At 32.9% G+C, this 58,309-nt stretch overlaps 5 protein-coding genes across 5 annotated transcripts; 2 read left to right on the top strand and 3 right to left on the bottom strand.

Annotated features, from left to right (window-relative positions):
* Positions 1-5,302: 5,302 nt before the first annotated feature.
* On the bottom strand, positions 5,303-9,589 carry LOTGIDRAFT_194203 (hypothetical protein; the record flags this gene model as incomplete). The annotated part of the gene is made up of 5 exons (XM_009063401.1): positions 8,888-9,589; positions 6,951-7,097; positions 6,538-6,670; positions 5,840-6,007; positions 5,303-5,412 (listed from the first exon to the last, which is right to left on the bottom strand). Coding segments are annotated over exons 1-5 (792 nt in total), but the record flags the coding sequence as incomplete, so codon positions are not given.
* Positions 9,590-10,192: 603 nt separating this feature from the next.
* On the bottom strand, positions 10,193-14,680 carry LOTGIDRAFT_64764 (hypothetical protein; the record flags this gene model as incomplete). The annotated part of the gene is made up of 2 exons (XM_009063286.1): positions 10,193-10,541; positions 14,388-14,680. Coding segments are annotated over 2 exons (642 nt in total), but the record flags the coding sequence as incomplete, so codon positions are not given.
* A 5,794-nt stretch (positions 14,681-20,474) lies between these two features.
* Positions 20,475-30,002, top strand: LOTGIDRAFT_234985 (hypothetical protein; the record flags this gene model as incomplete). The annotated part of the gene is made up of 17 exons (XM_009063400.1): positions 20,475-20,601; positions 20,852-20,949; positions 21,755-21,847; positions 22,201-22,344; positions 22,703-22,815; positions 23,459-23,620; positions 23,924-24,035; positions 24,349-24,393; positions 24,646-26,513; positions 26,896-26,972; positions 27,187-27,266; positions 27,643-27,778; positions 27,989-28,150; positions 28,517-28,641; positions 28,807-28,881; positions 29,068-29,132; positions 29,428-30,002. 17 exons carry the CDS (start codon positions 20,475-20,477, stop codon positions 29,549-29,551), a joined length of 3,606 nt encoding a protein of 1,201 aa, XP_009061648.1. The 3' UTR covers positions 29,552-30,002.
* Positions 30,003-31,625: 1,623 nt separating this feature from the next.
* LOTGIDRAFT_166349 (hypothetical protein) lies at positions 31,626-40,753 on the bottom strand (the record flags this gene model as incomplete). Its single annotated transcript, XM_009063399.1, has 3 exons — positions 31,626-31,860; positions 32,259-32,462; positions 40,734-40,753. 3 exons carry the CDS (start codon positions 40,751-40,753, stop codon positions 31,626-31,628), a joined length of 459 nt encoding a protein of 152 aa, XP_009061647.1.
* Positions 40,754-45,305: 4,552 nt separating this feature from the next.
* Positions 45,306-46,361, top strand: LOTGIDRAFT_166348 (hypothetical protein; the record flags this gene model as incomplete). Its single annotated transcript, XM_009063398.1, has 3 exons — positions 45,306-45,385; positions 45,600-45,884; positions 46,169-46,361. The coding sequence occupies 3 exons, from the start codon at positions 45,306-45,308 to the stop codon at positions 46,359-46,361; spliced, it is 558 nt and encodes a 185-aa protein (XP_009061646.1).
* Between the last annotated feature and the right edge of the window lie 11,948 nt (positions 46,362-58,309).

Genomic DNA, 58,309 nt, shown 5'->3' with positions numbered 1-58,309 from the left:
TTAAGTCTTGGTTTTGACTGGTTTTCAGATTTGCAGAAATATTTTTCTTCTAACACTTGTATGCTCTATAATGAGGTTACTTGAATAGTTAATAATGTGTGTCTAGTATTTTTAATTCAAACCAAAAATTCTTTCGAATTTATCAGCCATTTACACCAAAATATTTGTTTGCTATTGACTATTTCCACCATTTTCTGGATATTTTGGCTGGATTGGTGTGCAAAATTATGGATGTACATGATATTTGTAATGTCTTTGTGAATTTATTTATTTGTTGGCTTCATTTCACTTAAGGGTTAAAATCACAAACTATCGTGTGGAAGTTAACAAAATTTCACTCACTGATCTGGGGCCTAATTCTCAAATATTGAAATAAAATCAAATCCAGATTTTTAGAAATACAGTAATCTGGTTGGTTAAACTAAATTTAAAATCAATATAAGTGATTGACCAATCAGATGATGGCAACAGTAAAGGGGTTTTCCAGAATAAGGTCCCTGAAGACCGACCCTTAGTAAGAAACGAGGCCTCAGATGTGCTATTTGAATTTATGTATAAAGTGTATCTAGATGTAATTAATTGTTATGGTGCAATAGTAACTTGAGAATTTATATTGTAAATTATCGTCAATAGAATGTGACTTCCATTTTCATCTTCATTTTTTTTTCTTGATTATCATTTTTACAATATATCCAACATTCACCAATTAAAATAATCAGTATGATAGTGACTTTTTCTGTTAGTATGTAAATAGTACAGATGGGATTGTATTTGACAAGGGACCAAAAATGTAGACTTAGATAATAACTAACTTAATTAATGGGAGATTGGGGGAAGGTTGTAGCGCCTTATCATATGGTGTACAGGGAAGTTTAGGTGAGACAGTAGTAATTTGAATATAGAATGATATCTACTCCAATTATGAATGTTGTTGACTTGAACAGTTATGATACACAGAAGTCACACAATATCAAGCTATTACGAACTGTGTTTTATACCTTGAATGCAATAGCCAATTTTATTGTATCATGTGAAATTTTTAATTGAAGTTATTTAATGGGATTGTGTGCTAGCGATTACAGCCAATCAGAGGCCTAGCATAAAGTTTATAGTCTTTCTCTGATTGGTTTTATTCGCTGGCGTACAATCGAATCACTGCTTTCCGTGAATAGTGGCCATATAGGACAAAATTCGTAATAGCTTGATATTGCAAGGCTGCACAAAAGTTGATTAATTATTTCCATTAATTTATCTCACACCAATTTCTTGACAGTTTATCACAGTGTAAATAATCTAGATCATTTTCTAGTTTCCTATGTTTATAATTTTACTGTATATCTTATGTCTGTACTGAACACTTTTTGAAATCGCATTTTGAAAATATACTAGTTGATTCAGGTCACATATACATGTATTCTAAATAATAATTCACAATATCAGTTATTTCATTTTCTGTTTGATTTGATTGATTACTTTTTGCCTTAAAAATCACTTGTAATTTGGAAAGTTATGCCAAACTGACTATGATTTTACAGATATTGTGAAGCATAGATATATATGTAGATTCAGGGACTTTTCAAAACATGATAGTACCATGGAATTTCCCTTATATGGGCTTTGTGATGTCATTAAATGCTAAATCACTTTAGTATTATGTTTGGGTTAGTCCTTTATGTTAAAAACATTTGAATCTATATAAGACTGTTAAAAGATTGAATTATGAAAGTTGTTAAATTGTAGTGTATTGGTTGTCATTTTGTACACTTGTAGTAGAAAATTAAAACAACTGAATCCATATTGATGTCTTTTTTCTTATTCTTATTGATCCAATATTCTATGACATGGTGAGCAAAGCATTCAGATTTAATCCATAGGCAGACAACTTAGTGTTGGTGATAGTGCACACTGAGCTCCACAGTTTTAGATTTACTACAAACCCCCATTTATCCTAAATGTCATGCTACAGATAGTGGGGTGAAATGTACAACAGTGGCTCTATCTAAATATTGTCTTAATTCCATCTACTAATAAAGCCACACTTAGATATGTTCATATTTATTTGTATATAGTTTCAACCGTGTAGCAGCCAAATTCCATACAATATATTCAATATAATAGTAGAAAGTCATCAATACACAATGGAATAGTTTTAATAGTCTACAGCAAACACTGAAATAGTTTTCAATAGTCTACAGTAAACACTGAAATAGTTTTCAATAGTCTACAGTAAACACTGGAATAGTTTTCAATAGTCTACAGTAATCACTGCAATAGTTTTCAATAGTATACAGTAAACACTGGAATAGTTTTCAATAGTCTACAGTAAACACTGGAATAGTTTTTAATAGTCTACAGTAAACACTGGAATAGTTTAAAATAGTCTACAGCAAACACTGAAATAGTTTTCAATAGTCTACATTAAACACTGGAATAGTTTTCAATAGTCTACAGCAAACACTGGGATAGTTTTTAATAGTCTACAGTAAACACTGGAATAGTTTAAAATAGTCTACAGCAAACACTGAAATAGTTTTCAATAGTCTACAGTAAACACTGAAATAGTTTTCAATAGTCTACAGTAAACACTGGAATAGTTTTCAATAGTCCACAGTAAACACTGAAATAGTTTTCAATAGTCTACAGTAAACACTGGAATAGTTTTCAATAGTCTACAGTAAACACTGGAATAGTTTTAAATAGTCTACAGCAAACACTGGAATAGTTTTCAATAGTCTACAGTAAACACTGGAATAGTTTTCAATAGTCTACAGTAAACACTGGAATAGTTTTCAATAGTCTACAGCAAACAATGAAATAGTTTTCAATAGTCAACAGTAAACACTGGAATAGTTTTCAATAGTCTACAGTAAACACTGGAATAGTTTTCAATAGTCTACAGTAAACACTGGAATAGTTTTCAATAGTCTACAGTAAACACTGGAATAGTTTTCAATAGTCTACAGCCAACACTGAAATAGTTTTTAATAGTCTACAGTAAACACTGAAATAGTTTTCAATAGTCTACAGTAAACACTGAAATATTTTTAATGGACGGAAACAACTGAATATCAAAATAAGATATCATAAAAACAACAGAATATTACTTATATAACATAATATGGGACGGATATACAAACTGCATATTTTTATTCTCCTTAAGGTTAGCTTTGCCAGCTGATACAACTTAATTCAAGCTATCAGTATCATCATTCAACATGAAAATCCAATGCTAAATTTAAGTTCTATCCCTTAGCATAATAATGTACACTTATATTATGTTCACATTAACTTTTAAGACTTTGTGAATCCTAGAATTGACAATGTAAAAATAATATGCTAATGCATAGGTATTTATGTTTGCTTTGATAATTCTTTATGACAAACTTTCATAGTTTAATGATGTTTTTAACAAATATTTAACGGACGGATTTAAATGAAGTGCATAATATTATCACTTGAAATCATCATATACTAAAAAGTAAATGATCACATTTGAATAAAAAAAATGATCACTTAGTTATCACACATTATACGATAAATGATCACAAATCAATAAGAAATGATAACTTAAAAATATCTTAATTATAAAGTAAATGATAATTTAAACTTATCACAAATGATAAAAAAATGATCACTTAAAAGTATCACAATTCAAAATTAAATAACTTTAAATTATCTTAATTATAAAATAAATGATAATTTAAAATTATTACAACATGATAAAGTCATTACCTTGATTAAATTTATCAAAATCAACAAATACAAATAATATCACAGATAAATCACTAAAATTACAATATTAACAAAATAATTAACAAATTAGGTGTAAGGTAGTTGATATTAGTAAATAAACAAATGGACACATGATTTTAATCCTTCCAAATTCCTATATTTAAAAACAGAATGTTGCACAATATCTAAACATTAAAACAAATCATATTCAAATCAAATAATAAAGTGTAAGAAGGTTTATTTCATATAATATATACTCTTACAGGTATTTGAGCACATTGTCAGCTTTCAAATAATGTACAGTATTAGAATAATTGTGAATATAATATGCATCGGAACTCTCCATTAAATCTGGAAAAAATTCGTCACTGTAAATAATCTGCACCTATTTGGATGAAAAATTCACAAAAGCCTAAAATTGAGTGGCGATTACAAGACCCTACCTTCCCAAAAAAAATGTTCTTCTAATTTCGCAAGTTGACAATATTTCTTATAAATTATAGAATTAGCATCCTTTAAACCCTTATTACATAATATATTATGAAAATACATCAAGTGAATACCCCTTGAAATATAAGTAAGAATATTTTTGGTATTATCAAATATAAAATATTGATTTATGTACATATCACAGTCTTATACAATACTCAGCACTCAATAGGAATGTTTACAAAACAATTTACAAAATATTACAAATATCGTCCAAAACATTTATTATTACAAAACAATGTTCAAAATATTACAAAACAATGTCCAAAATATTTCAAAACAATGTCCAAAATATTTCAATACAATGTCCAAAATATTTCAAAACAATGTCCAAAATATTTCAAAACAATGTCCTAATATTTCAAAACAATTTACAAAATATTACAAATATTGTCTAAAATTTTACAAAATGATAGAAATATCTTCAGCAAAAGTGTGAGCAAGCAATTTAGAGTTTTTTTAAATATTTAAAAATAATTTCTTATTCTGTCAATTTTCCAATTATTTTGAAGTTTTAAAGAAATGAAATTTGGTGATTTCAAAATTTCTGAAAAAGCCAATAAGAAGCATTGTACAGAATTATGCTTGACATTGCCTAACAACATTTGCATTAAGGACTTGGCTGGTTTTATCATTAGAGTTGTTCCTAATTTCTTCATCATTTCAAGCCAGCATGTTTATTTAGCAATTTATTTGATATATATATCACAAAACAATGGACGGATTTCAATTTTGAGACTTTTAATAAAAAGCAATATGGCGTATTAAACTATTTGTATAATTATTGTATAATTTCACTCTTTAAGATGCTTTATATGTCAATGCCACCATATTTGCAAAAGAATTAACTTGATATTACACATTTACAAAGGAGGGATTTAAAATTCGAGTTTCTAATTAAAAAAATATGGCAAATATCAAATTGTTCATCATTATAATCCATAAAACAATTTCACTCTTCAAGATGTTTCATCCTCCTGTCTTTAGCTTTCTGATAACTTTCAAAATTTTGAAGAGCTTCCTTCTCCAGTTCCTGCACTCTACCCCTTCGTTGCTTCTCAATAGAAATACTATCAGGGAAGTTCTTGGCTTCCCCATTAAATATAATCCATGGATGACTTAGTACATCTATAGAGGAATATCGTTTGGTTCTATCAACTACCAATAAATGACCTATTAAATTCTTTGCATCTGAAAAATCAATTTTCATAAGAACTTTACTAAATTAAGTTTTTTGACAAATTTAGTTATGAATATTTCAAAATATGCCAATGTATGTAGCATACAAAATTCAAAAAATATCAATATACAAAATTCAAAAAATATCAATATACAAAATTCAAAAAATATCAATATACAAAATTCAAAAAATATCAATATACAAAGTTCAAAAATATAAATCAGCATACAAAATTTGAAATCAATTTGAGGCAATGTTTTGATACGTTTTTCTTCCATAAAGCTGTGTCTATATATCATACAATTGCTAAATGCTATCTAAAGACTTTATTGTCTGCAAGGCGATTAGGTCTGACCTTTTATCAGCTTTCACCCCCTAATAACATCTTTTATCTACACTCAGGGTGTATCGAAATTAATACAGACAAAGGAAACTTACATAAAGAAGTGCCATCCCAATATGGCATCACAAACTCATATTCTCCTGCCTTTATCATAGCAAATAATTCAGTTTGTTTTCTATCAGGACTTCTAAATGGTGGAAAACCACATAATAATATATACATAATAACTCCTACAGCCCACATGTCAACTTCTAAACTATAACCTGTAAATAAAATCAAAGATCATACATAAACTGCTAAACAAATATTGCCCTTCAAGTTCCTGTAACACTTCAAAGAAAAATCAAAGTACCAAATCTTCTGTAATTCAACAAAAACCACAACAGTTTAAACAAATGGTTGACAGTTCTTTTTAGTAGCTTTTCATATATAAAATCGGAGGTTCAGTTCTTCTACAATTCAATAAAAATCACACAGTTTTCATTACTAGCTAGCTTTACTTGTTTCAGTACAAGTCAAAGTTCCAGTTGTTATACAGTTCAACAAAAACCATAAAAGTTTGATGGTCAATTCCAAGACATTATTAATATTCTAAAAAACAATACAGATATTGCTGAAATGAGTTCATTATGGTGATGTTTGGTTTGTCATCTGGGCATTCCTTTTGGAGAGTTCATATGCCTTAAAATTGTGAATACAGTGAAAAAGCATGGATAATGCACACCCCTTCTTACCCTAGGGATAATCTGGAAAACTAGGGGATTCTAGTTAATAATGTTAATTTAGGACTCACCTATTTCTGAGAGTATTTCAGGAGCAACATAAGTTGGTGTACCACAAACAGTATAGATTAAATCATTAACTTCCATGGCCAGACCAAAATCAGCTAGTTTTAATGATACAGTACCATCTTTATTTCTATGCACCTGTTGTCAAAATAATAATATGCAGGAATAGACAGGAATATTTCAATTCGTTAAATCCCTTTAAGAAATCCTTAAAAGTAAGTTTAGATCCTTGATTTCAGTCTGCCCTAGTTGTAAGTGGGTACAGATTATCTAGGAATGAGGATGGAAAAGGACAAGCTAGTAGAGAGGATCCTCATGAACCTAAATTGTAGTTCTCTTAAAATGTGATTGTTTCTTGTCTTTTTTTTTTAAACTGTGATGTCTTATGCCAAAGTTTATGTTCGTGTCTGCTACTTACCAATAAGTTTTCAGGTTTTAAGTCTCTATGTACAATGTTTCTAGAATGAAGGTAAAATAGAGCATTACACAGATCTTTGACCATCCTAGCTGCCTCAATTTCTGTAAATTTAACACTCTGTGTGATAGCATCGAATAAATCACCACCCTAAAATAAACCATTTAGTAACATGAAAGAAACGTAGGATTGGTTCCTGTCTCTAACACATTAAAAAAAAATTCAGACAAAAGCCCCACTGCAATTTTGAACCCAGACAAAAGACTTAGGACAAAAGGGCTTCTGAATAGAGGGGCTTTTGTCTGCCCACCGACTTATTTCAGATACTGTTTCTACCAGTGCCTACTTTTTTCAAAAAGATAATGCCAAAGTAACGTTATAAGATTTTTCTTTGTATTTAGTAATAGATTACTTCATACACATAATAATTAAGAAGATTAGGAGGTCTATAGTTGGTTCACACAAACCTAAAGTATGTTAAGTTGTGTTATAAAACAGTACCGTGAAATAACTATTGTATTGAGAGGTATAGAACATGACAAAATAAAAATTCCTTTACCTGGTTCAACACAGATTTTATAAAGACCTATTATAAATATAACAGCTACATAATAATATTATAAACTATAAACTCAATAAAGGGCAATAAACACATATTTATAAAGAGAAGGGACAAAGGCTTGTTATTATATAAGTGTTATATTATGGGACTTCAACCCAACGTCAAAGGAAATTAAACTTTTGTAATCTCCTCCTTAATGTATAAAATTTAATGTAAATCCACACAAGATTTATTGTTAAAATTTCCATTCAAACCTTAATATTAAAAGCACTTTTAAATGTTGTAAGAAATATTTGAACATAATTCTGGTAGTCCTTATTGCAGTTGATATAAGAATTTGCAGAAAGGTAGCCAACTGAAGAGTATCAACTATCTGTTTGTGGCTAGAATTGTCCTATGGTCTTTTCTCCAACATTTTTTTCCAAATTTAAGCCCAATGACTGTATTGAATTTTTTAATTTTTAATTTTTTTTAATTCATGTTCATCAGTTTCAAAACACTTGTCCACTTTTTCATTTACAGATTTCTCCTTTATACACAAGGATTGTTAATGTTTTAAATTGGACTCGTCATCTATCTTGTGAAGTTTAAATGTTAGAGTGTCCTTTAATAAATGTCTATTTATATCTGAAGATCACATAGCGTGAAACTCTGAGTAACAGCAACATGTTTTAAGATTTCTTTTTACATGTTAATAGATAAACCTTATACCAAATTGTCCTTTTGAAAAGGGATTAGGGTCACCTAAATATAAATTGGTTTTGTGAATGGAGTGAATGTTCTATTAACAGAAAGCTATGTTATAAATTAACATGTTAACATATCAAAGCAACAATCCTGTTATTAATGGGGTGAATTGAAAGTGGGAAAAAAAACATATAATTAACTCATTTTAGAAATCAGATTTGGATGAAAGAAATCTGTTTTTCTTTTTCTATAATTTGACTCTTATAACCTAAAAGTGTTTGGGGTTTGTTTTGAAAATTTGGGAAACCCTTGGAGGGAAATGTAAATGCACAATTTAAGATATTGAGCTGTGAAGGGGGGTTTATACACACTCTTAGAATATTGGTCTTAGTTGGTCTTAATTATAATTTGGCATTCATCTATTTGTTGTAGGTTCCTTAACTCATTTAAGATCTGACAACTTTTTTGCCAAATGAAGTTCAATCGACTACCAAAGAAAACTTCCAGTCATCTCTTAAGTTAATCATTATACAATATAGCTTAAAATCTAGATTTTATCTGAGTTAAGTTTCGAAAATAAGGTCCAGAACATTTAATTAATTGAATTTGTCTTCAGATCTGGTTTTAGTAATACCAGGAACTAATAGAATTTCAATCATCCTGATAATTGGTGCTAAATTAAATAGCTTACCTTGACAAGTTCCATAACCAGATAAAGCCTATCTCTAGTTTCAAACTCTTCATATAATTTCACAATATTAAAATGATTGCATTCCTTCATTATCTCAATCTCATTTTCAACCATGTGTTCTTTTCCCTTTAATTTACTTTTGTCAATCACTTTAATTCCAAATTCTTGCCCAGTACTACGCAGACGACTTTGTTTCACAACAGCAAAGTTTCCGTCACCTAAGACACGTCCCATTTCATATCTGGCAACAACATGTTCGTCTTTACTGATCTGACGTTCTAATTTAGTCCTACGTATCACTTTCGCTTTAGATTTTTTCCGAGATTTCTCATTTTCCTTGTCCTTGACTTTATCTTTTGTTTTTTCTGGAGCTGGTTTATTCTCGATGATATTTTCATCTATCTTTTCCTCAACCACAGATTTCTCCTTGATTTCAGCAGATTTTTCTTTTTCCTTTTCTTCCTCATTTTTAATTTTGTTGTCATCTACATCTTCCTTGATTTCGATCTGCTCAGCGACAGGTTTTTCAAGGTCATCTGTAACTTCTTCCCTTTTTTCTTGATCAGTTTTCTCTTTCTCAGGTTCATCATTTTCTTTTTCAGTTGATTTTGTTGTTGTCAATTCTTTTTCGATTGATTCTGTTGTTGTTAATTCTTTTGCTTCAGCTTCCTGGTTTTGCTTTTCTTCTTGTTCTTTCAATTCCTTTTCTTTGGCCTCCCTTTCGGCTTTTTCTGCTCTTTCCGCCTCTTCTTTTCGCTTCCTGGCAGCCTTTTCTGCTTTCATTCTTTGCTCTTCCTGTTCCAGCTTCACTCTCCTTTCTTCCTGTTCTTGATGAAGCTGTTGATCTGTTTCCCTTTTCCTCTGTTCTTCAGCCTGCTCTTTTAATCTCCTACTCTCTTCTTTTCTTCTTCTCTTTGCCTCCTCCAGAGCTTTATAAGAATTTATTTGTTCCAAGGGAATTAATCCTTTCTTCCTTTTTTCATCTTCAATAGCTCTTTGTTCTGCTTCTCCTTGTTTTTGTTGTCGTCTGCGCAGCTTAGCTTCCTTAGTTTTCGATGACGATGGGAAAGTATCCTGATCTTGAGCAATTTCTTTACTATTTCTAGTCGCACCTTCGTTTATATTAGTGTCCGAGTCACGATGCGAGGAATCGCTAGGTTCCGCAAAACCACTGTCACGTTTATCAGTTGTGGGATGAGCCTCGATTTCCCTCGCTTCACGCTTTTTCTGATACTTATCCCAACTTTTCATTATACTTTTATGTTGAGACTCATCAGGATAAAGTTCCTGAATTATCTGTTGTACCTGATCCACAGAGAATTGTTCATACCCTACCCCTATAAATACATCATCATTACGAAAAAAGTCTGACACACTTTGTACTGCTTTGCCTTTTATTGTATAAAGTTTGTTCACTTTGTGACTCCTTCCTTTCGCAGTAAACGCTTCCGAAATATCACACATCAACTGCTCAAAGGACTGAACACTCCTCCTATTCAGAAGAATTTTCACGTTACTCCTTGGTGCCACGCCATTTCTGACCACAGTAATGACCTTGGGTTTGTTACTTCCGTAATTATCAGAGGTAGAAAATTTATGAGGCGAGGTTCCTGATGGACCAGACCATCTTTTATTAGAGTATGAACCGTGAGTCCTAAAATATCTACTAGGAGCAAAAGCATTGTTGGAATATCCTTGGTATCTTCCATGTGATATGTCTCCACCAAGTTGAAAATTGGAACTTTTGACTGGTTTAGCTGAAAGTAAAAATATATCATTGATTGATAATGGTTCATTAAGTAGGCTGCAGATCAAATAAGATTGAAAATCAAAATATAAATGCCTTCTTAGGTTTATACAAATATCGAATAGTTTGCAAAACTTTTTCAATCTTGTAATTTTATCAATGGAACTGAACTTAAACCAGTAACTATCACACCGGGCTTTTTATTTTCTAATTCATTGCTGAAGATCAAATAAGATTGATATTTAAAATATGAATGACTCTAAGGTTCATACAAATATCGACAATTTGATTAATACTCATAAATTTTTCAATCTTAAAAATCTATTGACTGAATTGGAAATCTTTAAGATTCGGTGAATGAGTGAAAATAAATCAAAACAAAACAAATAAATTTGAAAATCTTTGAAACAAAAAAGATCATTAAAAAAAAGTCAGGGCAACTTTAAAATAAATTCTTTACAATATATCATATCCTCATGAGAACTGATTAAAGATTATTATTCCAACCAACAGGACAGTGACCGACACACCCTTGACAACATTTAATTATCTCCAACTCAACTATATACACAATACTATATATCACTCATTAATTATACATCTTAATTAACTTTCTTACTTCCTATCTGTAACCTAATGAAGAACACGTTTGGATCTAAGCCATGACTGTTTACTTTCACTCGAGTTCGTTTTCTTTGAGACTGTATGTATGGACTAGCAAATATATCAGGAAGCATCCTGATAAAATACAATGTGATTGTCACAGATAAAAATCTTCCACAAAAGTACTGGTTTTAGTCACATGACTTGTAAAATGAAAGACAAATGTAAACTAATGCTCTATGGCATAATTCCAATCATGAATCCAAAATTAAATCCATTTTCAAATGACATAATCGTAATCCACAATACTATAAATCCAAAAAACTGATAACTTTGTGTTTCACAACTCAAAACACCTTGTTAAAAGGCGAAAATGTTTTGACAGATAATTTAATGTAAAGAACCAATAACAAGTTGATTGGAAGATTGACAAGTGACATGCAAGTATTAAAAATATGATCAACAATTCACTGATTCCGATTCAATTAAAAAATCACTTAAATGTCATTCAAATTCACTGAAGCTCTCTAGTGATTAAAAGGCGTTATTGAGAAATATTCCCAAGACACCAGCCTAAAGAAAACCTCATTATACCCCACACAATAGATTGTGTTTGCTTTCAATAATTTACAAGTAACGGGTATTCTCCCAGGTAATTCAATAGAAAAAGACGTTTATTAAACCTTTAATAATGGCGTAAAAAAAAAACACCAAGGTGGTAAATTGCTTTTTATACCTCGCCTAGTGGGTCAATTATATTCATATATTATCTCATCTAAGCAAATTTACATACAAATCCTATTTATGAGCGTTCATTGACACAACATACGTTGCTCTTAAAGAATAGACTGAAAGAGGTTGACCTCTTAACAGGGTCTTGAGGTCAGTTGTACTAGATCAAAATTATCGCGGAAGAAAAGTGGAAAAGGGAAAAGGTGACTAGGCTAAAGTTTGCTGAGGACTATGTGCTTTATACCTCAATGATGTCAGCAAATTCCAATCTTTATGAAACTAAAATCATGGCTCACTAAGTAGTATTTAGGACTATAAAAATAGGACTCAAAACATAGATATAGCAAAGCGTGAGGTACAATAAATAAAGGGTTCAAGGGTATCAAGGATAGGTCCTTAAAAAAACAGTGGGTAACACAATATTATGGTATACTACACCTGGGTTTTATTGTATTGTACACAATGTTTCAACAAGCTATATTGTCATCATCAAGTTATAGATCGAAGCATATCAACTCAAAAACAGTATCACTCAAACAAACATGTTGAATATTTAATCCGACTGATTTTTTCTAACTAGATAAAAAATCTTTTTCGTGAATTCTTCCCCTTTGTTCTTTGAAAGTCACGATAAAACAGCAAAAGACTATTTGAAAAAAAAGTTTCATCAAAATTAACATGAGACATGTGAATTTGTCCTGTGTCATTATACTCAAGTCAACTCAAGTGAAGTTATGCTTAAAAATTGTCTAAGAAATGAAAGGAAATTCACTTTTAAAAGAATCGATATCTAGTCTCGCCTGCTGCAATATAGATGAGCAGGTGCAGTAGAGCAAAGGAATCAAGAAGTTGTTGAGCCTCCACACTCTTCAAAAAGCCAAGGCTAAATATGCATTTACTGACCCAAGTATGTACCTTAATCTTACATTGAGTTGCTCTGTAATGACTGGCACCCCCACCCATTCCCCTTCTAAACCTATGTGTCTGTACCAAAATAACCAACAACACTTAATATATCTAGAACAAGATCCTGATTGTTATCTTGTAAACATGGCTATTTCTTTCTTTTCTCTGTCCCCTAAGGCTCAGTCTGTCGGAATACCCTAGTGTTTGCTCAGTCTGTCAGCCAATTTTATTGAGTTTTTTTGTTTTTTTTAGCCGGAATACACTTGTGTGTCTGCTGCAATAGACCAGGCCCAGCCCATTGTGGTAAACGCTTATCGAATATTCTTTTATACAAGACTCCCTAGTGTGTCTGCTGCAATAAACGCTGAATACTACCTTGTTAATCACACTGAATCCTAATCAACAAAATGTCATGGACTGAATCAATAGTATTTAAGAGTAAAATAGAAATAATAACTCGACAGGTAATTATGATTGACAATGTGTTTACAATGATGCATTATAATCAAGCAGGGTGTTAATAATAGAACCATGAAAATCAATAACAATATCAAGTCTGTATATTTCAGACTGACAATACAGAACAATGGAAGATCCTGATACCTGTAGGATATGAAGCAATTTATTAGTAGAATTTGTGGAAGAAGGTATTGAACTAAAAGGTTGAGTTTTCTTGCAAGTCTGTGTTCTATGGCTATGAGAATGTCTTTGGAATTATAATGTAACCTCCAGGATAGGAAGCAATCTATTAATAGTATTGCAGGAACTGCGGGTTGAGTTTTCCTGAATGTTAGTGTTCATATCCCGCCGAAGATAAGACGATGAACCTGAGGACAATTGTAGAAATACAAAAATAAAGAGGATTATCCCCAAAAGGCAATTGCAATCATTCTTATGGTTTCAAAGACACGGAAGAAAAATCATTTACAACAACATCAATAACCTTGGTAATCCTCATATCTGATCTACAAATTATTGTAAATTGTAAAGAGGTTTTCTAAATTTGGATGCTTATCACTGAGAGCATTAATTTGCACCATTCCATTTTTTAATCAGACATCTGTGGTTCCTGCAATTCCACTAAAACTAAATGTTTTATGACGTCATCCCCGCAAAATTTGCTTGTAACAAATAAGACCTTGGGTGTCATAAAACACTCAGTTCTTTAAAATCCCTTTAAAACTGCTGAGTTTATACACTTATCATATACTGGACTCTTGTTGTGTTCACTCATAGCAACACAAACTACCTATGGCCCAAATCCAGAAGTCAACATTTATTCTACTAATTGACTAGTGCATCATAGAATTTGTTTATTCAATTTTGTCCTCTATGAATGCCAAGATGACAAAATCTCTAACTCTCTTCCAGCTTTTTGTTGGAATGGCAGACCAGTTTACTATTTCGCATTGACCCAACATATTTTTTTTTTGGCCGTGCTTGAACACAATTTTTAAAATCCTTATTAATAACAGAAAATTTAAAGTATAGTAAAAATATAAGTACTTACACATTGACCAAACTTCCATGTCAGTACTACCATATTTAATAGATTTAAACCCTTCGAAACCAGCAGCCACATACCAATCTCCATCTTGTAAATCATCAACATCAGTGATTCGCTGGCCATGTTTTTCATAAAGCTGTCGTACACCGTATGGAAGATTTAAATTAGATGGTAGTTTTCCAGTGAGTTCATTTAACAAATCGTTGAAATTATAATATCTATTTGGAGTGACAAACATTTTCTTTCCTTTAAAATAGCGGTCTCCGTTAACATAGAAGTTGACCCTCCTCGGTCGTCTGGGGTCTTTGCCTCTATCATCTTGAAGATCATATTGCTGACGTTGGGGAGATCCACTCTCAGCATTTGACCTCATTACTGAATTCATTTGTCTATTTTTTATTTATTTCTCCAGGTTTTCAAATAACATTTTGGTGTACCAGCCTTCATCTAAAAAATAAAAAATGGAGAAATCAAAATACCATGTGAACTCTCTGAAGATTAAATGCTAAATTTATAATCACAATGACAGAGATTGATGTGTTTCACCAACATTTCAAATAAATCACCAACATTTCAAATAAATCACCACTCCTCAAGTAATTCAACATCCTTTCAAATAAGTCACAAATAAAGTCACTATCCTTTCAAAATAAGTCACAAATAAAGTCACTATCCTTTCAAAATAAGTCACAAATAAAGTCACTATCCTTTCAAATAAGTCACAAATAAAGTCACTATCCTTTCAAAATAAGTCACAAATAAAGTCACTATCCTTTCAAATAAGTCACAAATAAGTCACTATCCTTTCAAAATAAGTCACAAATAAAGTCACTATCCTTTCAAATAAGTCACAAATAAAGTCACTATCCTTTCAAAATAAGTCACAAATAAAGTCACTATCCTTTCAAATAAGTCACAAATAAGTCACTATCCTTTCAAAATAAGTCACAAATAAGTCACTATCCTTTCAAAATAAGTCACAAATAAAGTCACTAACCTTTCAAATAAGTCAGCAACCATTCAAATACATCACCACTCCTCCAATAGGTCACCAGTCTTTCAAATAAGTCACAAATAAGTCACCATCCTTTCAAATATTTAACCAACCTTTCATGTAAATCACAAATAAGTCGCCAGCCTTTCAAAAAAGTCACAGATAGTCACTATCCTTTCAAATAAGTCAGCAACCATTCAAATAAGTCAGCAATCTTTCAAATACATCACCACTACTCAAATAAGTCACTAGCCTTTCAGATAAGTCACCAACATTTCAAATAAGTCACCAACTATTCAAATATGTCACAAATAAGTCACCAACCTTTCGAATAAGTCACCAACCTTTCAAAAAAATTAGCAAACATTCAAATAAGTCACCAGCCTCACAAATAAGTCACCAGCCTTCAGAATAAATCACAAGCCTCACTGAAAAGTCTGGTAGGGCTCACAAAAAATCCAAACCAAATAATCAAATAAATCACCACAGTATCTAAAGCTATATACTACTCATTCCAATCTATAAAATATTGTTAGCAACTGTATATTTATACAAAGTCTAGAATGGTAGAATAATTATATAGACATTATCTAACTTGTTTTCTGATAATTTTATCCAATCAAATATTCTATAGAACCTTGAAACACTTCATTATCATTCTATCTGGTATATCAATAAATTTCATTTATTACGATTCTTTCAAGTCTGAGCTACATTAAGTAAATATTATGTGAAATAAACATTATCAGCTATATGGACTCTCTAAAAGGAATGTTTGGTTAACAAACAGAATCGCAGTGGAAGGGTATACAAAATTTTGCTCTGTTGCAAGTTAATTAGATAAGTTTAGGGAATAAGTTTAGTTGGTAAAAAGATATGGTAAAATAAATATATTAGAATTGGCAGTCCGATATCAAATAGTTTGACAAGTTGCCAAGTTACTATTGTTGTCTAAGATTGGTATATACATTGATCAGTTTACATATAACTTATTGATTTATAATATTGACTATTGACTATTGATCAGTATAGAAGATATTGTCCATATACTTTTCTTACATTGTATATTTATCTATGACAATCCTTATTTTCATAGCTGACAAATTTCAATTATTTCAGTTTTGGAAAAACAACTACATGTACTATTTGACCTTGGTAATTCCTTACTAAGCCTCAAAGTGAAACGAAAAAAATATTTTGTTATGTCAAGGGCAATAACTATAGAAATAGTTACTGAACAAACAAATGAGAACTACCTGTATTATAGTTTGGTGTACATGTATATTGATTGACAGTAAACTGTACAGTTCTGGAAAGAAATCTGGATCTCAAGAACACCAAATCTTATGGATAAAGATGTAAGAGAGCTGACATCAAATATTTTAAATCAAATTCAGAAACATCCTCCTTTCAATGAACAAACATCTTTATACTTTTAGAAATGTCTTCAATTCTCAATTAGGTCATTCTCAGAATGGTTAAAAAATTGCATTTCAGCTTTAGCTGCATTTCTTTTACTTTTACAAGTCATTTGTCTTAATTCAAGAACAATAAATTTTGATTCCCTTTGATGAAAGATCAACAATCAAAATCTTACCAATACGAAAAAGCATGTCATATCTTTTCTAAAAAACTATATCAAACTATAAAATAATTTAGAGTAATATTGCTCCATACACCGTATTTAAATATCTGAATACTTGACCTTCCCGTGGTTATAGAAATAACATGTCAAGACTACTGGTAGCTTAATCTCATGATAATAATTATTGGCTTATCATTATGATATTGACATAAAGAATTTATAGTTTGTCTTAGTATTATTCTTATCTAATCTAGGCAGTCTGCAGATCGATCACAGCGTAGGTTGAGTTAGTATCACGACTGGGGGATATTGGTTCAAGCAAATATCACAATATTTATCATTTATATATCACAATATGAGATATATAGCGATACTTCTTAAATATAGTTTATACTGATATTTGAAAAAATATATTATTTTGTTCATCAACAAATGTTAAATTTGAGAAAACCGTGAATGCATATAAAAAATTACCCTGCCTTTAATGGCATGGAAAAATACATTTATATCAGCATTGTGTACAAACTAAGCCTTCATTCGTCATACTACCTCGGTGCTGTGTTAATACCAGTGATGAAAATTACATATTCATAGATAATTATTGTCCAATCAAAATTGGCTCTGGAATCTTTGTAGGAAATTTCAGCCAAACCACTCATTATGACGCTATGTAAACAAAACTAAATCAGCGTGTCATTAAATGTTTTGATTAATATGTACGATACAGAATTAAGTAAGATGTTCGGTTAAGAATTGAAGCTGATAGAAAATCAAACCTTTGGAATATTTACTGTGGAAAGTGGAAAGAATGTATATTTATCTCTTCAAACGAGTGGTAGCAAATCGATTATGTCTTTTATTTTCCCGACTTCATTTCTGTGCACCGATCTGATTGGTCAGATTTAAATAGCCCAAATCTTATTTCCATGCTCACAAACCGAAGTGGGCTTAGTTTAATATGGGTTAATAAGACCATGTGAAAACCCGTATTCGGGATACGATACTATATCGAACCATACTCTAAACATATAATTTGTGGCCTAACATAAAATTGTTATTTGATCAAATAGAGTTTATGTTAACAAAGATTGATCATGTGTGTCTACAAAAGGTGACAATTCAAATCATTGTCACTCCTTTAAAGGGATAGATTGCCATTTTTGGGGGTTGATTTGAGATTGGAATTTATGTAAATAGTCTTCAGAAGTACTCTAAATTTTTAAAAATTGCATAATTCCTTCAAAACAACCTCAAACTAGGAATTTTATTTTCTTTTTCTAAATATGTTGTTTCTATAATATTTTGCAGAGGATCAAGAAATGATAATGTAAATATCAAACACAGATAATTCTGGACACACATGGATTTGAGGGCTCAAATTTCGGCAGTAAGCTGTTATCACTATTACAGCTTAGCTTGGCTAAAAAATTCCTGTTTCTGAGACTAAGATAAGATTGGTCAAATGGATGGCGCTCCTGTCCCTCTAACTTGAAAAATATTATTTTGACCTAACATAAAATATAGTTTAATAAAATTTTTAGATTAACATTCTTATTCATTACCCAAAAATAAAAAACAAAATCAGAATTAGAAATTTTTATCCATGTAATAATTTCTGTTATGTTGTTATTGATATAAAAAATTCATTAGAAACATCTTGGGGATTGTCAAATGAAGGCTAACCTTTATAAAATGTGACAAAAAAAATTATTATGAAATAATAGTAGGCTGTCGGTCGTTTTGGGTTTGGTTTGGTTTAGAATAGAGTTGGAATTTGCTACAAGACTTTTCTTAAAAAGCACAAACTTTTCTCATCCAATCTAATGATGATACCGCTCGCTTTAGTGCGACAGTGACTTGACAGCCGTAATTATTTGTTTGCCATAGAAACCAACACTTTAAATCGCCTCTTGAATAATAACGTGCCGCACGGACAGGAAATTGTAACTAAACCACGTCAAAATTATTCAGATTGCATTTTTAGATCATAAAGTTTACTTACATTTATCCGAAACTTGACAAATTTTAACGAAATAGACGATATTTGGCCGCTAATTGTGGATATTGATGTCGGCCATCTTGTTTACCTGTGTGACCTAATTCATTAACATAACGGGCTGGATTTGATTATATCAGACCGTTTCTACTTTTTCGATTTACCAGTCCTTTTTCATTGAAATGATTTTAAACGATGACGACTGGATATCAGAAATTTGCTTAGATAATTGGCTTTTAAACAAATAGATCTAATGCAATTTCCAGGTAGAATATGAAAGAAGAAAAAATACGGCGATTCATTTTTACATTACACTTTTTTAAAATCAAAGCTAAAATAAGCTTTAATTGGACGTGAATCTTCGATTCCATTAGACTAATTTGGAGCTGACAAGTTGAAAGAGATATAGGGCCTAATAACCAATCGACTCGACTCAACTCGACTCAAATCATTCAACTGTAGTCTGTACTTTGTTGAATGTTGTAAGCTTGGCCAGTTCTGTTCTGTCCTGTCATAAGGTTGACTCTTCTTTTTCAGCTTATACTAAAAAAAAACCTTCTCAAAACCTAAATCTATAATTTTTACGATATTTCGGAGGATATTTATCTCGTTTTCTTTACCATGGAACTATTATTACAACTCTTTGTCTCTATAAAGTCTACCACTGGTACCGTAACACTGGCTACTTTGGTTTCTTTGTGGTCTGATTTATTTTAAGTTTGTGATTATCTCCCCCTTAGTGTGTCAGGGGAGGTAATTAATTTTCCAACCAATCGTTAGCGAGAATTGTTCAAGATGGCGGCGCCCAGAAGCAAATTTTGGTAGTGTTGTTTTTGGTATGATGTCCAAATTTTAGATAATCTGTGTTATTTTGCAAGAAGTATTTCAATTTGCTTGAAAACTGCTCATTTATCTGATTTCATTTCGAGATATCTGAAATTAAATCAGATTTATAATTGTCACCGAATTGCCCCTCCCATCCAAATATTTTGTTTTTGAATGGGTTTATTTACATGCGGCCGAAGGGATGAGATGTTTAATCATGCCCGCATGATGCCCCATGATGTCATTTCCTTATCGCTCTAATTAACAGTGTCCTCTCAGAACAATGAGTCACTGATTTTGTAAAACAGTGTAGACTGCCAATTATTTATTTTACTTTTTGATTTTTATAACACCTTGAAAAAAGGTGACCACATGACTTATTAACCCGGCGAACCATGCTTGACTATATCTATTTGAACTTTGGCTTCCTAATGGATTTACAAAGAATAACATCTAAGGGCATTATAAAAGTGCATTCACTTCCACAGATCACTATAAAGTTATGCTGTATAATTATATGCATGTACCAGTATTCTTTCTTTTCATTTTTTATGGATGTTCAAAGTAGAAGCTACAGGAAACTGTTAGTTTTCTGTTGTCAGGTTAGACCAGCAGACTAAAAGATCTGACCTATTAAGAAATGACTTAATTTTTATCTCTGTCTTTTTGTAGACTACTACAGTGTGATCAAGATGAGTGGGAAAAGAAATTTGATTGAAACTGATCCAGATTATGAAGATGTTTCGATTCAGCAAAATAAACGTCAAAGGGTGTTGGAAAAAGATGGTAATTATATTGTTTTATCATTAAGATTTACAGGTATTTCGGTTTTCTGAAATATTTTAGCAATGTCAGGGACAGACAGAGCAGTCTGGGACCCATGGGCCTCCTAGAGCACTTTGGGTGGTCAAACCCCTCACAGTTTCTGTGCACTGTGTTGGTAAATATGGTGAATTTGAATTGACCTGCACCATTGGTATATGAACTTAAACTTAATTAGCAACTTTAACAATCACAAAGAAAATTTTTAACATGATTTTATATTAATGACATTATTTATATTTTATAGCAAAGAAAGCTGCCGTTAAAAAGATTGAAAGTGTCATACAAACACAGTTTAATATAGAAATAGAAAATAAAGAACATGAAGTAAACATTATTGATCAGGTAAAGTTAAATCAAGATTCAGCACTAAGTGCTCATGTCAAGGATAGAAATTGCTTAATGTATGCAGGTCTAGTTAAATGGAAATTCCATAAATCCTACTAGCAATCTCTGTGACGTACAAAGTGTTTTTCCCTACACATAAATCATAAGCCTAAATCATTGGGCATCCTCGTTGAAACCATGACTTATAAATGAATAAATGAGACAATGGTTCACTCAATCTAAATAGCTTGATGGGTCCATGAGTTTTTTTTTATATGAGAGGGTTTCCAGTACTGATAAAATATTCAATAGTTTTATGCGTGTGTTCATGTGTACAAAACAAATCATTTTTAGACCCATGTTGATTGGAGGTTCCTCACCAAATCTTTAAAGATGGTTTTCCTTATTTTTTAGTGTCAAATTAAGTAAGCTATTTGATTGGTTTTTTTAATGAATTATCAAGTATTATTCTTAATACTGCGTAATAATTAAGATATTTAACCAATCATAAATGTCCATGTATGTACAGTCTGGATAAACAAAAAGTCTTTTTTGACCTTTCTTGATCGGTCACTCATCGGAATTCTGCTGTTAATTCTCTTCTGATTTAGCTGATTATGAATTAATTATGGACATGTGAGACAAACTGGTGTTTTTACAGGTCATAAGAACACTTCTACTTTCTATTCATATAAGTATTAGCATTTTCATGTATATAAATGAAAATAAGGGAACCCATCTTTAATAGTGGACTATTCTTTATTCAATTTGTGCCATTTCTTACCCCCATTTTAGTTATGAAATTATTAATTTTTTTTTGCAGAAATTATGTCAGTCGAGATTAATGATGGACAGATTAAGAGCTTGTATTGTGGCTAATTATTATGGTTCATCAATACACCAAAAACATAATTTGGTATGTCTAACTTTATATGAACAAAATCTTGCTTATTTTTGTATTTTTTATCTGATTTCGTTTTTGGCGAATATTTTCCACACAGTCCACACTGTGTTCCAAGGCATTGTAGAAGGGTCTAGTATAAATGATATTATTGGTAAAAACCAAGCCTGTATACTGAAACAATAAAGTTAAAGTGTCATATAAAAATTAAACATGTAAATTTTCAAATTAGATGTTATAGTTTGTATCTCACTAATTGCATGCTTACAGCAAATAGAAGATATTCATTTGAAACTGTTTGTATTATGATGTAAAAGAAGATGAAAAAACATTGCTATAATTAATGTTAATTTTTTGAAATGTTATAGAAATCTAATGTACAGCCTACTATACATCCAGCTGTTAAAAATCATCTTGGTAAAACAGTTAAAGATGGTAGATCTACCTCCATTAAACCTAATGCTACTGTAACATCAAACAGTGAACATATTAATACCTCTACATCAACTTCAGTAAGTTTACATCCTTCTCTATTTATCAGTGCTTTGTGTTGCTTTGTTGGTCATGTTTCAGTAGAGCAGGGCCCCCCGTTCCAGAAAAAATCTTATGATAGGAGTAAGTCTTAAAGTCGCAAATTTTACTTGTAGAAAATTGAAAGTTAGATTTTTTTTTGAAAGGTGACCCAGAAAAAACTGGTTGTACTTGATCTTTAGCACCTCAATCGGGTGATTGAACATGTTTATTTTCAAATAGACAAACAGTTTGAGAGAAATGACCTCATCAATAATGATGATATTAAAAGTGAGGATGGAAATTAGGTTTTGAATTATGAAGATCAGGAAAAATGTTAATGAAACTTTGTTATTTTAGAAAGTTGTTGATAAATCCACTACATCAGAAAGTAAAATCATGACCAGTCCACAAGCGTCTAGAGATTCTAGGTTTAAGATAAAAAAGAGAATTATTGTTGGAAATGTGTCAAAGTAAATACATTTATATTTTGATTTTTTACTTAAACTTTGGCTTATCTTCGTCTACAGATAGAAAATGTCATTCTGTTCCCTAAATTTATGCCATTTTACACATGATAGTAATGTCTTTTTTTATTAACCTGTGTGCAATAAATCAATTCTAGTTCACATTATTGTGTGTGATCTCTTCATAATTGTTGCTACAGGGTGATTATTATGACAATATCATGTAAATGTTTTATGAGGCGTTTTTGTGGGCCGATTCGATTAGGTTGTCGATTTGGTGGATTTGGTTTAGATTAGCAGTGGTTTTAGATTAGCAGTGGTCCACAAATGCGAAATTCAATTCGGCGATTTGGCAATATGGCTGCCTCCGCTGACAACCAATGAAAGACCGCTATTTTGATTACATTAGCAACTTCCACATGCCGCCATCTTGGAAAAGCCTAATCAAATCGCCAACACTCGTACTTTAGGTAAACTGTCTCACAAATGCACCGATTAGCCTAATCGTCCTGGCTCACAAACGCACAAAATAGCTAGTCTACCTAATCGAATCGGCCGACAAAAACGCCAATGTTCAGGACTACTATTTGATTTGAAGTAAGTATTTAAAATAATTTAGAATGATTTCATTATAAATTCTATTTTCTAGATATATACCAGTAGAACAGCGAGAAATCAATGATCAATCAACACATAAATGGATGGTGTATGTTCGAGGTTCTAAAGACTCACCTAGAATTGAAGGATTTATTAAAAAGATTTGGTTTTTTCTTCATCCAAGTTATAGACCAAATGATTTAGTTGAGATAAGGTATGTAGAAAATATACTAAATACAGAAAGAAACATCACATCTGAAAGTAACAGTGACTAGCAGTTCTGGTCTATAAATCAATTTAATTTCTACAGCTTAATTTTTGATGCCTTAAGAAACCCTTAGGTCTATTTAAAATTGCTTTCTGTTGAATATTGACTAGTTGCTTGTCAACAGTAGCTGTTTTTGTCCCCACCACCCTAATCTCCTATGTCTTTTCTAACATATTGAAGCATTTGAAAATAAAGATGTATACATCATACATACACATGACATTTTGAATGAAATGTTGTATTTTTCAGTCAGCCACCATTTCATCTAACTAGAAGAGGCTGGGGGGAATTCCCTGTTCGAATACAACTATTTTTTATAGATGGTCGTAATAAAAAGGTGGATATAATACATAATCTGAAGGTATGTTTAATGTTTTATAGTTTGGATTGCGAGCTGATTTCATACCAAATAGTTGTTTCACAGTGATGCTCTATACCAGCTGGTCCTCGTCCAAAACATACCAATTTACAGCTGGGTCGACTGGAATAGTAAGGAAAGATAACTTTTTCAAGATCTTAAGATTTGCACATACAGACCACCATTTGTTCGAAATAACCAAGAAAATGATGTCATATAAAGATTTCAACACTTTTTCTGACTATGCTACAGCTTATCCTCAAAGATGTATTTTAAGATTTAAAGAATTGAATTATGAAAAACCTTGTAATTTCAGCTTGATAGAACCTATACTGGTTTACAGACATTAGGGGCAGAAACAGTAAGTTATTTTCTTGTTTTACTTTGAAATTGTTCAGTTCAGATGGACTAATTGTTATTTCTAGCGACGGAATCTTTGCCTTACTCTGAACATAACAGAGTGTATTTTCTGTGTCTTTCAGTATAAAGCCTCATTTCTGTTCATTTGATTTGACATAAATTGGTATGTCCATTTGTTTCTGTGTTAATCATTCATTTTAATTATCTGAACGATTTTACCGTATTAACCTTATATATTTGACTGTATTTGTAGGTAGTTGATGTAGAATTAGAAAGAGAGGTGACACAAGTTAATATACCAAAACCTATTTCTATAACACGCAACAAAGCCAATGCAACCAATTCCACCTCCAAAACTAAAGAGCCTACAAGTGAAGATAACTCTGAGGAACATGCTTTAATTACCTCCCCATTAGAAAGGAACCATACAATCAGTCATTCTCCAGTGAAACAGACTTTGGTTGAGGACAAATCTCCAGCTAAAAAAATAAAAACTGAGCCTTCATCAAAGCCAAAAGTACCACTAGAATTAAAGAAACCAGATTTAGGACACAGAAAGGAGAATCTTAAGGAGTTACTTTTAGATCCAAATTTTGGAAAGAAGAGGGGTGAGCTTTCAGACCCAACTAAAGCCACACCCACTCTTACATCCTCTCCTAAAAATCAAACTAAAACAGTTTACCTTCGTTGTAAAGATGCTAAAGGAAATATTTTACTACTTCCTAAAGTGATTGTGAATGATAATAGTGCTATTGTTTCAAATGGTCAAAATGTACCTGCCAATCAAATGAAAACGCTTAGATTGACAGCTTCAACAACCAATCTGGTTTCGGTAAATAATTCAGTGACTGTAGCTAAACCTGTCAATAAAACTACATCTTTGTTAGTTACCTCCCCTGGAACTACCCAGACCTCTGCAACAAGCAAGCAAGTAGGAGCTAAAAGCTTGATACAGAATCATTCTTTAGGAGCTAAAATTGTTTTACCTCTGAACGCTTCAAATTGTTATCAACAACCAAAGAATCCAGTGGTTGTGTCCAATAATTCCAGCGTATTTGCTACTCCACCACCCAGCCCTAGTTTTAAACTTATGGTGACACCAAAGGGTCTACAAGCTCTACCTCAGACTAAAACACAGGTTTCAACTGGTATCTCTACTCAACAAAATACCATAACAATCTCCCCTCAAACAACACAGAACTCTAGTGCCCAGTCATTATTGAATGTGGCGAAAGTACAAACAGTGCCAAATATTGTCAAACAAAGTGTTCCAAGTGGAAAACCAGTTACAATGGTCAATTTGTCATCTTTGACTTCTCAGTTGAAGCCGCTGGCTACAAATTCTCAAAATATGAAAACTATAACGCTTACAAATTCCAAAACTCTTATGAAGAAAACTCCAGAAATAACGAAGGCAAATGTAGCCCCTAAAATGATCCCATTGGTAACTGTGAACAATATAAACCAGCCTCAGACAGCCTTGAAAGTTGTAGGAACTAGTGCTCCTCCAAGTAACAGCAAAACATTTTCACTTCTTGGAAAAAATGAAACTAAAGATTCTTCTCAAAAGCCAGTTTCTTTGATTTTGAATTCACAAATTCAAAAGTCGTCAGTATTAAAGGATGGTTCAGTGCCTAAAGTGAACATGTTATCAAATGTGAATCCAGTAAAACTTGTTATTCAAAACAACCACATCAGTGCTTTGACTCCAAAGGTCAGCAACCATATTGGGGCAGCCAATCATTCGACCAATCCACAAAACAAATCTCCACAAGTAGTGCTTGCCAGTGTTGGTTCCAGAACACTTTTGCTAAAGGTGCAACCAGACGGACAAATTAGTCAATCAGATCAAGCAGCTTTGCAACAACTTTCAAAATCATCCAATGACATCAAGATATCTATGAAATTAACCAATCAAAATGTAATTGACAAGCTGACTTCTGTCAATCAAAGTCCAATGACTGTGAAGCAGCAAATAGATGAAAAGAAATTTCTCAATGGACCAAAACTTAATATTTCTGCCCTCAGCCAGGTTACTTATGATAAAGATTTAGATAAACGAAGACTTGGATTGAAAAAGAAAGTTCCAAAAATAGAAGATGAAAAGATCCCACCTCTTTTGTAAGTATAAATCAACTGTTTTTTTGTGATTTGTGAATTATTTAGGCAAAACTAATGCATCAAGGGATTTGAAGATATATGAAACTGGTGATTTGCTATCTCTTGCTGTTGAAAACATTTTGAGGAAAATTTCCATATGTGTAAAGCGAAGTAGAGACATACCTACTTTATCGAGACTCTAACTTTTGCAATGCCAAGGTGACATTAGCTCCTACACTTTTCTTTGGTTTGAGGTTTTAGATGGACCTGTGCAAGTCATGTTACGATATTGTCCGTCAATTTGACTGGATGTAATTTCTTAAATCATTGCAAAACTGAAATGCCATCTTTGTTGAAGAACCAAATATTTCGATAGTTTTATGAACCTGTTTATATTTTTCAGACCTGAAAATCACAGTGATATATTGTCTTTAATAAAAACAGCAGTTAAAAGACATCCATTAGTACAACATAATGCAAGTTAGTACTGCACATCTCAAAATTTAATATGCTGAAAGCTAGTCTTGACAGATCGGGCCTCCTTATTTCCTTCCTTTCACTTCAATTTCACTTTACATTTAAAGTTTAGTGCATCATCTTTTCTGCATGTTTTTTGTGAAATGAACCAACTCTGTATATGAAAACACAGTGTTAACTCAGCCCAGGTGTTTTTACATTTCTTTACTAATTCCAGATCGCAGCACCCATCCCTACTGTGCTCACTCTTATAATCAATGGTTAAACTGGAATATTGGCAAAAGACGTGCTTCAGAGGTAAAATATTTCCTTCTTTGATATCAAATTGATTTCTTGAATGGTTAGTTGGTAGGATATAGGTAATATGATTGTAATGGAGTACAATTACTTAGGCGAAGTTTCAGCTAAGATTCTCTATATTCTCAATTTGCAAAGTTCTCTTCTCTATGACAGACAAATTTGATGACCAGGAGGTGTCAATTAAAAACAAGAAGATTCTCTGTAGTTGATGTAATTGGTCTTTTTGGGGATTTTTCTATTCTCTGTATTATTTCATCTAAAATATTTGTCCATTGCTTTAAAGTTGAAGAATTGTGTTAACTTGAGCTTCCTTAATGTGGTCATTGTGGCAAAAGCAAAATAAATACATCTCTTATCTCATTTCATTTTTTAGTGGCAAAGAGCATCATGGGTACGACAGTACATCATCCAATATTTAAAAACAGACGTGTTCAAAGGGACACAACTGTGGTCAACTAAACAGATTATGTATTGGTGTAGATTACATGCCTTTAGTCCACATTATTTAGGTAAAATCTTTAAAGATTAATCCTATAGAATTCCTTGTGTAAATTTCAGGAAAAATACAAAACATTTTGTCAGTTTCCGTGAACTATGAGAAGTGAACTTTCTCAGTAAATTTACAAGATACAGAGTTTATATATTATAATTCGCTGAAGTAATAAGATTTTAGATGATATCCAATGAGCAAATATTTTATAAACTCATTTACATTCCAGAAAAGAAAGAAGAGCTAAAAACTGAAGAGACAAAAAATAAACCAGAGACAACACCACTGCCAATCAATAGTTTAACAGATCTCCAGCTTATTATTAATCAACTACCAACTAATCTACCAGGATCATCTGATAGTGATGATGAAGTTGATATTCTACACATAGGTAGGTAGCATCATTTCAAAGATGATAACATGGAATTAACAATCAGGTTCTAAACTCTGATGTCATGTCAAAGTTTTTTTCAGTGATTGAAGTGAAACTCCATTATCTCATTATTATTTACAACAAACATCAAGTACAGAACAGTAAAGACATTTTCATACATTTCCATTTATTAATGCTTGAAAACACTCTCTGTGGTGAAGTTATTGTTTCTAGTGTTTCTTTTACAGAATATCATTATTTCTCAAATCAAAACTTGTAAGAAAAGAAGAAGTATTTTTTCTCTTTGAATTTCTAGCCAGTCTTGAACCTAAAACAACATCATACAGGCCTTACATTCAACATAAATAACTTTACTTTTTATAGATCCTCCAACAAAGGTGAAAGTTAAAATAAAAGAAGAGCCAGTAGATTCTGATAATTACAGTATTCCATCAATTTATCTACCTCCCTCTGAACCAGCTGAATATATACAAGACTCTTGTCAGAAGGTTTGTTAGATTGGTTTTAAACTCTCCAATTTATTTCTTCATTATTGACCCTTCTTCGGGTACAATCTGCATTGGCCACTTTTTGATATAGAGTAAATATTAACATGACAATCTATTTAAAGTTCACAATGTGATTTTATCATGTTTGCTTTATAATTTCTGTAGATTGGTGTCAGATTAAAGCCAGTACATCTACAAGACAATGTGTATGGGTCAGCCTGTGAAGATATACTGTATTCAGTAAGTACCATTAGTTATTCCTTATATTATCTGACTAAAATTCCCTTTTTCTTAAGTTTTTTCTCATAAATTCTGGATTGATGTAGCTTTTATCACAATGGTAAAATAGTTGATTTTGTTAATTTTTTAACAGATTGTATGAGTGTTAAAGAGCCAAAATGATATTCATTTGTCTTAATTTTTCAGGCTATGCAAAATTTTGTCGAAGATTTATTACGAAAATCATTTTCCTTCAAACATAGCAGATCAAAGTAAGTAGTAGATCTTCAAATATCACAATGAATGAAAAAATAGATATTTGACTATTTATTGTTTATAAAGGTTGAAAACCGACACTGAGAAGACTATGGCGAACACTGGCTGAGGCATCAGAATTTTTCTTGCCTTGAGGATTGAACTTAGCCGGCTAGCTTTTTTGGGGGGTCGTGCCTTACCATAGAAACATCACTGTATGGAAAGGATTCACCATATTGTGTTAGTGACACTGTAAAGGTGCTGTTCACTCCGCAAGTGTCCGCATGTAATAAAAATGTACTTTATTTTCAGAACTGATGATACCATCAAAATAGAAGATGTCCAGAAATCTATTACAAGTTCCAGTTCTTTAGATTTTCTGACTAATTCCCATCTTGGTTTACAACCAGACGGCACATTCCCTAATATTAGATGACAGGAATAAGAATATGATTTAACTGTAATCTGTATTTCGGTGAATTAATTGGTTGTGGCCTGTAACTGAGTCCAGGCTTGTGACTTATTATGTTATTTGTAGTCCGTAGCCAAGAGAAAAGCTTAGTTGATGTCCTAGGTTAGAAGGATTCCGATCTCTGCTTATGGTCAGCACTGTATCTTGTCAGGGGGAGAAACGCATTCGGGTGGAATGAGTAAAAGTAGGATGTAAAACTCCATTTCATTTAGTATCTGAATCTGTGGCTTGAAAATGTATTATGTGTAGTCTGTAGCCATGTGAACTACTGAGTTGTAGTCTGTATCTCAGGGAATGCGTCAATCATGTTTTTCAGTATACAATTAAATAAGAATTATATAGTTAGTAGTTGATAACTAGCTGTAATTTGTTTCCCTGTGAATTTATTACAATTAAATTGTTATACAAAAATTCAACTGGTCTTATTTATTGTGCATTCTTTGGGTAGAAATACATAACATAAATGCCTGTTTCACTGGAAAATTCTCAATTCTCATGTCAAGATGCAATAATATCCAAATTCATCCATACCATCATGTGTCATTGTACAATAAACACATGCCCTTCGTGTCTTAATGCAAATATTCAAAAAAAGCCATATTTTGTTACGTGAAAATTTCACTTTCTTGAGGCACTAAAAGCAAATTGACGTCATAGTTCTTAGCGGACAAAGTCTTCAAAGTCTTATTTCATCTGATGGATTTATAACACTTTCATAAAATAAGGAATGGTTTTATAATAATACGTTATAATAATAACAGATGACATATAACAATATAAAGATATAACAAATATATTGAAATATATACAGCTAATGTAACAGTTTAGGTAATTATCATAACAAAGATTACAAGAATTTCACAAAATTGTAACAAAGACCCCCATTAATCATAACAAAGGATGGCATTATCATTAACTTAGATGGCATTAATCATAACAAGACTTAAATCATAACAAAGATCTCAATATTTATTACAAGTACCTTACTAATCATAACAAATACCTCACTTATCAAAACAAAGACCTCATTATTAACACAGCGACCTCACCAATCATAACAAATACCTCACTAATCATAACAAAGACCTCACTAATCATAACAAATACCTCACTAATCATAACAAAGATCTCACTAATAAAAAATAACACATCTTTCATTTGCCGTTTTTCCTAAATTCTATTTGGTCCCTTCATTGAAATTAGTCAAACAATTATGGACTATAACTTCATATGAATAAAACAGAAATGATTAATGTACAATGTAATGGAGCTAGAAACTTATACCGTGAATTGAGATGGATACAAGAAAATGGACATGAGTAGAAATTGATGTTCATAGTTTTGAGTATTCGATGATTTAATATTTTATTTATACTGAATCAGAAAAATATGATAAGAGATATTTATTCAGATAACTCCGATCATTCTAAATAAATTTATAAAAACATCCTGTTCTTCAAAAGATTCCTGTTTATTATGAGCGCTGGATAAAAACTATTTCTACCAAAAGGTGACAAAGTTACATATCTCGGATGGGACTATTGAATATACCGAGCTATTTTCTATTTTGTCATTGCTCATTTTTGCTTAAAATATTGAATTGACCATCCTATAAAGTTCAGCTCAGTTTCGGCTGTCTATATCAGTTTCTAGAATTAACTTCCGACGACCGGATCTCCTATAGCCTAATCTAGCAAAAATGTACCACGCCAATTAAGAATGTCGCTATTTCCAGGGCGTTATTACTATTCTCGCTCAATGCCATTAGTTCATAATTTTGCCGATAATATGAAACGATAAAGTCAATAACGACAGGCAAGTGACAACAAGGACTGTTTGTTGGATTGCTGCTTAACCAGACGTCGAATTTTGATTGTAAAAAGTGATACAGATATCTAAATTAGGGTCTTTCAACTTTTAAAGTTAATATTTAAACGATTAATCTCCCTTTAAGAGACAGTCCGTGGTCGTATATTCCATTCATAAAATCTTAATAAAACTATATTTACATTTCAACAAAAGTATATATCAACAATTTTTATGCCTTATTATTAAAGAATTTCACTCTAGTCATAAGACTAATAAATTTAGGTAAATCAATGGTTTTGTCAGGTCCTGCGGTAGATTTGATTAACATTTCTATATCATTTTCTTCTAAATGTCGTCCATCTCTGGCCTTTAACCCTTTCATGGTGTCAAAACATTTAACTATGTCTATAGTACCACTGTGGTCTTTCTCTAATGAATTGAATAAATTGATTGTGTCTTTAGCACTGAAACGAAAATGTTAAAAAGTTCAGTAACGATATTATGGAAGACATTAGTGACCATTTTGAAACAAAGCCCAAGTTGCCTGGACAATATACATGTATGTATATTTGACATTGCTGGGTCTTTCAGGAACCTTTTGGGTATCATTATTGAAGAAAATTTTAATCTAGAAGCACCATATGGAAGCGTTTAGCGGCCAATATTATAAAACGTATAAACTTTTATATGGTGGCATAACTTGGCCATTATTCTGAGATAGATATCATGCTGTTACGTTTAATCCAACTTACGTGAAGCCTGTTGAGCTGCGAAATCTCAAAAGCTATACGCACATGGTAGGGTATTGTCGTACATGTTTTAATTGCAAATTTGAAAATAAGTAAAGACATATAATACTCACTCTTTTCCCATACAAGTATAAAACTGTTGAAATTCCCATAAACTAAACTCGTTATTTTTATCTTTATCAAAAACGTCGAACATAACATCGGCTTCTTCTTGTGTTAGGTTGAATTCGTCTTCTAAAAGTTTGGTAGCATCGTGTCGTTTTAGTCTCCTCACAAAATTCTTGGTGTATTTATCAAACATAGTTTGGATTTCGGGCCTGAAAATATATTGAATGTATAGATAATTACACAAAAGACAAGGCATCGTGATTTAATTTAGATTGTTCGTAAACCCATATATATATCATCTCTGCATTAGTGATTTCAAGAGTGTATTGCAACCAAATTAGTTTATAAGTCATTATCTGGGTTCTTTTCTCGGTCGGCATTGGAAAGTCTGGTAAGTCACCTTCCCGTCGACCAAGCTGTAAATGGAAACATCTATGACAGCATAATTGGCCAACGACCTGATGGAAGAAAGGATCCTTGTGAACCTAAGTTGATATCCTTATAAAAAAAAAGGCTGTTTCTTTATCTTTCTTTTAAGTCCAAAACAATGGCATGTCCTTCCAAAATAAAATAAAACAATGGGTATTTGATTTGTCAAACTTTCGCAACCTATACCATAACCTACATGAAAGGGCAAGAGAAAAAATGAAAACGATTATTCAACTTAAAAAGCCGTTTATTAGAGCCAGTAGTTTGTATGATGATAATTATATGTAGGGTGGAACAAAGAAAATTTCAAACGTGAGAAAATACATTAAACTATTTCAATATATAAAATCCTCTTTCATGTTTATAATAGTCTGTATAACCTAGTACTTTTTTTTATTTCCTGATGAGATATTTTAAGTGCAGTTTGTGACAAATATTAGCGTAATATGTAGTACATAGAGTATGAATTCTAGTTTAAAAAATGTTATTCTAGATTCATTCACACTTGAGGACAGAAAGTGTCTTGCTAATTCCCCTCCCAACACCCCCCCCCCCCCTCTTCTCTCCTTATCAGTGAATAGATGGGATAGATATTGAATAGTTTCGAACATGTTGAATAGAAGAGACGAGGATAAACCACACCTCTAGTCACAAAACTTCGATATATAGTACGGAATATTGGTGATCACATATTAAATGAAATGCCTCAGAAACATCTTATACAACTCTTCGCTTAGGATTATCAAGATATTCTTCTGCAAAAGTGCACTTCACTAGAAGTAAATACTTACAATTTCATTAAGTTGTATTTGACAACCCGATAATTATTGCGTATATAATTCAGATTAAAGCAGGCCTCCCCGCCTTGTATGTCAATATACACCTACTTTATGCATAAGTGTCATTTAATTTATCAACAGTGTACTTATGTTAAGAATTAAATTCAATGTCAGTATAACTTACAGTAGCATAGGCTGGGGTGAGAGAGGAGGTAGCTGGGTCCTGGGTTCGGAAGAAGAAAACACCCTTGAACTTTAGCATGCTCTCTTCATGTGACCTTTGCCAGTGCTTCTATAAGAGAGTACGTCTATCTTCTATAACACAAAAGAACCAAATACAAGTACCTCGCCGAAAAGTTTCGGCATCTCAGCTTATGTTTTCTTCATTAAAGGTTTTGAGCATTACCTGTCCCACTATTTTATAGCCTACGAGTTTTATCAATGCTTAGTGTGTAATATAAGTAAAATATTCACACACAAAAAAAAAAACGTTTTACTCGAATTCCTCTATTCAATTCTAAAACCCGTGATTAGAATCTTCTTATAGATTAACTTTCTTGATAAAACGAACTAGTGTGGTTTTATTAACCTATTTAGACAACTCGTACAAACTGTCACATTGTCAAAAACTATCTGCATGACATCTTCATATTGCATATTTCACAAGGAAAATAAAACTCAGTGAATGCACATCCTTGTTCTCATTCGTGTAACCAGCAGAGCACGACGACCCAGTTTATATTGTTGACGTAAATGGGTTGCTGTGAAATAGGTTTGCACATTAGACATAATGCAACTGGAGGACACAATCATCTGGACACAAGAGTTCTAGAAAACTGCTTCGTGGTTTCTTTGTGGGCAACCGTTAAGCATTGTAATGTGATAATTTCTGATTCTGACTGAAGGAAATGAAGACAAACATCGTACAAAAAGGAACGCCAGCATCATTCTGGGGGTGATAATTACTTTGAAGATAAAATATTTCTGGCGATTTCATTTCACATGCTGATCTACAATTGCTTGAGATTCTCATCCTGTCAACAGAAACGGCCATTGTCCAGAGCTCATTTCTGCTTGCGTGTTGGTCATGATATTGAGTCTGGTGTTTCCTATGATAGTTCATTGAGACTGATGATTCGTGCAATGGCATGAAAAGTGCTTTTTCCCACCTGTATTACTGACAAGGTGACCTGATGTTCGTTAACCATCCTACATATTTCTCAGAGGTTAATGCCCAAACATACAATCGTAGAGTAAAAATTGTTTGTGTGTACATATGAAGATGTTGACCTAAATCCAAGCTGACATTAAAATACACTCAACTAAATGTTAAATCTTTAACAAATCTCATTAAAATGTTCAGCCTTCAGGACATTTGAACAACACGTCCTACCCTTCTACTACCACAAGTTAGAGTGGACTTCAAGAATGTTTGCTACGAAACAGACGGGCTTCATGATCCCTTCTCTATATCCTTATCTCCTTCGATTCTGTATTCGAACTTCTCATCTGAGCATTAGTTAAAAACTGCAAATATCTGGCAAGCTGTAATTGACACCTCTTTTACAAGAGTAGAAATGGATTGTTTTAGATGCATGAGAGAATGCAAACTGTTTCATACCATCGGCTTTATTTGAATGTTACCTTGATTGCATACTGAATGAGTTTGTCTCTTCTGTTTCAAACACAATACGTTGCACTCGTTAAACTCCATTTCATTTCAATGTAAAGGATAAAGCATGTGAACAATTCATCTTCACACAAACACTATTAACTAGCAAGCTTGCACGTATACCAATTGTCCGATACAAATTACATCGTTCTTAATGAAAAAATTACTGAACGGTCCAGTGAGGTCAAATACATGTCAACTTAAATAAGACTTGACCATAGTCAATGAAAACTCACTCACAATCTAGGTAACAATTTGTTCACAACTCAACGACCCGAGGTAAATTCAATATAACACATATTCACACTTTTTAAAAGGTAGAATCAATTGTTTCGGATTGATAGAATAGCGCTCGAAACGACGACAATTCCAGTGAGATTGAATCAATTGCAGAGATTAATTCGTCACTGATTACCAAATCACTGTGGACAATCACAAACTGGACTCCTAGTTTATCCTAGGCGTACCTATAACATATCTTCGGTAATTTGCGAAACGTAGTTCATCTAAACTATAGTAAACGGAACTTCTCTTTCATATATGCTGAAATTAAATAGTTTTTGGACGATGCCTTGATCCTTAGCCACTGTTAACTCTTCACTCAAAAGCCTCCATTGAGTCGGCCGTAGGGTATAAGCAGCCTGTGTATAAAAGGTTGGGGTTTTCAAAAGTTTGGGAAGCAAGGATCTATAGGTAACAATGTGTTCACCAACCAGTATCATCTGTCTATTCAACCAAATAGATATTAATGTACTGTAATGTATGTTAACTGTAATTAAGTACCTTGTTTGAGTTTAGAATTGTGCTTAATATTGATTTTCTGAATCACTGGTAATTAAGTCAAAATTAACAAGGTAACAAATTGTTAACCTAGTTATCACTATATTATAGTCAGAACTATGCTTACAGTTTTAGTCGTTAGTAGGCCAATGTGTCCGATATTGAAATTGCTTCAAGGATGACCATAACCATAACAGAATACTACCCATTAGTCATTGACGAGTAACAGTGTTATACCTCGATAGTAGGACTATGCGTGTAAAATGCCAATTGTCTTCTGTCAAATGTTATATGGGCTGCTTATGACAATTCTTCACCAACGGTTTGCAAATTGAAAAAACGCTATCTTATTATAAATGGGGGCGTAATATACATTTGATTAGAGAATAAAAACAGTTAAATTAAACTTGGATTTGACAAATTGGCGAATTATCTCGTGACAGATTTGACAGTAAAGCAAGTGAAAGGTGATTGATAGGTTTGTAATAATTAGTTAGGGTGACTAAGATCACCTAGAGATAAACCCGATTAATATCTATATACGTACGGAGATATACCTGGATAATCAGCTATGTCCTGAAGGATAATGGGGTCATCCTAGTTTTTTTTAGGTCAATTCATACAACTGTCCATCAAAAATGTGGACAGTGGACTAATTAAGAGGGCATCTTATTATGTTGGACTATTTGCAATGATTGTCACTCACGTCGAAACATTTAGGAAAGTAGGGCGTAATGCTCCATTTAATTTCAAAATTCAGTTTCTCACGTAGATAGTCGAACTCATTCCTCCAAACAGTGACAGTCTACAGTCTAACTTAGGTTGGTGATGGGCTCAAAAATATCGCTCGTAGCTCTCACAGGACTTTCTGAATCAGCGCTACAACCTCAGGCTGCGAAAAGCAGTGTGTGAGCTCAATTTATGATCATATTGAGTGATGTCATGCTGCCCGAAGCCAAATATGCTCCTAGATGAATTTGCCGCATAAAAAACTGATTTTCACTGCAATTTGAAATAATCATTGTTATCTTCCATTATCATACCTCTATTAAATTGTTTAAATTACAATATAATCTTTTATCTTTGAATTTTACCATGAACACAGCACGCTCATACATTAGTCGTAACATCCACAGTTGGTTTACCTAGAGTACTTTATAATAACTAATTGCCTGAGACACTGAGTTCAAGATTCAATCAGATGACTGAAACCAGGCCGAATTTCAATATCTTTCAATAAATAAACCGAGTACAAACGATCCGAACGCAAAACGAAACCTGAAATCCAAAACAACATTTTGGCGAATATGAGTTTATGGTTATTTCTTATATAGTGAAAAAATAGAGACGAGTGTTTCTATTGAACCGTCAAGTATGTATTTTCAATATAATAATAATTGTAAGCCTTTGGACTTGTAGATAGAAATAAATTTGTTCCTCTTACTGAGTCATTCGAGTGAATAATCAGCATAATTTTAGACTCAATCATAACCTTCGCTTCTTCTAAATTTTCCTCAAAGATTTAGACGAATTGACCCACACTTTGTAATATTGTATTCTCGTAATTACGATACTTCGACCTTCCCCTATTTTACTTCCAAATAACCTGAATGATGTTGTTATTTCGACAATCTCTTCATGATCATCATGATTATTTTACTTCGACTTCCGTTTATGATGATTCTACTTCGACAATCTCTCATGAATATTATAGTTCGACCTTCTCGCTGTTATTTTTTTCACTATCAAATTGCCTGCGTGGTATTTCGATTACATTGTATATCCATGATTATGTCGACATGATCTTTCGGTTCGATTTCATATTCAATATGAACCAATGTAAATTAAGGAAACGGAGAATGAAAAGCGATAGAGTTTTACGTCCACATTTTCCACTATTTTAACGGGGCGTATTAAGGTTACGAAGACATGGAAACCACAACTGGATTAGTCATTTGTGTTCAATAGTACTTGAATTGAATATATTTATTCATAAAACTGCATTGATGAAATGAAAGAAATTGGCAAACCAGGATGTAAAAGTATTTACCGTTTACAATTTGCTTTTTTTTTTTTAAATTATTTAATCCTTTAGTGAACTCTTTGCTGGAGAAAAAACTCCTTCAGGAAGATTTCAAGTATTGTGGAGGCGTTGCTTCTAAACCTTCTTGAAAACACTGTTCGTTACATTCAATGAACACCATGTTCCCTTAACCTTTGTAGTTGTTTATCTTAGTAACAAAAACCGTAGTAAAGATTACAACTTGCCCCATCCCGCTGTTTACTTTCCATCTAACTAGGACTTGTTAACTTGCTAGTTTTTTTACAATCTAATTTAGCACTTTCAAACTACTTTGTGTATTCTAACAGTTTATGTCTATAGTAGACTAGAGAAATGTGACACTGAATAAAGAGAAAATCTTCACATATTTCCTCTTATCTTACCTAATTTTCGAAGTTTTGTCAGAAATTCAAGTGTTCTTAAGCAGCCCACGAAAATAATTGGTTGATAGTTGTTGATTTTATACAACCGACAAGATCCGAGATTTTGTACTAATTACAAAGGTACTCGTGTGACGGTTATCTGGATGTGTATCGTAGAGGTACTGCAGATACTATCATTTGTTCTTCATTTACCATAATCTATTCGTCAGACACTATGATCTATGCTCCAGATACTATGATCTGTTCTTCAGATACCATAATCTATTCGTCAGACACTATGATCTATGCTCTAGATACTATGATCTGTTCTTCAGATACTATGATCCGTTCTTCAGATACTATGATCTGTTCTTCAGATACAATGATCTGTTCTTCAGATACTATGATCTGTTCTTCAGAGACTATGATCTATTCTCCAGATACAATGATCTGTTCTTCAGATACTATGATCTGTTCTTCAGATACTATGATCCGTTCTTCAGATACTATGATCTGTTCTTCAGATACTATGAACTATTCTTCAGATACTATGATCTGTTCTTCAGATACTATGATCTGTTCTTCAGATACTATGATCTGTTCTTCAGATACTATGATCTGTTCTCCAGATACTATGATCCGTTCTCCAGATACTAAGATCTGTTCTTCAGAGACTATGATCTGTTCTTCAGATACTATGATCCGTTCTCCAGATACTATGATCTGTTCTTCAGATACTATGATCTGTTCTTCAGATACTATGATCCGTTCTCCAGATACTATGATCTGTTCTTCAGATACTATGATCCGTTCTCCAGATACTATGATCTGTTCTTCAGATACTATGATCCGTTCTCCAGATACTATGATCTGTTCTTCAGATACTATGATCCGTTCTCCAGATACTATGATCTGTTTTTCAGATACTATGATCCGTTCTTCAGATACTATGATCTGTTCTTCAGATACTATGATCTGTTCTTCAGATACTATGATCTGTTCTCCAGATACTATGATCTGTTTTTCAGATACTATGATCTGTTTTTCAGATACTATGATCCGTTCTTCAGATACTATGATCCGTTCTCCAGATACTATGATCTGTTCTTCAGATACTATGATCCGTTCTCCAGATACTATGATCTGTTTTTCAGATACTATGATCCGTTCTCCAGATACTATGATCTGTTCTTCAGATACTATGATCCGTTCTCCAGATACTATGATCTGTTCTTCAGATACTATGATCTGTTCTTCAGAGACTATGATTTATTCTTCAGATACTATTATCTATTCTAAAAATACTGTGGTCTTTAATCAAGATACCAAAATATAGTTCGAATAGCCTACATTTGACCGTTTAAACCGACATCGTAGGACCATTTCTGTCACCTATAATGGCCATTGTACCACTAGTATATAGGAAACATTGGGATAAGGTGAAACTATGAGATCAGTTTCAACTATTTTAGAAAATTATTTTAAATCCTGTATTTGAATAGTCCAAAAATAGCCAGATAAACATCTACTTTTTTTAATTTTTTCTCACATATTTCACATTTTTGTCATCAGTAGGATAAATATTGACAGTTTCAAATGATCAATGAATACTATATGACGTCATGTTTTATATTTGAATAAGCACATCTGAAGTTTCATTTATATAAATATAACTACATAATGCCGATATAACGATCGCTTAACAATAGTAAAAAAATATTGAGCGACTCTCTAAATATGTAGGAATTTCGTAGTTACATTTTAATAAGGAAACTTCAAATACATGTACATATCTTGATCACGGTAAGGATATCTTTGGAGTTTTTAGTCCGATTTTCCTGTGTCAGTGATGCAGTAAGGGTTGACAGTTGAAAATGAAAACAATTGGTCGTAAGCGAATCCTCATGCAAAATGTTTCTCATTGTACATTGACTAATCCAACATGGAGTAGTGGGACGTAAAAATCAATTTCATTAACAATATTTTAAAAAAACATCGTTTATAAAAGTGATATAGTGTTTACTTTATTCTGTAGCAAAATATGTTCCTCAAAGAAACAATCATTTTTTACAAGGAAAGCAACTTAGGTTCATGAGTATGCAGACCTTAAAGAGACATGTTACCGTAATATTACTGAATTTTTATACCCTAAACTCGTCACACGACTGAATGGATAAGTAGATTAAAATATTCATATTTATCATTTAGACACAGAATGACATTCGACTCTAGTCAATATTACAATGGTGTCCTCACATCTATGTTTGCTCTGAATTACTTCACAATACAGGTTGAGTATTGTGTCCCTACTGTGAAACTGTATTGAGATTCAGTGATTGAAACAGGTTTAAAAGAAGATAAAAATATTATCAGAAGGATGAAAATATGTGACTTACGCTATTTTTCTGTTCGCCATATTGTATAAGTATTTAATAAAATCCAATAGATGTTAATCCACACAGGTTTTCTAGTAAAATGTCACTTAAACTTGTCGTCAGCTATTTATACGTTTTCCAATAATTTTTTGTCGTCTGCTTCAAGTACAGGATTATCCAGTTGTCTTTTATCCTATGACGTCGTCGTCACTTGTAAAAAGTAGGCTATGATTTTAACTTTCTATTTCACGAATATTAATATAAATATTTTCCACGCTTGGATGATTCGTTTTAATCAAATGCCACTTTCACAAAATATCGAGATATAAATAGTAGCTCGTTGATTGTATGCGTTAACCGCACCTAATTTGCATAATGTCAATGTTGTCGTGCAATGGTTGACGATGAATTGTAGGCGAAGGGACAATCGACGTGAAATTTGAATGAATCAGTGAAAATATTTGCTGTGTAGAATGTCATCAATTGTTACATAGACCAGCCTATTTACGATTATAACTTTAAAAGGAAATCTAATGTCGTTTATGACCAGCCCTCTACGCCACGTGACAATCTTTTCCACGTGGTTTCAACTGTATAAAGTTTGGTTGATTCTAGAAGAATACGATATGGTAATAAATGGGCTACATCATTCAATTATTTGATGGAAAAGGTTAACAAAATGATTATGCAGTTACATAGCGTAAGTAAAAACGTCAAATGATTTGCCTGCATACACATATTGCCCAACCGAGTTTTCCCGCCTACTTCAGCTGACAACTGCAAGAATAGCTATCAGAGGCTGGAATAGAGGCAGATGTTTCAGAATATAGTAATGGGAAAAAAGACAACGCTAAAGCAGCTGTATTCAATATGCACTGTCCAAACTACTTCCGGTTCCACCTTTTCTGATGTACGTAGTAAAAAGTAGGTTCTGAAAGGCAAATGATATTTCAATAAAGAAAAGCTTCTTCACACCAATTCCAATACTGACGTATGGGGTAGCCCTGACTTCTTCTAACCGAGTATATGTCGTGTCATATCAATTGTGGTAGTGGAAGGAATACGAGATAGTTTTTTTAAAAAAAAAATGATAACTGAGCGCTATACTGAACTCGAGACTTGATTCAGCGTCGCCCACAAGTATGCTCGATATGCAAACCACAACAGTTTGAAGTGTGGCGATGTTCATATATTGAGGTATTTCCTGAATAGACCATTCATTGATTGAATAATGAAATAATTCGAGTACAGTGACTAGTGGAGAGGATATTAAATATCAACTGGAGGAAATAATAAAGATGTTATCAGTCCATCCTTGATAACATTGTCAATTACTGACGTTCAACTCTGGTGGAAATACGTGCAACCGATGATAAACAAGAGTCGTGGGTTGTTACTACCACATGCTTGCTTTTGGTAAAGGAAACACATAATAATAAAGTTCAGAGCAGAGATTTTGGAACTGTTTCCCCAATCTAAACCAGGGTTCAATTGAGATTCATAATTTTAAAAATGGTTTAGAATGTGAAATATTCGATCACTAAAAAGATTTGTTTTTTAAATGGGAGAGATTGTCAAGCAGAGAGGAATGAAGTAGGGGTAGTGGGGATGGGAAAGGGTTTGAGATATGGGGAAGTATTGGTAGAGAGAGATATGGCACTGGACCACAGAAGAAGAAGAAAGGGGTCTATGGTCAGTTCACCAAATTTAAAATAAACTAGATTTGGATTTTGAATATTTTCATAAGCAGCTTCAGTGGTCCAATTAAATTGAAGAGAATTACTTCCCTTGAAGTAAAACGTATATAGTATGTTACTACATGTAATTTATTGAATTTTTACTTCGCATTTTATAAAAATTCGGTAGCAATCAAAAATTGCCGGTTGAAATTCCAGATTGATGTCACCTTAGACGTCTAAGATCATATCGTAATTTTTTTAATATCTCTATGTATGGCAATTATAATTTTCATCTCATTTCTTTCTGAGCTCAGTTTAATTGTATTATATTTTGGAACCAGCGTACAAGTGGAATTCCCAATTTAAAGTCTAGAAAAATTTGCTTAAATATGTTAAATTCGACACAACGCCCTGTGCAATTAACTGTACTAAGCGACTTTGTAAACATGAATTATGAATAAGTATGTAAGAACGGTGTAAGTTATAAGTAAATAAAACAATTAAATGTTATACATACTTAAATTACTGATTTCAGTGTGGTCTTTCAATACAGTTAATATTACTCCATTGTAATGTGTATTACAATTCACTATTCATATAAACGACCTCCTTTGCACAGTAACTGGTAGTGCTATTATTCCATTCAGGATGACCGAAAATGGCATGAGAGACACATTAGATTGCCAATTTGCATCAGGTCGTTATATTAGTCGTTCAATTCTTAACCAGCAATCCTGTATCTTAGTCAAAATCCCACATTATCACCATGAGGGGGCTGAATTGAATTATAGATTCAAACTCAATGCACTTAACATGAGGCTAATATTTATTTATCCCATGCTTTTTTAAAGTCATTACTCTAGGTCACCGCTATCGTGCCCAGTTTGTTATGCTCTTTGATGAGATTGGGATAGTTTTCTCTTGCAATCGACAAATACACTAATATTATCAATGATTTTATTGTAATGAAACAGAAAACAAGATACAAGAAATTTGAAAATAAACATGGAATATCATTGAAATATAGGAATAAAACAGTACATTGTTACAAAGTCGTTTCAGATCAGATATATTGGGACTACTGTATTGCTAGGGTTACATTAGATACAAATGTACGTTTTACAAAAGGTTTTATCTAGAAGGTTTATCTTGCTTCACCATTTCTGCTTGGTGTGGATACATTTTTAAACGATTTGTCAGATTCTAAAGTATCGAGAGTATCTTTTAAAGGCAGTTGTTTAAGGTATGAAGGAGCAAGGAACAAAACTAAATAGTGGAAATTTACAGACTCATCATTTTTCCAACTTACTTTCGTAGAAAATATAAACAGAAGAGAACAGAGATCAAAAACCAAACAATGCAATATAAAAATAACAGAAAGCAGTGAGCAGATTTTATATGAAAATATAATGTATTTGTATAAAATATGAGCGATTAGCGTATTCAAAAGCATCACAAAACAAAACGGTCAAATAACTAAAATATAAAGCGCATTCCTATTTTTTTTCATTTGGTAGAGGAAAAAGGCGTACTGGGTTGGGGCCTAGGCTATTTCAGATTGAAATTATCAAGTGCTTGCGTTGGTATTAAATAAACTATTGCACTATATCTTGCATTATAATTCAAAAACAGAAAATCGAAGAGGCGAAAAATTCCAAACTTCGATTCTTAATAGTGCCTGGTAAATTTACTGAAAACCATGGTAAGCTAGTAGGAACTGAGGGTTTATGTATCGGTAGCTGTTGAATAGCATGGATATAATAAAATTACCTGTCATACAAAAATCAAAATTGAATCCTTAAAGTTTGAATATTTACATGGATAAATAAATTACAAAAGTAAAAAATATTTACAGAAAAAATTCAACCCAGTTTAGAAAGAGTTATTTCCCTTCTATCTATAAACGCACTGATGGAAAGTCAGAAAACCAACGTTGCATGATTTATTATTTCTGTAATCAGATTGTCTATGTCAATTGAAAACGCATAGGTCCAATGTCAATTTTCTATGGTTTTCTTAGTGCCATAATTCAGATCCTGATATTGAAAAGTGTTTCGGATGTTTTGTCACAGAAGGTTGTAGAGTTGTTTGCAGTTCACTGAAGGTTTTTGCGGATATGACGGTCTTTAAAACATTCAATTAAGAATCGTTATCCGAGTTGTTGTTTTTTTATTTAAACTTTCAATTTCAAGCCTTTCTTTGGTGCTGGGGTTTTATATAACTTGAGCCGATGTAATAAATTGGTGAAATTCCCCAAATCGATGACACCATTTTCCACACCCATGGTTTTCATGAAAAATTCAATTTCGATATCCTCTAAGCATCTTCCTGTGGCTGTTTTCAATGTTTTCAAAGCCTTAACAGCTTCCTCATACTCTAGCAGACCACTACCATCTGTATCCATATCTTGAAATTTCTGTACTATATCGTGAGCACTGTAAAGAGACAATGTTTGTTTCCATTAAAATCAAATTAGAAAGGTCAAGTCACTTTGTTTCTAAATTGCAATTATTCCATCGCAATATCCCAAATGTATATTTCTTTCAACAGCTTCTGGAGGGAGTTATTAATTCCCAAATCTTTGGATAATCATTTGTGCAAAAAGAAAACCTCCTGAAAGTTACATATGTCTAAAGTTTTTTCTTCTCTTTTTAATAAAATACCAATTAAATTTTATTTAGTACGAAACAAACGATAGAGCGCTCAGGGATCGAAAAACCAAATTATATAAATTATAACATCCGGTTTTTGCGAAGTGCTAATGGCGACGTCAATGCCTTTACAAAACAATGGCGTAACGTCATAAACTTCTCCATCAACTGCGCTGTAAAGCAGGGTATGGGTTGTCTTCAGGACAAAGTTTTTAATTTTTTGGAAAAATATCACAAGTTTACTAATAACTGGAAGATAGAAAATGGGAAAACAGAAGAATGGTAAAAAGGAACGTCGAGAGAGTCTGGGATTGGGCGAGCTAACGAGAAGTGGCAAATCAAAGTAGGCTAAGACATTTTCATTTTAAAATATTGCAGAGTTTTTAAGGATGTTTGGTTATTATTCCAATCGCCATCTTCCGTGCAAGTTATGTAAAGAGTTCATTGATTGGTCAAAAAAAGACTCATTTGGTAATCCTATGTGTTTTTCTTAAAGCTGAATCTGGGTCGAACCTGATAGTTCTGTGGTAGATTATAATTGTTAATTATTCTTATAGAGTCGAAGAAGAAAGAGAGCTGTTGAAATTACAACAGGAGGGGATCTTGTATCTAGATGATATACGGATTGGAGAATCAGGGTTCTCTTATAACATAATGAATGAAGATAGATCTCGACGTAAAAGTCGTACACAGATTCCGGAACGGATGAGACCATTTAGCACTAAGACAAAGCGACCATGGCTTTGTCAAAATCCAATGAAATTATCTAACCCCAAACCGCAAGATTTTCTACTAGGATTGGAGCCTCTGGGTAGATTTTACCAGAGGCGTTTACTCGAAAGGTATGAGTTGCTTTAAAGACCGAAGACCTTGAAAATTGAAAATCCTGCACCATTTTAACGACCAAAGTCAATGAGTTATTTGTGTTCTGGTAAAAAGTTAATTAGCCTATATCATTCAGTCCCTATTTTTTCTGGAAATAGCTGCGACCTCACCGAAGACAGGCGAACTCAGATGTCAGAGACTAAAGTCCATACACTCTGAAAATTGACCGGGTCTTAAGGTTTTGCTGTATATTTCCCATGCGGAGAAAAGTGTTACTTTATTTTCTAATTTCTGATTTTAGGAAAGTAACTGACCAAGAATGGCTTCAACTGAAAAGGGCAGAATCTCGGATGATGAGAGAGGAAACCAGGGAAAGAACTTACAAAGATAAAAAGGCAAAAGAAACTGTCAAGAAACCTAAAATTAATAGAGAACTCTGCGTGGATTTGACTCAGCGCCATTCAAAAGATGAAGATAAAGATCAATTGTATTAAAAATAAAATATTGAAATCTTACAGCGTTTTAAATATCGTATTGAATTTATGGGCACCAGTGAGTATAAAATTGTGCTTTCCCAACTTACAAATTAATCTCAACATGTTATTATTCATTTTATAAAGCTCAGTTTTAGCTATCTGTGAAATGAACATCGGAAGTCACAAACGTCTCGAGAAAGAGCCACGCTCGTAGGTAAGAGGTCGTTTCAGATAAAGTGGTAATCGTTCTTTGAGAGACATTTCTAAACCTCAAGACTTAAATAAAAATATGTAGTCTCACCTTTCTCCTGCACATTCATAAAACTTGTGGAATTCCCAGATACTCATTAAACCATTTTGATCTTTATCAAATGTTTCAAACATAACAATAGCTTGTGGTTGCTCGAGGTTAAATTCTTTCATTAACATGTCGACTGCTTCATCTTTGTGTAAAGTTCTGACTTTATCGTGTATATATCTATCAAAGATATCTGTGACTTGTTTTCTGAAAGAAGAATTAGCCTTATGATAGCTTTTTATGATATAATTGATCCAGTGCCAAATGTATAAATAGAAATCAATGTACCATTCATGGAAATCAATGTACCATCCATGAAAATCAATGTACCATCCATGAAAATCAATGTACCATCCATGGAAATCAATATACCATCCTTTGAAAGTTTTCAGCTGAGCCATCAATGTTCATCAATGGTAGCTGGAAATCATTGAATCATCAGCGGATATCATTGTACCATCCACAGATAGCTTTGAGCTGAGCCATCAATGTTCATTTCCATAAGTGGAAATCACTGAATCATCAGTGGAAATCATTCATATATGAAGAAAAATTCTACTTACGGAACTTTTCTTTGAAGAGCCATTTTATATGTTTATTTTGGAATTATTAGGTAATATGGAATCTGAAATAAAATGAAAGTATATTAGTGGTAGAAATATAGCTATAAACTGTTCAGGATGTGATCAATATTTCAAAAACCTTCCTATTCAGGCTTTTCTGAAGATAAATTCCTTGATTTGTACACGAATTAAGGTCCAAGATGTCTCGACTGTAAACTATCTCTTAATGGAAAGGTATATTCATGTAAGAAGTAAACATTGTCTTTCTGTACTATTAGAATCAGCTTATTTATAATCGTATTAACGTGTTACCATGGAAACTCGAAAACATGGTATCTAAATAAATCATACGTATAAACACCACAATATAACATGGTTTTCATCGGCATATAAACTTTATGTACAAAAACTTCAATAGTATAGAATTTCTTAAAATAAATCGTAAAATAAATTCTGTGATGACTATGGAACATTTTATCACATTCCTAAAGTGTCCATCACTACAATGATTTTGTTAACTCTCTGATTTTCTGTTTCCGTGAGCTATTCAAGATTTTTTGAGAATAAATCTTATACCATAGAATCGACTGTATCACATTTAAAATGAATAACAAGTCGGATGTTTTGGTTTTTTTTCTTTTGGTTGTCCGCGGTGTTTGCGGTTACCATGATGGTTATCGATAGTGGTATACGGTGGAGTTATTATATATAGATATATTGCTTTATTTCAAATAGGATTGATTTTTTTTACTTCTTATCCAGAAATCTATACCCAAAATTTTTTATTTTAGATTCATTATCCATCAAATATCTGAAACATTTCATGACCTGATAATATACGCATTAAGTAAATATTTGATACGGTTGCTCGACTTTATAGACACCATTCTGTGAGGTATCGTATTAAATAACAAAGTTACGCCCTTTAATATCTGGTTTTACCATTAATATAGGTAATAATAAACCTCATTCTGAAGAATTCGTGGTTATTTTCAGATTTAGTCCAGCCAAACTGTTATTAAGTCTTAAAAAAATAAACATTGCCAAGGTACATCAAAATGCCTGGTTCACAACTCTTTAGACCCGAGGATCCTCTTTTTCTATGTCAAGACGTCCCTGGTACCCCCTCTGTTAACAATAGGCAATATTTGAAAAATAGAACACATAGTGAAAAGATAATCCAAGCAAACTCTTTACAGATATAATCTTGTATTTCTAAATAAGGGCTGATAGGATAACTTCGATATCAAAATGAATTCACCCAATTGTTCTTATACACAGAAACCTTTCACAATCAATATAGGATTACGTAAGATTTTTAAAATCGACGAAATAAAAGGTAAATGTTTTAAGTAATGTAAAGATATCTCCTGTCTGTTATTGAAAGTAGGCCTATATCAATTGATTTATTACAGTTTTATATAAAATACAGGCTATATATCATCAGATATCATGTAATCCACCACGTATACATTTCTGATAACTCTTCTATAACTTAATAAGATAATACTTAACATAGTCTAATAGAACTAGCAGAAAAGTGATGCCAAAATTTCCTGATATCTCTTTTATCTTATAGACTGTCTAGTGACTAATTCCAGGGTGCTATGATCAAGAGCGTCAATAACTAAGAAATAAGAAGACTATATTACTTGGTATTTAAAAACTGAGACCTATATATCTTAGAAATTACAAAATTGTTTCCTAATTACAGAAAAGTGAATGATGAAGATCAGTTCAATAACAGCAAAATTCAAAATAATAACATCTTTGGAATTAAGGAAACTGTAGACAAATTCCAGGATGCCATGGCCAGATTGTCTGTCGAAGAACAAGAAGATGACAGCATATGTTCATTTTCCAAATCTTCCTGATACCTCTTGCTGGATACCTTTTGTTATTTCCAGAAAGCCATTATCAAATAGATCTTTATCTTTCACTCACTTTATAACACAAAATTTTGATGTTTTTTGTTTTCTTCCGTGTTCTATAAGATCATAACTGAACTAGCCTACAACTATCAGAGAAGACTAATAAAACTACACAAGCGAGATCTTACCTGAATTTTCCAACCAAAGTCAAAAATCTTCAAAACGAAAAGAATTTTAATCGATTAAGTAAGTTTTTGATATATATTCAAATATCGCATATCATCCTAAATATATCCCGAACTAACAGAACTCTGATATCTCTTACCTTTTAATAGAACTGGTCCGTATGAAATGTTTGTTCTTGGAACTTAATGCACGAATAATCTTAGAATGTTATGGCACAACTTGAGTTCTATCAAGTTTATATAGTGTACAGATAAAATTAGTTTTTGTGGAACACCCCTCCACATAATCAGGTGATATGAGTCAGGAACCATCTCGAAGACTTGCAGACAGTTAACCGATAGGTGTGCTATGAATCATTGATTCCATTGGGATAGGAGGGAATCCTCAATGTTCGAATTCCATAATAATGACGACATAAAAACTTGTGGTTTTAATTTAGAATCATCTTCATTCATTGGTAGATATTTCACAGACATGACGTCATGTAGCGATCTGTTGGTTTGTTTTTTACGTACACCGATATTTTGATTGGTGCCTATTTTAAAACCATGACGAAATATCAATTTTGATAAATTTGTTTATTAGGTAGCTTATATATTACTGATAAATATTTGAGATATTTTGGAGATGTTTTCATTGTTAAGGTGTTGTGGTTTTTGGTAGTAACTCAGCCAGTTGGCAAGGTACTATGACTAATGGTACCACATGCGTTTAATTATTAGATGAGTAGATTATAATACGCTCTAGTACCTATCTTATAATACGCCCACAGCCGTATGGAATGGTATTATAAGAGCTGGTAATACGTAACAAGCTGTTCACCAGTCTTTTGATTCCAACATTATAGGACCTCGTAATACTCTGAAATAAGTCTCTTTCACTACGGTCATCTTCATGGTAAAAAGTTGGTCCGAAAAACGAGACTGGGATTTAAAAATCGATTCTGTTTTCAAAAGTTCTGGTAACTTACATACGTATTGTTCGAAAAAACTGAAACCTTTCAAAAAATACGAAAATTTCATTATTCCTGATGTTTTCTTAAGCTTTACTCAGTTAGCGTATAAGAGTTTGAACCACAGGTAAGAACATAAATACCAGTTTAGTTCAATTAAGACTGAATTACGTTTCAATTCTACATTTCAAGAACAAGGATTTTAACTCTTCATGTTTTTCCTAACAGACGTCAGATTTTACATGTGATTATTCAATCAGAATAAAGGTTTGTAAAACAAATATTTTACTTACCGTTTAGCGTATTCCACTTTTAGCACCAAAATGTAGCCGGTATCTTCTGCACAGCAAACTGTAGAAGATGAGTTCAAACAGTAATTCTATATGTATAGTCTCGAATATCAAGCTTTTCTCTTTAACATGCTTTAAGTCCTTGAACAATCTTGATTATCCAGCCATTCGCAGGAACTTTTGACATATTATGTCTGATAAGATACATCTGTGCTTTTAAGAACTTTGACAGACAAATAGAAGTATTCTTTTCTTACCAATTATTCACTTTGAGTTCTCTTTTATTGTCGGAAAGCAAAAACAAAGGCCTTTGTGTCAGCGAGTTTCTGACTAGTCATATGGCTTGCGAGAAGCAAGTGTCTGAATAGTCAAAAAGTTATCAAGATGCTTGCAAAGAGTTTGTAAGTTTCTGACAAGTCTGTTGGCTATCGAGAGGCCTTTTCAGAGTCAAGAAAGTGTCTGACTAATCAAATAGCTATCGTGAGAGTCAGCAAGTGTCTGACTAATCAAATGGCTATCAAAAGGCTTGTTAAGAGTCAGCAAACGTGTCTGACTAGTATAAGAAGCTATCGTGAGGCTTTCAAGGTGTCAGCAAGTTTCTAACTAGTCCAATAGCTATGGTGAAGCTTTAAAAGATGTCGGCAACTATCTGACTAGTCAAATGGCTATCGACAGCTATTTGACTAGTCAGAAACTTGCCGACTCTTGACGATAGCTTTTTGACTGGTCAGAAACTTTCTTAAATCTACAATAAGACTCACTAGTTAGACACTTGCTGACTCTTTGCAAGCCTCACGATATCTATTTGACTAGTCATTAATTTATTAAAATCTTCAAGGTTCTGTGGAAGTTACAGATTGAATTCATTTTTGCCATAATCAGACAGCTAATTCGGTACACACCGTGTTATGGTGGTTACGATATTGATAACGAAGCCAATATTTAAAAGTTATTTTGGCATCCTACTACCGGCAAAACAACATCATCAATGATAAGTAATTAGATCACGGCTATTTAATCTATTTCGTAATACAGAAACTTATATCTTTAACTTACTAAGCAGCAGATTTTGCATTAATATTTATGGAAAAACTCAAGCTTAATGTTCTGTGGTAGATCTGAAATGCTGGCTAACGTGAAGTAGAGCGCGATAGTACCATCGAGGTGTTTTTCAATCCTGTATGCCCCCGTCAGTGATATATGCCCCATATCACTTTCAAATCGAAAAAGGACATAATGCAACTGTCATGGCAAATTTTACTAATGGCCCAAAACATGCCTTATTCTTCATTTGACAAATATAAAGCAGAAAAAATACTACTATTCTTTCCATGTTCCGCTATCTGAAATGTTTGCAACACATTACAGAAACGATGACCAACGAATGAGAATCACATTTCATATGCTTTTAAGAAAACCGAGAAAAATGTCCTATCTGATTGCAAGGTGTTTTTTTTTAACGGAAAATGAATGAAATCTAATAAGAAATTCTTTACAACAGGTGAAATACTGCAAAGAAAAAAAAATGCCAGAAACAGAATCCTTAAATCACTTTGAGAAGGAGTTATATTTTAACCTATAGACCTCTAATTTGACCTATGACCTCAATAGACAAAAGTTTCTTTCTGTACGAAATAGTTCATTGATAAGATTTGAATGGCACGTGCCTGTCAGTGGTAATTGGAACTAATAAACGATAAAGAGAACAACTAAAGAGAGTGTATACCCATTACCTACTAGGTTTATATCTTAAACGTTCTACCAAACGATCAGAGTCGTTAAAGCATATCTAGCTTGGATCCAAGTGTGCAAATTGTTATTGGCAAAGGCGGGCAACTTCATTTTTGTAAATATAAAGTTGTTTTCAAGACGTACATATTTTCCTATTTTATAAACTAGTAGTATGAAGATTGTCAGTCTAAACCGTAAAGGTATCAATTGCAAGAGCCATTTCATCAAACATGTATATCGGGTTCTGTTCCCTGAAATACCTGTAACCTTGACATGCAAAATTTGCGAAAATGCATGTCGGATCATTATATTCTCTTTAAAGCCCCCACTGTTATAAACAGATATGTTAAGTAGAATGAAATAGAGAGTAAGAAGGTGTAGTTAATTCAGTGCCAATCACTGACAGGTTTCTGTTATTTATTTTTCTACATTTTATCAGGAACACGTAATTCAAAATTCCTAGAAATTTTAGTTTGCTTGTTTGTTGAATATAGTGTACCGCTCTTCAGCCGATTTTAAAGAAGGAGAGAATGATGTTCTAGGATGGTCCATCCATTTTAATGGCGGTTAAGTAGAACTGAAAGAATCTAGGAACATCTGGATTTTCAGAAACTGCTATAATCTGTCTGCAATCTCGAAGAATCTAGTCAATCTCTGGAATTATCGTAGTTCAACAAAGAGAGCTTAAAGAGAAAGAAAAACCAAAGAACACCGTTTCATTTCAGACAATCCAAATTTCAAAAAATGAACAATTGATATGAAATTTATGTAAATAAGACACAAAGAATAAGTAAAAAGGTGTATTAAATAAACGACCTATATAGATTATAAATTATTTATACCATAAAATATGGTAGAACCATCTGATAAAGCAAGAAAACGTACAAACATACGCGCGGTAGTCGCGTTCATTTGTCTTCCAGGCTTGAGTATATATCAGTCAAGCCTTGCCTCCATTTGTTTTTAAATCCAGATCGGTAATCAGCATCAAATGTAAAATAAAGAGCAGTTAGATTACTTTACTACAATGAACAGTAATGTAGATGTTACACACCATGAGACGTACCGTGAAATAACGTTTATTGGGGTGAACCTTGCTGACAGGAAGGGAATTGGGTAAGGATTCCAAACGAAATCATGTTCTACCATCTAGCGAAAGTTGGATCTCGTCAACGAAATGTGCAGTAGGAATCTGCGATCGTGCCGTTGATCGCAGTCCCTACTTATCGGTCGAAATGCGACTGGTGCCACGGACGCCTTGAAACGCAAGTCGACTGGAACCCACCGGAGAATCATATCGTGATAAGCCTCTAATCATCAAAGTAGACAATCATCATTATTATTACGATTGATGTATATTCGAAGTTTTGCCAATCCTCCAGAATTTGGTTTAAATGTAAAGCGTCTGTTTCGTGTAAACATGACAATATAAACATCATCAAGAGTCACATGAATAATTATCGGAAAGAAAATCCACGTGAACGTAAATGGCAAATCTAACGAATAACCAGAACATAAAACTCTTTTAGATTGCTACCGTATCGACATTCAATGGTGTTCAATCCTTCCTTACTCTAATTTTAATCCAGTTAGTAAACCGAGACTTCCAGACATGATAGAACCATGATGTGTGAATCTGGCATAAACAATCCCAAATATAGATTCTCTCAATGATACCGAACGCGGAAAGGTCAAAGGTCACGTAGCTACCAGAACTGGCAAGCAGAACGATTCTAAAAATAGCTCCAATGTGCGTTTTAGAAGTGGAATCGAGTTTTCATGCAAGTTCGCTAAAAGAACAGGGCCAAATTCTAAGCAGGAATAAATTTCGATTATCGGTAAGTAAAGAAAAGTTTATAAGTTTGAGTGTTAAGGCTATGGCATATCCCATGTAAGATCAAGGACATAGTTTTGGCACCACGTAGAATTATTCTGGCACTTGCTTTCAGGAAGAATAATTGTCATAATGTTGAAAAAAAATATACCATCTAATCTAAACAGTCGTTACATATCATCACGTGAAGGCGCCATAATGGATTTTATACGATCTTAAGAAATTCTTCTGAAGTGAGTATTTGAAGAAATTTTGCAAATTTCCATTCTTTAGAAGATATATGTATTATAAGAAATGGAATGGAATGATGTATTTGATAGAGGTCGTGTATATTTTGAGATATTCAGGTTCCACACCTGAGGTAATTTCTACCATCTTGGAGAGCTATTTTTAGATCTGTAGTTGTGAAGTAATGGAATCATGAATGGGGAGTGTTTAACTGTCGGGGGTATAATGTTTATGTATTTCTCAATTAGATTTTAACTTTCTAAACTTCTGCTTGTCTCTTATCTTTCTCAAGTCAAAATATTTATATAAAACGAATTTGACATGTTCACTTACAATAAATCATATTATCTAGAGAAATTTAAGCTATAAATATTTGATCAACCAAATTTTTGTCAGCTGTATCATTTGACAGAATGCAAGTTCGTTTACAATACAAAAACAAAATGACAAATGGAATCTAAGTTTCCTGTTATCCCAAGAAAGAAGACATTATTGATCATATGAAGTCTTTACTTGGATTATAATTCTTCCTTTGATAATTGATTGTTAGCAAACCAGGTGTATGATTTTCAATTTTGAAATGATAATGGTCCCGAATTCTATTTTCGTCAACTATGTTTTCATTTCGAATCTCCGGGCATGTTCATCGGCATGGTTCCTCGAATTTTAATCTACTTCCCCTTTAAAGGTGGGTTATATTGCCCCAACGATTTAACTCGTCACGTAAGTCATGTTTAACTTATCTGCAACAAATAATCAAATGGATAATGGAATATAAAAGAAATCTAAGAGTATTTATTTGATGAAGAGTTGAGTTTTGAAACCAATGTATTTAGATAAGAGAACCTTGAAGCTATCAGATTGTGAGGTCTGTTAATTGTTAGACCTAACATCCGGTAATAAATAATTTATAAGTTTAGTTGAAATGAAACTCAAGATATAATACTCAGTGGCAATGTGTCAGAATATACCAAATCAATTCAATTTTTCGAAAATTTTCTTGAGGGAACCCTCTCCGACGCACCATCAGAGTTTCCGCATTTTGAATTCAGCCTCGACAGCTCTCCCTCCATTGAGTCAATCTGCCCCCTATTTATACCCCCAGTTTCCGGACGTTGGGGCCACCACTGATAATACTCACCTTTTGTCAGGATCAGTAGTGGAATTAGATTTTATAGAATCCCATGTTTCATGACGACCACTTACAGCAGTGATTCTTAATCTATTTAACCATTTAAACCCCAAGAGCTATCACGAGGACCTTTCACACCACAAAAATTTGTTTCATCCACATTTTCAACATGTGTTGATGTGAGGTGCTTTCTCGATTAAAAATAAATTCTTCTCCTACACCAGTTGGCCACACCCTTGACACCCTAGTCCCACATCCTAGGTGATGAAAACACCCTAGGTTAGGAACCAGGGACCTATTCTTTTTCATGACCAGGATTATAATTGTAGTGCCGAGAGTCTCCGATTCCAGTATTGAATCAATCAATTCCATGTAGTATTAAAGTGTTAATGATATAAAACCCAAGAAGTCATTTCAGTTACTGATAGTTTTTAATTGCCTAAATAGCTAAGTCTATAGTAACTGAATGAAGACACGAATATTTACATTCTCCTAGTTGTTAATTCTAGTGAGAATTGTCTTTGGAATTTATTTATTTATTTATTTTTTGATGTAGTAATCAAAGTAGAATGTGAAAAGTTTCCTTAATCTACAAGGCTAAAAGTGAAAGCTTCTATAATCTACAAGGCTAAAAGTGAAAGCTTCTTTAATGTGCAAAGTTGATAGCGTAAAGTAAAATAATGAGTAGAGTTAAATGAAGTAATTATAGAAATCATATGGTTACCATCTGTAGAAAGGTTAACTAAATAACACTATTAATACACTGTTTACTATTACATATTGATCTTGATTCTCTCGAGTACCTGTAGGATGAGCAAACGGTGAACTTGTTCTCTCGAGTACCTGTGGGATGAGCAAACGGTGAATTCGAATTCGAGAACCTGAGGGGCTGTTGCTTCTAGCATCACAGAAGTTTCTTTTTTCCATTATCCTTTTCTAGACCGTTATTTTGTTATGATGTTATCTCACTCGCTGTGCTGATGATACCATAATGTATATCTCGACCTTCTCAATGAATCAGACAATAGACAAAATTATTTACGTGGTGTATCACCACAAAGTAAATAATTGTGAAAAAGAATACCATATTGTTACAATTGGCAAAGATTATTGTGATATACAATGGTCATATTCCAGATGAGGTGCCAAACTTTGTAATATTTGAAACTGGTTTCAAAATATAAGTCATGGTAGGCCTACTCATGTTATCATTGGAATACAATCCACCCGTAACACACTTCAATTCCCTAATTCAATTTTACCATAGTGGTAGTGGCAGGTGTCACGTGCGAGGCAGATCATGGTTACTTTTTTCGAAACACCTGATGGCACTTCTCTTTGGAGGAGTCCACTTCTACACCACTTCTACTCTCGATTTTGATTATCGGAATTGTCCTGTTTGTACGGATTTTTTTTTATCAGATAACTTCATACTATACCTTCAATACAACTGGTCGCATGTTGTTTTTACAGGCTATTCTTTCACTATATAAATTGATAAAAAATTGAAAGTCGTGTGCCAAAGGCGACCTAGCCTCTTTTCTGGGAGAGGGTAAAAATGCCACTGTTTATTACCGATCATTGGTACTTGAGGTTTTTTTTCCATTGTTGAAATTGTTATTCTAACCGAAATATTGCAGTGAATTTTACCAATTACCAATATCTATGTTGTGTCTAGGTTCGAACGTATGTGACGCCGAAACAGTATGTAGGCTTCTGGTTGCTTGAATTGCACGAGGTCACATGACGTCATTCACTTTGTAGTAGGTCGGCGGGCTGACCGCCATTGTTGTAAGAATTTCATGTATAATAAATTTAAGTTTTAATCAACTATGCATCTTTATGGCCATCGCAAACACAACAAATTGGCGACGAGGATGAACCTGAAGAAGAATGGCTGGTAATTTAGTAGATTTGTTGCCTCCTCCTTCACCTTTTCTCGCTTCACCCGGCGATCCACCGATTCCGTATCAAAGATGGATAGAGGGTTTCAAGAATTATCTAATTGCTAATGCCTTAGACGGCGAAGATGTCTCCGATGACAGAAGAAAAGCAATATTGTTTCATTGTTTGGATGATGAAGGACAACGAATATTTAGAACTTTGGCCAACACAGATACGTACACAAATGCACTCGATTTGGAAAACGAAAGTCGGTCATTATGTCTCGAAATACATTTCAAGAAAGAGTTCAACGTCCAGGTGAGAAAATAATTGAATTTATTACTGCCTTGAATGAACTGGCTAAATACTGTGAATATGGTGATTTGACAGATGAAATCATCCGAAGACATTTTATTACGTTCACGTCTATGAAACGAATTAGGGAACGCTTGCTTCTAGAGCCAGACGATACTACTCTCGCTAGAGCAACTGAAATAGCCCAGTTGGTTGAAGATGCACATTTCCAGTGCAAAGCTATGACGAAAAATGGTCAAAAAGTCGAAAATTCGTCAACAACGTCAGAAGAAAACAAAGTCCAAGGTGTACGTAAGAAAAACTACGGTGCGCCATCGAGGCAAAGAACTCAAAGTCAAAACTACGGAAACAATTATGTGCCAAGACAAAAATCAAGTGTTGGTCAATATTTTCAAAACTATGATAGAAATCATTCCAATGCTGGAAATCAGCATTGTACTAATTGTGGATCATCATTGCACAGAGCTAATAGTAATAACTGTCCTGCAAGGGGAGAAACTTGTAATTCTTGTGGAAAATTTAATCATTTCGCTCGAGTTTGTCGTTCAACAAGACAATCACATAATTCGGGACAACAGAGACGTTTTCAAGACCAAAATGCAATTAGATATGTTGTGGATCAAGGTTTCTACAACAAAAGCAACGATAATGAAGATAAATTGGTTGATAATAACTTTGAAAT

The sequence above is a fragment of the Lottia gigantea genome (assembly GCF_000327385.1).
Source record: "Lottia gigantea unplaced genomic scaffold LOTGIsca_57, whole genome shotgun sequence".
NCBI lineage: Eukaryota > Metazoa > Mollusca > Gastropoda > Lottiidae > Lottia > Lottia gigantea.
The sequence above is the reverse complement of the archived record's forward strand: the minus strand, read 5'-3'. Positions and strand labels throughout refer to the sequence as shown.